Below are 72089 nucleotides of genomic sequence, written 5' to 3' on the forward strand. Positions count from 1 at the left end.
ACAATAACTACAGACATCCTTCTTGTTAATGTTATACGCTGCAAATCTATTTTGCAATGTACTAAAGCATGTGAAACTTTTTGTTTGATTGAGCTTTCGCGAGAAACACACACCTCAAACTAGCTCCTGTCCCTTTAAGGCAAACTGCAAATTCTACCGTACGGTAAAGTTATTGCCATTGGTAAAACTAGTTCCTGTCCCTTTAAGACCAACTGCATATTGCACTTGTACGGTAAAGTTATTGACATTGGTCAAACAAGTTCCTCTCCCTTTAAGGCCAACTGCAACTTGTACTCGTACTGTTAAGATTTAAACATTGGTCAAACTAGATCCTGTCTCTTTAAGACCAATTGCAACTTGTACTCGTACTGTTAAGATATTGTCATTGGTCAAACTAGATCCTGTCCCTTTAAGGCCAACTGCAACTTATACTCGTACTGTTAAGATATTACCATTGGTCAAACTAGATCCCGTCTCTTTAAGGCCAACTGCATATTGCACTTGTACGGTAAAGTTATTGACATTGGTCAAACAAGTTCCTCTCCCTTTAAGGCCAACTGCAACTTGTACTCGTACTGTTAAGATATTACCATTGGTCAAACTAGATCCCGTCTCTTTAAGACCAACTGCATATTGCACTTGTACGGTAAAGTTATTGACATTGGTCAAACGAGTTCCTCTCCCTTTAAGGCCAACTGCAACTTGTACTCGTACTGTTAAGATTTAAATATTGGTCAAACTAGATCCTGTCCCTTTAAGGCCAACTGCAACTTGTACTCGTACTGTTAAGATATTGTCATTGGTCAAACTAGATCCTGTCCCTTTAAGGCCAACTGCAACTTATACTCGTACTGTTAAGATATTACCATTGGTCAAACCAGATCCCGTCTCTTTAAGGCCAACTGCAACTTATACTCGTACTGTTAAGATATTGCCATTGGTCAAACTAGATCCTGTCTCTTTAAGACCAACTGCAACTTGTACTCGTACTGTTAAGATATTGCCATTGGTCAAACTAGATCCTGTCTCTTTAAGACCAACTGCAACTTGTACTCGTACTGTTAAGATATTGCCATTGGTCAAACTAGATCATGTCCCTTTAAGGCCAACTGCAACTTGTACTCGTACTGTTAAGATATAAACATTGTTCAAACTAGATCCTGTCCCTTTAAGACCAACTGCAACTTGTACTCGTACTGTTAAGATATTGCCATTGGTCAAACTAGATCCTGTCCCTTTAAGGCCAACTGCAACTTGTACTCGTACTGTTAAGATATTGCCATTGGTCAAACTAGATCCTGTCTCTTTAAGACCAACTGCAACTTGTACTCGTACTGTTAAGATATTGCCATTGTTCAAACTAGATCCTGTCTCTTTAAGGCCAACTGCAACTTGTACTCGTACTGTTAAGATATGGCCATTGGTCAAACTAGATCATGTCCCTTTAAGGCCAACTGCAACTTGTACTCGTACTGTTAAGATATAAACATTGTTCAAACTAGATCCTGTCCCTTTAAGACCAACTGCAACTTGTACTCGTACTGTTAAGATATTGCCATTGGTCAAACTAGATCCTGTCCCTTTAAGGCCAACTGCAACTTGTACTCGTACTGTTAAGATATAAACATTGTTCAAACTAGATCCTGTCCCTTTAAGGCCAACTGCAACTTGTACAGTACTGTGAAGATATTGACAGTGGGCTACCCGAAAATATTGCTAGACGTGCAAGTACACGTAGTGTTCGAAACAGTCTCTTCTATTTCTTCATTTTGTAGATATGCAAGTTTCCAATCAAAATAATACTCACTATACATATATGATTGAAAAATACACGGTAGATTCAACTTTACGGAATAAGAAAAACAGTTTTTTTTAATAAGCCCGCCATAAAGGTTAATGTAATAACATGAATCAGTGGATGAGTTTATCAATGCTGATGATGTGCTATTTAAAAAAAGAAGAAGACATCTTGACCCTAGCACAGGATACGTATCCCCTAAGTAAGTGATTCAGAGGGGTTAATATTTCACGTTGGAGAATTAAGCAGATATAGGAACAGATGCGTTAACATTAAAGAAGAAAATGTGTATTTAAAAATATGTTCTTAACTTACCTTAAACAAAATGCGCATTATTGAAACCTTAAAATCGGAATCGTTTTCGTTGCTGTGAATTTTGTCATTAGGTCACGAAAGTCGAAAAGGTTGTATTTGAATTTATTTATTTTTAATTGGATATATTTAAAAAGGTACTTATTTCGTCATAAAAAATGAGCGCACATGCTCCATTACATTCGTGCATACTCAGGCTCGAGTTTCCATCGTGATGTTCGTCAGTGCCAATAAAGGGAGGTTGTTTTTGCCCCGCATCGGCGATCTGGGTAATATGATCTCGTGAGTCTGAGGTCATGTTACACCATAAACATGTGATAATGAATATACGTGGTAGGCTCAGCAGCCTTAATCTATAAGGATGTTTATAATTTAAGCAGGTAGAATGAGAGTTATTTATGAAAGAAAATAAATACTTCCCATAGCCACATGATAGCTTTGGAACGTGTGGTAAACTGCTTATAGTGCAGGAGAAAACCCATGGTTGAAGAGTAGGCGAAAACATGACCAACAGTAATGTTGAGAAAAAACGCTTGGTTTTAATCATGGACACATTACTCATCATCAATATCACTATAGAAACAAGCACCACCCCTGACCGGTACTGCAACCAATGAACTTATAGGGGTAACGCGATATACCACACGACGCTTGAAATAAAGATATGATAAACAAAACATATACCAGTCCGTTGATTCGGACGATGGACGGGTACACACGGACAGACACGTGGGAGGCGGCGGTTCGCGTGGGTGGCACGTGACGCTCATAACCAGTCCGTAGCTCCTGAAGCAGCCGGCTGGATCCCAGGTACTGGGCGCCACCTGGAGGAATATTTTATATATTATTTCCACCGAAACTACTGTATCAAAACCCACGTTTATTACCTTTAATAAATTATAAGTTTTTAACCATATGATGAATACTTGGTAAATTAAACATTGTAATTAAACGTATAATTGTAATTAAAACAAATCAATATTTCATAGATATATAAATTCCTATAGGTAGTGACGGAAGTTCTTTGGTACGGCAATAGAATGATGCATAGAGTAAATCGTAATAAAAACACAATATAAAAACGACACTGCCTTAATCAATATGTAATGTTATATTGCATAATCAAATTTACATGAGGCTGAAATATTACCAAATCAACGTTTTAAGAAGGACATTGCTCTAAGATCGAATAGGGTAAAGTTGGTAAGTAAATTTTAAAACTAATACAATGTATGAATAAATTGAATCTCTGTCTACTATGATACATGTTATTAGCACATGTTTACAACTACATGTATATATAACCTTTGTCAAGTTTTTGATGTGTTTTATTAAGATATAATCTTAACTGGAGGTAATGTCTTTTCAACAATAAAAAGACATTCAAATACCTTTATTTATTTCCTTTTTTCAATTGAACTTGGAAGGTCATCTTTATTAATGTCCAATTTGTTTTATACGAGCAACCGTCTCAATGAAAAGTATCAATAAAATTCATACTTGTTTGTCATAAAGATAAAATATAGTCATTGTGGAAATATTCAAAATATACCATTATTGTTCTTTGGCATTAAATTGAGGCTCTTCGAGTACTGCTTGTAAATTATTGGATAGGAAGTTTAATAGTAATTTACTTTTAACAAAGATCAAACTGAATGCAAAAGATAATTGGATAGGTTATTCTATAGCGTATTTACTTAAACACTCATATCGCAGAAAGTCGCCGGTAAGTTTCAAATACAAATATTTGACAGCCGGATTTGCAGTGTAATTTATTGTATATATGAAGTGATAATCTTTTGAATACTCGTGTTCATGAAAACTTGTGTAACAATATCCTACAAAGCCAATCTTTGTAGCCACATACATGATATGAGATTGTATATACTTGAACACTTAATGTGACACTCTTATTCAAAATCAATACATAAATATGTTTAACAAACATAAATTTTGACTGAAAAACTTTAAACAACTTACTAAATAATGCATTTATGGAAAATAGTAACTACTGATAACAAGAATGTAACTGTGAATTTAATAGCAGAAAGCGCAAACATATCAAATGATTGGTGAGTGCTAAAAGATTTACTGTGGTCTACTATAGTCTTATAAGGTAGAGATGCTGTGTTTTATTCTCATTTCTTTCAGATTAAACTCGATCCTAAGCATTAAGCATTCTCTACCATATTGTTTTATACGTTAAGCATCGATAACAACAACGATGACGACGACGGCTACGACGATGACGGAAATGATGATAACGTCTACAATGATTGATAACAGTGACGAAACTAATAAAACGTATCTCTGACTCTCATAAAAGGTACAAAACATGTACAGTATCAAACTTGAAATGGATTCAGTGATTTTCGTTATTCTATGAAACGGGAAGTAAAATGAGTCATTAAAAGCCTGTTGGGATAATTAAATCATTAGTACTAAGGCAAGTCCTTGAACACGGCTACGAAAAGAAGGATTTGTGATAAGTGATGATTGAGGTCAGACTTAAGTAAAATATAAAAATATGACATTTATCCATTATACATTTGTCATACATGAATGGTTTTACACAACTTCGAATGAATAATAAATGTAAATTTTGAATAATGAATAATGATAGTATTATTATAATGTATCAACATTTGAGGAAGTTACACTTACCCGTACAAACATGTATAAACAAAATATAAACTTGGAATGAAATCCACATTTTCTCCTCTTTTCGTGTCCACAAATATCCTCGTAAAACTTAATTGCCCCAATAGTCAAACTTTACAGTCCGTCATTGAATTAGAACTTTAAAATGCAGCGAGTGTATAATTGAAAATCATATACGTAGGTCGTTTATGGTTTACATTTAATTTCAAGCTCACGATTTTCACACAAAGTAGGTAATGGAAGTTGCTTAGCCAACCCAAGATAATTTCTATATACCCTCGGAACGTTTAACGCGACACTTCGGATTTAATGTAACTCTCTCGTGCTGAACTAACTTAAGATTACTTGCGAACAATCAAAGGATGTGCGCATTGGATTTCTGAAAATGATTTACATGTTTGTTCATAAAAGCCAATATTTTCACTGTGAGAACACAGAATCAGCCAATACGAACAAAGTAAAATGGTAATAACTAAATGAAATTCTATATTGAAATAAGATAAAACGACACTGGCTTCTTATAACCAGACACGACATGGGATCTGTGACAAGAGGAGACTTTCCGGCATAAACCGCCCGGTCTATACCTGACGTCGCTCCATGCTGCTTTTTCCAACTAGGAGAATCAATTCTGCAACTATATAATGGCGCTGATATTTAGCGATTTTGTCAATTGTATCGCGGCAGCAAAAACAGTTTTCTGCGACAAAATCATCGAAGCAGAACATTGCCAAGCAAATAGAAATATTGATATTCCATCGTCGTAAAACGCAGTTCAATTTATCAGGAGAAAATGTGAGGCTGTAGAATTGATCGTCAGATTTGCATGACTGTTTAACATGGCACACTAATTAATTTGATTATTCATAGATTGATAATTCCTATCAAAACGGCCAGTGAATTATATGATACAGATTATTTGAACTATGACTGAAACATTGATATGTACACCGATATTTGTCTTCTTTATACGTCTTAGCGTGTCGAATTTTAACACACTGAGCATACCAAGTAATTGTTAAAAATGATTATATTATCACTTGGAATATTGTTGAAAAGCGGGTTTAAAACACTATCCTTCCAAAACGACGCGGCGAAGAGGTATGCTCACACCACATTTTGAACTGTATATCATATCTGGCCAATAGACTGAACGAAATCACTGAGGCGTATCAAAGGATAAGGACAATAATTGTATTAAATACTGCCCTAGTTTGATTAAATGATGAGTTTGTGGTATATAAGTTCTTGTATAGTGAAAACGATGATGATGATGATGATGATGATGATGATGATGATGATGATGGTGATGATGATGATGATGATGATGATGATGATGATGATGATGATGGTGGTGGTGGTGGTGATGCTGATGAAGATTTTCTTTTACGCTTCGGTTTGAAAAAAAAACAAACTTTTCATCTAGTGTCGCGATCGTGAATTATTATATAACACCTTTTCTAGCGAATTTCATCACCAACCGAATGATTTTGGGTAACAAGGTCAACTAATTTATTTAAAAAAACAATAACAATTAAACAAAATGACACTTGGCGCATTTTCATCCCGATACTTTTCACACTTTCACCACGACGCATTTTCACCACGATACTTTTCGCATTTTCACCACGACTCTGCGCATTTTCACCGCAATTTTACCACGACACGTCACTTGAATTTTCACACGATGTTTACCTCTGAATGCTGAGTGCAATGCAAGGGAGAAACTCGTACCAAAATATGTAACGTAATAAGGTATTATGGGGTTGGGAATCTAACCTGTGCCCTTTCGCTAACCATGGACTGACAAAGAACGTGTTAAACAATAACTTGATGAACACAGAAAAGCAATACAATATAAAAAATTATGTAATATTCTTTGAGTAAATACGAGTAAACAGCACGGCCAGAATTGATTAAGGCTAAGATTTTTAGAGTTTTAATTTGTGCAGAAAAAGTATACCTAAACATATTTGTTTCAAACTCGCACACACTCCTGAAGAATGAACTGCTATCACGTATATTTCTTTTATTGCAAATTTATGATTTAAGTGTTTTCTCATATTTTCTCATCTCTATTCTCATCTCATAGTCTAAACGTTTTTTTTGTTTTTTAGATAATACTTTTAACCCGGTATGACTAAACACCGACAAGCTCAGAAACGCGGGATAATCACAAAAAAGCAAGTAAACCAAGGAAGCAAATTATTTTTACGAAAAGCACGACAACTTGCACGTAAAGCATAAAAAAACAAAGAATGCACTGTGTTTTCCATGATTTCAGTGTTTTCTTTTCGAATTTCACCTAAACATCGAAAAACAAGGTTAAAACTAAGAAAACACGAATTTACAAAAAACAGTATAATTATATAATGAAACTAAAAACACGCGATTTGCTTTCAATGTTTTTTCCGTGCTTTGTGCGTAGCTTTCCGTGCAAGGCAAACAGCTAAAAAACGATCGATATGGCTTTTTCGTTTTGTCCGTGCGAATTTCCGTACGTAGTTTGTTTCTGTTTTATCTTTATTTTCATGTTGTTCGTCTTGTTATTCGTGCTTTACCGTGCTTTTCGTTGGTTTGTCTAACCCCTTAATCAAATATCATACGCTCTAATTAAAACTGCCCTACATTTAATGATAACGTGTGTTTATTGACAAGCGGCTTCCTCAGTGCCCTTAAATGGAACCCTTATCGGACAAAACGTGTTACTCGTTACTGACAATAGCTCTTTGTGTTCATATTTTGATATAAACAGAATCTATCAAGCAAGCTAAATCATATTATTTTATATTACAAATATGCGGATTTATTCCTATACATTCAACATTCTTATTCTTTCATTGTTATGGACAGTTGCCATAGTGGCGGGCCTTATTTGCCAGTTCCCGCACTGTGACACGGTCGTCTGTGAGCCGGTAGCCAACTGCACGGGGGAGGTAAAGGATTCTGGTGGCGGATACTGCGGCTGTTGCCGTGCGTGCTTCATTTACCTCGGTACGTGACATTTTGCAAGAGGGGAATTATAAAGCTTCAATATTTGTTTTGTTGTCTCTAAAACGTGCGCAAAATTCAGAATCATGCACTTGTTTGAGAGTATGCGGTAGTGTGCATGGTCGACATTGACCGTCGATATGTCCAATGCAAGACTATTTGTTCAAATTATTTTATCGGCATCAAAGGCCTTTATAGACTGAGTGCTGTATGTTTCAACGACGGTTTGCACAGTGCCTTAATGTTTGTTGAATACAATGCATTGTCGCTTTTACGTAAGTCCTAAACTTGGTTTTCGGGGATCGAATTGAGACCCCCTGTTTGCAAGTCATATGCTCTACCAACTGAGCTAATCGGCCTGCATAAACAAACTCTCTGACCAGTGCGATTAAATACTGTGAACATTGTATCCGGACATTCTTTTTAGATCGGTTTCAGGTCCGACAGCAATTACCCAGCATTACACCCAACGTTTGGTTTCTTTCATGTAGCAACTAAGGTAACATTGACACTCGTTTTCCCCCAACAACGAGTGATATTACGACTGATCTGCTATATAATGAAGCCTTCAAATTCGCCCTATTCTTCGTCAATATCGTTGTTATTTATTACATTGTCCGTCAGGATCATTGGAAAAGTGATCCTTGTTCAAATACTACGGAATGAGTAGTTGCTAGGGATTATGTAATCATTCCAAGACTGCTATTTTTCATAATTTTTGTATCATTTTGTGCTTCAAAAAATATAATTATCATAATTAGCGGTTGTTCTCCTTGCAAATAATCTTACACGTAATTCTACGTAACAACCCTGCTTCATATAGATCAGGTACTGTTTGTATTTTGTTTTAACATTTAGCCAAGACAGCTCGACGAATATGCGATTTTGTCCACTTGTGACGTAAAAAGGCATTTAGATATGGAGTAAGTTTATCAGTTTCTATGATTTGTCATATTTTTATGCCCTCATGGTTAAGACTGGCTTTTAAATGCTATATATATGTTATAGGTATGTGTTTGGACAAAGGCTAGCTTGAATATCTAAGTCTAGTTGAAACCTCCATTTAATTTTTTATTAACTGATTTGACGACTACAGTTGTGTTCTGTCATAGTTGTCTTCGTTACGCGTTGCGTCTCTGCTAGACCTTAATCTTGTACCTCAAAACAGGCTTTATCGTTTACTGTCTGGCTTCTGGAATTGTCTCTGTAGTCTTCCTCTGACTCTTTATTCAAATGTATATGCATAAGGTAGACCTGTCAGGCTAATACAGGACTTTACAGACCGAGTTATACTGATAATAACTACTAGTATAATATAGCAGAACTAGTACACGACACTTTGATCATCTAAAAGGAAATGTAAATGAACATTGTATGGCTTTATAGGCTTTCACTATCTTCTATGACAATATACCAAAGTGAACAACAAACAGTGACCGGATATTTTAATCAGTTGCATGTTTTGTTACCAGAATGGCTCAATCAACTCCCTTCCCTAGATTTGCAAGTCTTAATATGCCGCTACGGCTCATCGTACCATTTAAGGCAATATACAGGATGTTTTATATGTGTATATCTGACCAGTCTTTTAAATATAATTATCAGTTTCTTTATAAATCGATGGTAAAATAACATATGGAATACACAATACCCCCGAATGCTAGATCAAAGATGAGGGCATAAACCATGCAAATAGGATCGTATTAATGTATTTGACCAATTGCCTCTTTCAGAAACCAACATGACCTGTGAGGTGCAAGACCTCGTTGAAGCTTTGGTGCATCCGACGACAGTTGTCTGCAAACCCGGACTGGAATGTGAGCGTAATAGCTCCACCTGTCAGCCGAACCCTTATCCCTTTGGCTAACGCAGAAATTGTACCAATGGTTAGCTGCAACATGGTGAATTCTCTGTTTAATTCCATGAAAATAAAATCTCCCGCTTATTGTCATTGTAATATGGAGGGGTGTTGTGCTTTTCCCAAGACCATGTTGCACTTGGTGACAATAAATTCGATTAGCCTTCAGAGCGTGTGCTCGGTGTTTGATAAGGGACAACATATCGTTTAAAAGCCTGTCATTGAAAGGTTTGATCTCTGCATGATGTTTTGAGGAAATTAGCTACTAGGTATATCCCACGCATCATCGATAAAAACATGGTCCGATATTGTAAACAGATGTACTCAGTTATTTCACGATTAGAATTAAACCCTTTTCAAGTACATGGAGAAACTGAATGCTATGGTATGGTATATCATTTAGATTGGTAAACATCAACTTCAGTTATATGAAAAAATGGGGTTTAGTGCATAATATGAATGAAACATTTAAGTAAGGCAGTTAGGCTATCTGAAGTGTATTCATTCATCTGCATGCAGATATGCAGATAGAGTTGTGATCCCTAATCATAGAATTTGTAAAACAATGCAAAACTAACTAAATGAAACGTACAAATGAAGTTTTTCAGCAGAATTGGATTTTAGCTAATATCATTGCTATATCTTGCGTTATCTGCAATTGGTTTAAATCTTCTGGTAAAGTGTTGTCCTAATTTTGGTTGCTTAGATAACTCTCTAAATCCAAGGTCCCGCCTCCTCAATACCCGGATGATAAACCAAAATGTCATCTGACGCCAAATGCAAACGCAAGTAGTTTGTCTGCCCGATTGATTGTCAATCCAGGTAAGTTTCTTGTCAATATATTTGTTATACCTGAGAGTTCGTTAAAGAAACAAAGCGCAAACAGTATGTATTGTTTAGTCTTCTTATCGTTGTATAAGTCACCAATCTTTTTTGCATTGTGTTCCAGAACTCTTCGAAAGAAATACATATATTATCCAGGAATGCAAACGCATCTAGCAAGTATTAAAATGTCACAGATCAAACTTATATGCTGATTGTGTAAAATGCACATTTTAAGCCAATCGGGTGAAAAAGTTATCTTTTTTTCTTCTGAGGTTCGTTTCTGTTTTCCTACTTTGGAAAAAATTAGTACAGTTTACTGAAAACATTTTGGCAAAACAAAGACAGAGCACGTTTAGTGAGAAGACAATATGCTGAGAACAATGATCATGCACTACCTCATATCATAATGAACCCCTCATATATGATTCTGAATCTACACCATAAAACAATGGAAACTATAGCGCAAAATATTCTTTACAATCACAAATATCCAGGACCAACAATACACAATACAATGTGAATTACATTTTGATTATATTTTGACCAAGGAATTAAATTTATTATACCACTAGCCTCAGATGAAATATGCAGTGATGACAACTTTAAATAATTGTGAAAATAATTTAAAGCATAAGAACGAAATCTATAAATAATTGCAATCATCATACTTGTTAGAAATGTTCTTTATATCTTTCTTATATGCAACTTATGGATTTCTAGACCATTGCACCACAATTTTCACAACGGGAAATGCAGTGGCAAAACGAATAATCTTTATTAGCTCGTTTATATATATATCCTTCCTCACCCGCTTTGGTATTTTAAAGGCCGTTAAGGCCAAGAATTAGCATTTCAAAATGTTGTTTCTCTATTTAGTTTTGATATATACTGTTTTGTTAAAGTAAAACATGTGTTTGGTTAAATAAGGAGTTGAATAAATGTTTACATTCCTTAAATGAACTGCCTTTCGGCATTTGCGAATATTTTTTACGATGAAAGCATCATCTACGGATATGTTCGGATCGCAAATCATCGCATAACAATGTACATGAAAATTATTTATCTTGTAAGAGTATGTATTGTGTCAACAAGTCCCGAAAAACTTCAAATAACATTTGAAAAAGTGTTAATTTACGAGATGTTAAATATATTGTTGTCGTAAGTGTTTCAATTTTACGTTTAAAAGTGATTTCAAGTTGATCTTTTCCCGCGTTATTCTGACGTAATTTAATAAACGGTTAGGTTAGGGCCGGGTCGTTCTACCGAATGGGTGAAAAAGAATTATTGAAAGGTTTTCTGAAAGGAAATAAGGTCTTTGCTTTACATTTGCTAAATGAAGTAATGAACTATTGGTATAAATTTAAGGAGTGAATTAAGGAATTGATGTCATTATTGGGGATGTGAAGGGATGTTGGGTTGGTTAAAGTACGCATGGAGTCCTTCGACTGCGTTCATACCCCGATAATGACATCAAACCCGCAATTCCTTCCTTCATAAATTTATCACATATTTGTTGGAATTTCGTTTGCAGAATTACACAACAGGCATGCGTTTTGCAGTTAAATTTGTCCAGATTGTCCAATCAACTATGTTTTTTGGGTTACTTGCTTTTATATATTAAAATTGAGATTTGATAAATTCACTTTCTGGTTGCGAAAATGAAATTAGTCGTATATTAACTGTCCGTCCGTCTGTCAGTTTTTAAGATAGAGCAAACACCTGAAGACGTCGTTGTTTGGCTTGTGGCAAAAATATTGACACATGAAACCGGTCATTATCATGTTACATATGTGTAATGCTTTTTGGACCAAAATCAATTCAGTTTATTTTCGTAAATTTTGCAAAGCTCTCAAAACACGTATGCACACTATTGAAAGGACGCGTGTATTTAGCTTAGATGACTTTCAATTGAACGTTTTAAGGATCTGTGGTTTGGACCTTTCAGCCATCTTTTGCACTGTGTACGGCCTTAATAGGGAGGCCGCGGTGTGCGTTGAAAATCGTATGAATTTTTTTTACTCTAACTTAGTTGGTGTTTGTTGATAAATGAACATAATAAAGTAATCCTCGATTGTCTTTGGTCCCTGCAAAAATGCGAACACCAAGTATATGTTTCCGTGCACCACTGACACTTGTTTTACAAGAAAGCCTTGCTGAATATTTGCTGGAAAATTATGACTGTCTGAAATATACTTTATAAAACTATTTTTGGTGCATTCGTTAGAATCGGTCTACGTAATATTGCAGGCCGCGGTACTCCCGCTCTTTTTTCTCTAGATCGCCAAAATAAAACGCTTACGTATATTTGAAAACAGCCGTTTCATGTGAAGGGTGCTAATAACTTAAAAAAAACACAGGAACTAAAATACGGTGAGGATATTGAAATACTATATTCTATAAAGATGCCCAATTACAATTAGAGCGTTTCACGAGCAAATCATGCTACGGAAATAGCCTTCATTAGATCGCTGTGGAAAAGTTCGTATGGCTTTTAAAATCAGTTTAAGTTCTCTTCAAGCCTATACAGTCATTCCAGGTTTTAACGAATACATTTTTAGGTGTATATGGTATTATTAATGTGATGCAGTTATATTAACGGTAGAGAAGTCAATTTTATTAAAAGTTACTTAAAAAACTGTCTTCAAATATGAGGAACATTATCATTGCTATGTCGCAGATGTTTGTTTAGAGCAAAATGATATTTTTCTCATATTGTACAGGTCTTATAAACATGCTTGTTCTTTTCGTAATGTAATTGTATATACTAATCGCTTTATTCAATATCATCGCGCCATTGTAATCTGATCGTTGGCAATGTAATAATTACAGTGCGTTCTAAGGAATTTTAAATGTTTCGTTTGAAATAACACAACCATATAACAAATCGTCTTTATCATTAAAGCTATGAAATATCATATTGTATAGAGGAAACTTAGATATAAATTAGAGATTTGATGGCAAGAAGAATTTTATAAAACATTTTTTATAAATTTATTGTAAATCAAGGTTGGTACGTACTCGTATGAAGAATAAATTATTTGTATTATAAAGATCTTTAGTTGTGGTTCTGTGAAATGAATACACTTTGTGCACTTTATGGGAAGGTGGACTTCAATCCATTCACAAATAAATTTACATCCTACATCACAAACATTTGCTTTAATCAACAGGCATGTTCAAAAAGTCCTATCATGTATAAGCATATTTAAAAAAGCAGAGAGAGTCAAGGATAAAACATAAGGTGTGGCTGAGCTAAAAGTAGGAGACAACTTGACTTTGAAACAGATGTAAGATTATTTCCATTTAAATATGTGTTTACAGAATAAGATCTGAATTTATTTAATTTCACAAGACTGACGACACGTGACCACACTCAATTCATTATGGCAGGGTTATGAGGTTACAAACCTCAGTCAATTTGAAAGTTTGGCATCATTCAAATACAAATAAAACTAGAATATTTCACACGCGCAGAAGTAGAAAATAACATAGCCTTTAATAGGCTAAGAAACAATTTCATATGTTTTCTGTCAAAAAAGTTGTTCGGAAATTAACGTATCTTAATACTTTGTTTACATCGGTTGTGACCCGTGGTGACCAATGAGAAAACCACTTTAAGTCACGTGACTCCTCACCCTGAATTGTATTAGTGAAATAAACTTAATGCTTATTCGCTTTTTGCGACACTCCCACTTAAGATTAAGATATGTATTATAATTACTTTTTGTAAACAATAAATTATTATTTATACATCACAAGCATTGTTCGTTGTTTCCATTGACATCGTCGCTAATGATTTATAAATAAGATCATACAATCGGAGCAACAATCAGTTCCAAACATTCCAACCGGTAAAGAAGATTTTAAGTCCCCAGATCTCATTTCTGGTAGGGGCGTTTTATACCATGTCTTACTTACGGACAATCCTTCTTATTTGGTGGATTTGTCTGGAACCGATTTTAAATGCACAGCCCGTGTTTCCATACACGTAAATAGACAAACTCAAACATCGTTCACACATTTTAACCCTTAGTATAAAGTGGACCCATAAAATCGACTCCTGTCTGTGAGAAGGGAACACTTTTGGTGACTCGTGAAAATGGTTACTATTAGTGCTAATTTGTAGGGACCGTATTCACTTCGACGACATAATGTACATGTTTTCCACACCTTCTTAACAGTTGCCCATCCATGTGGTGTCCAGATCTTTTGCCTAATTACACTAAGTGTTTGAGATACACCGCAATGCATCATGCATTTGTGATAATGTTCTATTAACAAATGAGTAAACCTGCCTTTGATTGGCAACATAATGAGATATCGTTCTGATTATGTCAGATATGTATTATCTAGTCGTCCATGACAACATAGAACACTTTCATATATTTTTAGAGCATTTTATCTCGACAAATTGTTTTAAGACACAATTGAATCGTGAACGTCTGCAAATTACTTTCTTTGGACGTTCAATACGACATATTTTCGAGGTTTTCCATTCCATCACTTGCAATCGATTTACATTTTGGCACAACACCTTGCATTCCATTTACAAATCTGTTGCACCGCGCGGTTACTCTGTGCACTTTTGTTAGGGTCGAATGATCTGTGATATTTCAAATAGAGACAGGTTTCGCACTCTTTTCTTTTGGTTTCTATTTTTTTTATTTGTGTTTCTACTTGTATCAATTTCACACAGTGTGATGCTACCTTTCACACCGACATTTGCGTAGTTATATTCACTGACGTCATTATAGGATACATTGTGTTTTTCACTTTCAACTTCACACAAGCACAGAGGTCCATTCCATCATATTTGCGTCCTCTGAAGCTCACTGAAAAGCTGAAAATCCACAACTCGAAATATCAGCAGGGATTTCACATACTAGAAGTTGAGTTACGAGTGACTTCGTATTACTTTCAACGATCACCTGAAGGGTCCTTTTTGATTGAACCCACTGCAAAACACACTGTGATTCAGAATAAACTGTCTTACTTTTCAATTTCACACAGCGCTCAAGAACGTTAACACTGTTTATGCCTATAAATACCACCATAAGTTGCAATTCTGGAACTGATTATGTTTTCACTGAGGCAAGTCTTGCTTTAGAATAAATCAAGACACTTTCTGTTCTCTTCTGGCCCTTTTTTCAAACGATAAGTAGATGTCGCAAATGCTACACTTGGAGTATCGAAAAACACACGATAGAATATGCAACACCACTTTCTGATTCCAATAAAGCTACACAACGCTCAATACTATACGTTTGCAAATATCCAAAACTGTATTCACAGGAGACCATTTGTCTTTATCTTCATCATCTATGGGAGCATCCCTGCCTTTGGCCTTTGCCCTGATTTTCTCTTTTGGAAACCTTTATATTGACTTTGGAAAACCTTTATATTGTTCAATGTAATCGTATCAGTCTTGACGTCCCATGTAGTACCTAAAACTTTCATGGTATCATCTTCTTCTTTTGCTAGATTTCAATTACTAATAACATGCTTAGATGCATCACTGTATGTGATCCATTCCCTCAAATTAATGTTTGCATCGTTACAAATCTGTTTAATGTTTTGATATCCCACATTGACAACATCCACTGTGTCGTCTCCACATTTGTATGTCTCCGTTTGTATAAACCATTTTTGATCTTTCTAGCTAGTACAAAACCGTATTTAACCATATAATGTTCCACTGTGGCACTTAATGTCTTTGAACCACAACAATCTCGTTACGTCTATGTCCGATGTTTGTAATCCCTATTGATGGAACGCCTTATCTATATCTCCAACTATCCCTACCTTTTGGAGTCGGAATCCAATCAACATATCTATCAACTATTGTTTTTTGGTAAGTTTGTTGGCAAGCGACTTCAGTCTTCTAAATGCTAGACATCGGGTATCTGGTAGTTGGGGATTTTACTTTATCTAGGGCCAAGTAAGATGATATCTGTTATCGAGGTGATTTTGTGTGTCCTTAAAGTTGGCCATTGCAATGTCATGAAAAGACTGATCACTTTTGGTATTTCGTATTGATCCCACGTTACACATATCTTCGTGAGCTGGCTTCATTGGATTTATCAATTTCAGTAAACAGAGATGATTCTGTACAACCAGTTGTAAGAATTAGCATATTGATATCCTCATTGCTACCAATTTCATGCATTCTTTCGATTAACACCCATCCTAATCTCGATGAAGGTAAAGTCTTCTTTAAATTTCGAATCATCGCGTGCTTCAAAGCGCCATTTTGGAAACAAGTTTTAAATATATTTTGATAGGCGATATGAAGTGGGATTTTAAAAGAGTACAGTCAAATTCAGATATGTACATAACATATATTGCACCACGGTTTGGCGTCAGCAATGAGCTATGCACGCGCTATTTGGTGAATGTATAAAAGAAAAATAGGTGTGCAAGAAAAACAATAATTCGCGTGTAAGAAGGGAGAGGATCAATTTGGTAAGTCATCTGACCGTCTTCCGCACGTGCTCTCGGTTTGGAAATGACAACCCAACCCGCATACACGGGGAATATACTTATACAGGCATGATGAGGGAATCACGTGACTTAAAAGGGCACTCATATTGGTCACCACGGGTCAAAACTGATGTAAACAAACAAGTCTGTGACGTTCATTTCTAAATAACTTTTTTTGACAGAAATTATATATATATATTAAGTTCTTAGCCTATAAAAGACTATGCTATGTTCTGCTTCATCACATGTGAAACATGCAAGATTTTTATGACGCAAAACTTGGCCAATATTTAAACTTGACGGGATTTTTTGAACGACGCAACGCTGAAATCTTAGTTGCTGGTTTACCGCGGCCGATCCTTTTTTAAAAGATACTTCTTGATCATAATGAAATTCCATGTTGTTTTATTATTGGATTATTAACAAAGTTAAATGTTTCATCATGTTGGTATACTCCTTGAAGGTTTTATTTATTAATTTTCTTGATGTATTTTGATATTAAATTCGTTTGATGTATCGTAATATATAAAAATCCTTGATGTATTGTGATAATAATTTCGATGGTCATTTTTCATTATGAAAGTCTAGAGGGGTTGTCTATGACGATTTTGCAATGGGAATTATTAAACAGAAATTATGAGTGTTTTAAAAACACTACTCGGCAAAGATATAGTTAACATTTACCAGTTAAAGGCTCTATGTAGGTTCCAACTCGGCTATTTATTTTTATAGGATGGATGGAAAGAAGATCTTTGGAATAAATTCGAAGAAAAAATGGTAAGTTGCTGTAAGCAAAGACGGCAATGCAATCTTTATATCAAACGCTAGAGATAGCGAGATTATCACGATAGACACGAACGGTAATAAAATATCAATATTGAGTGATGGAAACATTACATTTTCAATGGGTATCCACGTGAGTCTCACACCGTGTGTCAGGTAGACAATGAGGGGATGCGGAGGCTGGCCACACTGGGCGGATAAGGTCATTGTATAAAGTTCCCTCGGTCAGTGTGGTTCAGCTCTCGTACGTGTTCCCTCATTTTCGGACAGTGGAACCACGACATTGTCGCTATAGACCTCGTTTAAAATATATTGTATGTTGTAAATACATGTTTTCATTTCATATTTTACATTTACTTTAGTGTCGTTGGTACTGAAGCAAATATTTAAGTACATGACCGAGACTCTTGTTTTCACACATTTAACACTAGTTAAAATACGTTTTAATCTTTGACTTTTTAGTTTGGTATTGCTCATTTTAGTTTACCCCTGTCGCGAACGTGGCGAATTATTAGGTATTTTAATGTTTTTTGTCATATTTTGTCATATTTTATCAGTTTAATTATTTAATAACTATACTTATAAGTTATTTTCGACTCCTATTTTGACTCCTGATTTTGACTCCTGATTTTTTCCTGATAGTTATCCCACAATATTCCGTTTCACAATTTTCTCATTGTCTGCTGCAGTATATATAAATGAGACTTAGCAATAAGCGACAGTGTGTTTTTCAGACTTTTTTTTCAGAGTTCAGTTGGTAGTAAGGCTTCTTTTAGGATTTTATAATATTGCAAAACGGACTATTAGTTAAATGGTATTTAGAATTGATGATAAGTATTATTGGATGTATTAAGATAATATTAACCATATGCTGAATAGTAAAAGTCACAAAGGTATAATGTGTTCTTTATTGCTGAAAAAGTTAGGTTCTCAATGTGGCAAAAACGTCAGTCTAATACAAATCAAAGTCAAATCGCTCAAAGGATTATCGACGAGAATAAATTTAATAAAATAAAAGTAAAGTCCGCCACAACCCCGTTACACAAGCCCAGTAGTAAACAATTCATGCATAACCCCTGTTTCGTAGCACAATTTAGGGGCCAAAGTACACTAAACGAAGAACACACACGTGCAAATACCACAATAATACTTTAGATAATTTTATGTCCATTTATATAAAAATGTACGATAATAAGATATATTACTAAACGACATCATTACATAATATAAAAACGAATAAGTACAAACATTTGTTAATTGCGTGTGTGGTGTGCAGGTTTTCCGGTTACAGTAGGCGCCGGCATTAAATATCTCCGTTCAGAACGCAAGGAGAGCGTATACACACTATCAGTAGAATCGCATCGAAACTGATCGAAAAGAAACGCTGTGTAGCTGTCAATGAGTCTTAAAGGTTGGCAACCAAATCTTTTTGGGATGACGCAGGTCAATTTTGCTGTTCATAGTAGATCGTAAACGGTGTCTTTCTAACAATAAGGTCAGTGGCATAGATGTTCTAGTAAAGTTGGGACTTACAAGAAAGGTCAGAACTTTAGGACAGTTATCACCACATCGCCCTTCTATCATATGTTTTATTTTAATCTGAAAGCGACCATTAGTCGGAGGTCAGCACATTATGGCTTGTTGGTGAAGCCTCAGCAGTCACTATTTAACTTGTTGTTGACAACGTTCAGGCATAAGGACATTGTTGAGGGTCATGTTTTCTTGAAATAGCCTGTGGAAAAACGCCTCAAGTTGTCCTGTATATGAATAAATAAACTCATCCAAGCCGAGAATACCCCTTTTAAGACTTGAGCTATAGTTTAGTTCCACTGTATTAATAAGTCGAATTTGAGTTTGAACTGCAACTCTTATATATTTTCATATACATATTGTCAGAACTTAAAATCATATCCAAACATACATATTCCACATCTTTGCTGAAGAAAACAACTATTTGAAGTTGAACATCATGTCAAAAGTTGACAATTTCAAAGAGCTAAGAGACTAAAATACAATATAAATGCTTATAAATAGTGAATACCATGAAATCACTTTCATCTACAACCAAAATAAGCTCGTGACAGACTGGAACACATTATTAGAGAATAAGAGGTTAAGAAATACCAATAGTACAAACAATAAAAAAGCGTTTTCAGCAGTTGCACCCCCTTGTCAATAGATATATTTAAATGGGGATGGGGATGCGTTAGAAGTGTTTTCTTAGTGAACACAAATATGACACAGAAGAGATATACCGTACGAAATTCAAACGTGTGACAGTGATCAGCAAAAATCTGGTCTACAACACTTGGCCCGTGAATAATGATAGGTTTATCTTCCATGGGTAAAATGACCAAATCGTAAGAAAAAACAATGTTCTAATGATGTTTCCTTTAATTATATCGCACTGACAGTCTTGTTAAATTATCAGTATATGAATACGCGAATGAAACTTTAGAAAAGTCGGGTATGCAATACAGTATACATAAGCAGATCATCAAATAAACAACAAACGAACAATTGAAACGGCTATGAATACGTCTGATGTGTGAAACAGTCAGGAAATCTGACCATCAGTGTCATATCTCCGCATTTCCTTGTGATATATTGAACGATTCTATTTGCTTGGAAATGTTTTGCTTCGGTGAGTTTGTTGCGGAGAACTTTTTTTCTGACGTGATAATATTCACAAATCTACCTTAAAAAGATACATAATTGATTTTCCCCGTTGAAAACAGCAGCACGGAACGATGTCAGGTAAACACCGGGCTTTTTTCTTCGGAAATTCTACTCTTGTCACGGAACCCCTGGAGCTTCTGGCCACAAGGAGTCGGTGTCAGATTATTGTATTTCAGTAGAATTCCACTGAATTACATTTACAACAATTGTCCTTTGTACATATTTACTGGTTGCATTTTTTCACTCTGAAAAGGTTGGCTTTGACGAACAAATGATTAAATAAGTAACAGAAATCCAACGTGCACACCGTCTTTTGCAAGTACAATGTACTCAACGAGAAAATTGTATTACATCCGGTGTGTCATTTTAAATATTACATGGCATCCATCGTCTACTTCGTGTATAAAAACTTAAATCGTTTTACCCGATAAAACGTGAACGTCTTCTTTTAAGAAATAATTCAACATACATTCACAATGTTTACAAGTGATAGGTTCAAGCCCTGTTTATGTGGTATTACCTGTAATCAACTGGCACTATTTTAACCTGTTGAATGTGTCCTGCTCCGCACCAATACGGGTTTGATATCTAACTTATTATTAGAATACAACCTACACATACAGCCAATGAAATTGCAGATAGGCAGTTATTAAGTACTAGGCTTAATCATTTAGAAGTTCAACTTTCGCGGGTGTTTAAAGGCCAACGGCCACTCATCCGATACACACACCCTGCTTAAGATCTTGCGTTAAAATATGTGTCAGCCAATAATGTTGTATTGTAAGTCAATTAGATGACCGGAATTAAATCTTAATGATTAAGATGGATTCGTTCGTTACGCCGCCAATTCTTAATCTTTTAGATTTAAATTTATGTCATCTGACTATTATGCAGACACCCATGTTAAAGCAATAGCCCTTGAAGTTTTTTTTCCAGACCCTACACTTGTTTCTCTTAGATATCCCTTCTCGTTAAACGCAAACGTGAATAAAACAAGGCCAGCCAAGTCGGAACTCCGACCTATCATAATTTCTTTCCCGTTTATTTTATCTATTGCGTTTGTTGGACCGTTTGCGGAGTAAAATAAGCTTCAGTAGGACGAAACGTAAGTTAAAAAGAAAACTCAAGTGAATTCTCAACAGCAATAACAACCATCTAAACTAGAACACCTTCGTTGGCGACACGCTACCCACAATCTCCGATATTTGAGCAAAATATTGCAAAATATTGCAAATCAGTTGAATCTCTAACGCGTTTTTTTTCTTTATACATATCCTAATAGCGTCATTGCGATACTTTGCTAGATAGATTCAATGTAGAGGCTTCGGTACCATCTTTTAGTTTCGGCAGCTCTCAAAGAGGTCGTTAAACCTTTAGTGAAGGAGCGAACTACAGGAGCGAAAGAGAAATTTAATTTAATTTAGAGGTTTACAATATTATTAACAGACGCTTTACTATTCCACATATTTTTTAAAAAGTTGATCTGACTCACCAAAGCCAACTTCCGGACGTTTGTTTTAACTGAATTGAATACTGGCATAATGTTCATAATATGAAAAAGAGCAAATATTTCAGTCATATATTTCTTACTGTGTGTCATATAGCTGACTGGCTTGATAGCAATTAGCAATCAAGGATTAATCTCATTAATGTGCCCTGTATGACAGCCATGCTAATCTGATAAGCAATTTCATAGCCGAGTTTTACGACGATGGAATATCAATTTTTCCATTTGATTCGCAATGTTCTGCTTCGGTGAAATTTTCGCAGAAAACTGACAAAATCACCAGATATCAGAGTCATTAATAAGCTGCAGAATTGATTTCCCCCGATGCAAAACAGCACAGAGCGACGCCAGGTAGCATACCGGGAATTTTCACTCCCTCACATAACCCTTGTGGTTTCTGCTTATGCGCGAGTGTCAGATTTTCTCATTTCAATATAGAATTTCATTTAGTCATTACGTTTCTCTTTTGTTGGTATTGACTTATTCTGTTTTCTCACAGTGAAAATATTGGCTTCAACGAACAATCATCTACATTATTTTCAGAAATCCAATGCGCACATCTTTTGATTGTTCGCAAGTAACCTTAAGTGAGTTCAGCACGAGAGGGTTACATTAAATCCGATGTGTCGCGTTAAATGTTACATGGGTATATGGAAGTTAACTTCGGTTGGCTAAGCAAATATTTTATTTTTAAACTCGAGTTTAAAATTAAATGTAAACCATATCCTACCTATGATTTTCCATTTTACACTTGCTACATTTTGATGTTTTAATTCAATGACGGATTTATTGTTTACATACTTGGGCATTTTAGTTTTATAAGGATACTTGCAGACACAAATAAAGGAAGAAATGTGGATTTCAATCATGTTATATCTGTTGACGATACATGTTTGCAAGGGTACGTATTTTTTCATACTATTTTGATACATTTAACTATCGTATAATGATTCACAAAATATTGATAACATTGAATATACAGTCGTTCATTTGTAGAATTCTTTTTGTATGACGATGGTAGAAATAAATGTCACATTTATATTGATTCTAAACGTATGCACTCAATAAGAAAATAATCAGAATTTTAGCAAAACGCTCTACCCAGTGAAATACGAGTAATAATAGCCCACTTTTCATGGCTGCATTTAAGGACTGTGTGTATTTAGTACTAATTATATAATTATGAAGATAGGCTTTCACTGAAATGAGGTTTATGCCCTTCATTCTTTGTGCAATATACATGCGTTTTACTTCTTAAGCAATACACACTACGTGCACTACATGTTGATATTGAATTGAATTGATATGGTTCTATTAAATACGTTTTTCACTCTAAAATCAGTATTATAATTACTTTTACTATTATTATTATTATTAGTAGTAGTAGTAGTAGTTTTAGTAGCAGTAGCAGCAGCAGCAGCAGAAGCATCAGTAGCAGTAACAGTAGTAGCAGCAGCAGCAGCAGCAGCATCAGAAGCAGTAGTAGTATCATTATATTTTCATCGGCATTGTAAGAATCGAATGGAATAACCGATTTATCATTGTAGAGAATGAAAACGTTGAATGTGTAGAAATATATAGACATACATACGTTATAATAATATTACAACTACTATTATAGAATTTTGAATTCTGACATAGTATCAATCGGTTACACTGAAGTTTTCGTGGACACACGCAGAGGTTATTAAAAAGGAAATCACTTAATAAAATACGATAAATTACAATGCAAATCGCTGACAATTATTTGTATTTGATATTTACCGGTGACTTTCTGCGAGTGTTTAAGTAAATACGCTATAGAATAACCTATCCAATTATCTTTTGCATTCAGTTTGATCTTTGTTAAATAAATAAATAACCTTTAAAATTTATATCCAATAATTTACAAGCACTACTCGAAGACTCTTGATTTAATTCCAAAGAACAATACAAGTATTCTTCAAATGGTGTCCTCGTTCAATCTTTAAGATAGATATATTTTATTTAAGTTGATGCTTTTCTCAATGATAGTTGTTTGCATAGTCCCAACAATGACCTTTCAACGTGATATGAAAATGTAGAAATGATAACAGAAGGAGTATTTCTGTTTTTTCAATGATTGTGAATACATTATCTTTAAATAAGAATTTACTGGAATAATTGTAAAAAATGAAAATAATATTTTTTTTTACTTTAAGCTACATTAATATATAACTGATAATAAGCATATTTTTTTCGTTAAGGTTTAAATATTTCGTACACATTATTAAATCGATGTTAAAGGTCCAACAATTACAGATAAAATACATCAAAATTTACTCTTATAGCAATGCCTGGCTTAAATTATCGGTTTGGGGAAAAATGGCCTCATGAAAATTTAATAAGTTTATCTTGTTATAATATATAATGCATCGTAAATAGTTTGTTAATTTACGATATAAAATAAACGTAAGTTGATTTCAACAGATATAACAAACATGCCTGACTGTCCATACAAAAAAGATTATTTAAAACATCAGCTCAAATGCAAATCTTAAATTTGGAAGTGTACAGTTTATAAAATCAAGGGTTTCCGCAAGTTTAAGTAGAAATAAGGTGTAGTTTCCCTATTCCAGGTGGCGCACAGTATCTGGCCTCCAGCCGGTTAATCCAGGAGCTGCGGACCGGATATGAGCGTCATGTACCTCCCACGCGCTCTTTCGACTCCCACGTGTCCGTCCGTGTGTACCCGTCCATCATCCGTATCGACGGGCTGGTATGTGTTTCTACTATGGCTTTATTCATGCTTTGGTTAATCGTCATAACTTTGTTAGTATAATCCTTACTGTTGGCCTTAATTTCCATTACTCTTCCACTATTGAAAAACTTGGGTAATTATTATTTAGGCTGGACCTTTTCGGCCGACCCTTTTTATAGCCAATTCGTTAGTATCTGTTTCAGATTTGTGTATTTCTTTATAGATTTTCACCTGCTGTTTTTAAAATGTCGAATTTCAATTATTGCTTAAATTACAGTTTTGAATATACATGTATCATGTCGCTAAGCGAGGTTTTGTTTACTTCCTTAAAATTGCACCATCGGTGTAAATCTCAAACGTGCTTATATATTTAGGCTGCTACGCCGGCCATGTATATAAAACATAACAATTATTGAGGTTAATGTTGAAATATGAACTAACACACCCGAGGTCCGGTTACATGGCTGATCGCCGATGCGCGTCAATAACACCATCCGTACCTTGACACAGACAAATACACTCTTTTGAACCGCAGGTATTACAAAAAATAGATGTATGTGCTGTATAATAGCCACTATCACCTATATCTGTTTATTGAATCAGGTCGTTCAGTGAACTCGCAATGCGCGCTTACTATACTATTGTTATTGATACAGCTGTATAAATTGGGGTATTATTTTGGTAGTAAGGGTTTCTTAGTTGTACAATAATGGGAATTCAGAATTCCTGGTGAACCAAAATAACTTCAAAAGTGTTTTCTGAGTGGAGAAGGCTTATGTAACTATTATGCCAAAAACATATTAATCGAAACAGGATTTTTTGTTTTGAAAGATTTCAAAATAGGCCAATGCATGTCGATTTCAGATAAAATGAAAACTAATTTCGATAGTCTAATTTTACACTTATAGTAACCAGCAAGCAATATCTTTTCAAATAAAACGAACATATTTTAGGTCCTCAGGCATCCGAATTCCACATTATTAAGAGTTCCCGTTATAATGGCATGATTGTTTGTATATCGGGTACCTTAAAGAGTTCTATTTCGAATGGGAACTTTGCAGACCTTCGTTCGGCCTTAACATAACGCCTTTAAACAGAGTATTCGGTATGGTTTTTGACTACTGGACCTAGTCCTGTAGTTTGCATACGTAGTTGCCTTTGCTTCATCATGGTGTACAATATCACCACCGTATCGATAGTTTACTAAGTTATCATCACCCTCATGGTGTACAATATCACCACCGCATCGATAGTTTACTAAGTTATCATCACCCTCATGGTGTACAATATCACCACCGTATCGATAGTTTACTAAGTTATCATCACCCTCATGGTGTACAATATCACCACCGCATCGATAGTTTACTAAGTTATCATCACCCTCATGGTGTACAATATCACCACCGCATCGATAGTTTACTAAGTTATCATCACCCTCATGGTGTACAATATCACCACCGCATCGATAGTTTACTAAGTTATCATCACCCTCATGGTGTACAATATCACCACCCCATCGATAGATTACTAAGTTATCATCACCCTCATGGTGTACAATATCACCACCGCATCGATAGATTACTAAGTTATCATCACCCTCATGGTGTACAATATCACCACCGCATCGATAGATTACTAAGCTATCATCACCCTCATGGTGTACAATATCACCACCGCATCGATAGTTTACTAAGTTATCATCACCCTCATGGTGTACAATATCACCACCACATCGATAGTTTACTAAGTTATCATCACCCTCATGGTGTACAATATCACCACCGCATCGATAGTTTACTAAGTTATCATCACCCTCATGGTGTACAATATCACCACCGCATCGATAGTTTACTAAGTTATCATCACCCTCATGGTGTACAATATAACCACCGCATCGATAGTTTACTAAGTTATCATCACCCTCATTAAGTAACTTGGATTAAATCAACAGATTTGTTTAAACATTTTGCTACAAACAAAACATATTTGAGAAACTCCTCTTTCTAAAAAAAGGTAAGTTTTTTCCATCTTCCATCACCGTTGAACATTGCCGTCATTATATCTTAGGCTATTGGGCTTGTCCTTGTAGTTTCCATTGTAATATAAAGAATTAGAAATAATTTTTAACGTTTTGAGATGGTTCTATGAAATGAATAACTTTTAGGCGTTGTTTGTTGGAATTGAATATCTTAAGTACATATATACATGTACGTCCATCACATTTGTTTTGAGTTTTTTCATCAAAGCAAATATGCATACATCTTATATAAATGAATATCATTCACCAAAAAACAAATGTTTCACCCGACAATATAACCATTTAGTGAATCAAACATGAATAGCAAGGATTATCATATATAAGTCTGCCAAGTAGTGGCGGGGAAACATCGACACTCGACCATACTAATGGCGTGGGTGTGTGAAAAACAACATTTAAATATTATTAATAAGACCACTGTTTACACCTGGCATTGCATGTCCTTGTTGCTGGAGTCGTTAGTTAGAAAGTAATTGAATACATGTATATGTTAAACCGTTGCAGTTAAAAAAAATCCGATCCATCAATGTATTCCAAATCACAAGAGAACTTACACAGATGAAGCACAGCACATCGAGTGTTGAACTTCCAGTCATACTCGTATTACGGAGGTCCTGCACGTAGCAGCTATTTCCGGCTTTTAGACCTTACATCCGGCGGCACTAAAGTTCCATCATTCGTCATGAAATCCGTGTTTAATATGTCTAAACTCAACAGTGATGATAATATATGCGAGTTACGTGATGTTGGAGACACATTTATGTTTATGTATTAAAATGGTGCTTAGCTTTTCCTAATGAGATGACTTAGAGATAATTTACTTCTGTAATATAGAAAAAGCTTTCTTCAATGAAAGGAAAACAGGGGTGGATCAAGGATCTGGCGTAAGAGGCATAGGGGCGTATCTTTGGGCATGCACATATTCAACATCCCTGATTTATACTGTTAGGGAGGATTTGGTACAGTTTTGTTATTTCAGTCTTAAATGGTACCGCGTTTGGAGTCCACTCTCAAAAACGGTTTGATTAGTCCAACTTAGCAGCTACTGCTCCCATTAACTGCAAATATTGGATGTTGACAATTTTAAAAGTGGTGCCCGTAATGTTATTTTGTAAATTAAGTGTTGCAAACGCTTTTGTGCAAATTTATTTCTCAAATTCTCTGAAATTCAATGCGTATGACGCCAGTAATATGTCGTGAATACAAAGTTTTCTATCGATTGCTACTTGACAACCGGACGCGCCAATTACGTGGAAACAACCTCGCTACGTCTCACGCACATAAATTGCCGTTCATTTCCGTGTCGCTGTCTCCATTGATCGCAGAATAAACACTGTGATCGTGGTGATAAGATATTTAATTTATTCTTTGATTATCAGTATTATTCCATCATTCAATTGCCTTCGAGGAAATTAAGATAAATACGTGAAGTTTTATTTGCATCATTGCCCTTGGTGTATTATGATAATAATTTTCATGATATAATGTTTTCAGGATGAAAGCCGGGAGGCGTTGTCTGTGACGATAAGTCTCTCAATGGTTAGTTTTGAAGGGCATTTTTTTACTATAAACAAACCTTGTATTATGATTTTACTGAAACATAAGTATTATTTCCACTTACCTTGTACTAACAACAATGAGATGTATGCAATCAAGATGAACATGCCTGACCACGTAATATCTTATACGCATATTTAATTCATGTTCATGATGTAAATGTATTTGTCTTCAAAAAGCGACCTATGACAAACCAACAAATTCCAGTTTACCATTTATTTCACTTTTAAATCGTGTTGCTTTACAGAATTGGTCTGACCAGCGTCTGACGTGGAACCCGGCCCAGTATGACGGTGTCCAGAAACTATTTTTACCAGCGGACACAATTTGGCTGCCTGACGTCGGCGTTCATAACTCGTGAGTTCTTATTGGCGCAATAATAGGGCGATATCTCTCATGGCGTCAGTGTTTGATCTCGGTGTTAAAGCAATATGTATTCTTATGAAACGCGCAATAGCATCCTATTGTGGAATTATTTATGCCTCGCCTTGTTATTTTATTTTACTCACTTCCGTAGGTGTACTACACGAGGGTGTACTTAAATTGTAACCAATGTCTGAGAAATGTAGGTCAAAAGAATGCAATGAATGGAAGAGTAATCGATATCTGTGTTGATTCCAGAGTGGATGGTCTCATCTCCGAGCCAAGCGCTAGTCACCTAGTCGAGGTCTCACATGTCGGCCATGTCCTTATGGTCTCCGTTATGCACGTGCAAACGTACTGTAAAATGACGTTGACAGACTTTCCACGAGACGTTCACGTTTGTGACGTCATCATTGGATCGTGGATTTACTCAGGTAGGCAGTTTGTCTTTGTAATCATCTTAGAGATACCGTTTATTCTAAAACAGATTATCTTATAAATGCAAAGTTACCGTTGTTCGGCATAGTCTTTAGAGCGGACTGTAATACGACTTGGTGTGAACCGATTGAGTCTAATAATTAGGTCTCTATATTGACAATTCATCACACAAAATGTTTTTTGGGCATCATAGCTAAAACCCTGATACTCGAATCCTGGAACGGGATGACGGTGATCGAGCAGGTGCCTGTTTCCTCGGATATTGATGACGTCATACCATCACGTGACGGGCGGTCCTGGATGTTGTTAGGCCGTGCTGCGTCCGGCGCCATTAAACTCGTTTCGTACGATTGTTGTCCAGGTAAAATAACGTATTGTCTGTCTATTAAGATGTTTCCAGTGAGAAGGTACAAAGACAACCATAAAACAACAGAAAATATATTTACATTCACCAAAGTGCATTTTAAGCACATCTATATGTGTCAATAACACAGCTTTATTTCTTGTCAAAACAGGGGTTAACCAAATGTGTAAATGTTGTTCGCAGACGAACATTACGTGCAACTGACGATGACGTTGACGTTACGTCGACACGCGCCCTCCCTCTGGCTGACGTTAGTAGTTCCGCTGCTTGTACTGTCGTTCATGACCGCATTGCAGTTTGCCGTCCCCGCCGGAAACCCTTACAGGCCCATCCATGGTGAGATTTGTGATTTGGTATCAATAATCTGCAGACGTTTAGCAACGCCATTTATGTTTTGAATTACATGATCACCATAATTATGCTTCAGTTTTTGGTAGTATTTTAGAATTGCTGTTATTCAAGATTAATCTTAAGAATATGTTTTATCACATTATCTTTTTCACATTACTTACGTACATTTATGTGACTATAAATTAATATCAGAGTTGGTGGACTTCACTCTAAACACACAAAAAAAACAATACAGGTTACTCAATATTTTTGCTTACAATTCACCAGGTATGTTGGTTCTCCTGGCGGAGATGATGTACGTTCACTCCATGTTCTCCTACATACCGGACAGCGTCGACCCTCCTATCATAGGTAATATGAGGCCGTACGATGGTTATAATTAATTACAATTGTAAGTGGAGATTGACTTTGATCCGGCTTTTGCATACAAAATAAAGAAATAAAGGCACGTACAGGTGAAACTTTCCTAAAGGCACTTACCGTTGGAAAATTTCTTATTAAAATCGACTTCAAATATATTTGAATATTTTTTATGTATCAAGTAAAATACTTTTTCCGTCAGAAGATTGGTTTAATACTTTTTAGACATTTATAAATTTAAGTTATATTCACCTTCAAGTTCCTGAATTAACATGTTGATGCCAAAAACAATGTATAAAAGACAAAAATTCTCGTTTCTATTTACACAGTTAAACTGGCGGTCGCCAACGTTATGTGCGCTGCCATTGCCCTCTGTGTCTCCCTGTTAGTCGGTCACGTGACATCCACTTCCGTACGACAGCGGAAAAGGCTTCCACCACTGTTGGCCAAGGTAACGTTATTTACAGTAGTTTGTGTTGTGAATTATTACTCAGTTAAGTTTAATGCATTGCTATATTGAGGAATCTGTTTTCCAACTTGAGTTAAGATTTCCCAAGACGATTAAAAAGAACGGGTTACACCATTTCATTGACACCGTTTTGTTCAATTAGTTGTTCCTTATTTTCCACCTAGATATTTATACTTATGCTTAATTAATAACAAAATTAAAGTAACGTATAAATTGATATATTTACTAGATTGTTGCCATGACATCATGCTGCTCAACACAAGGTGACGGGCTTCCAAGATCACCATCGCGTCCTGAAAATGCTCCTACTACTGAAGATGAAACGAGCACTTTATTTCCCCTGAATAACGCGAATACACCTAATAACGATGTCGAATATAACGAGGTAGAACTTACAGATATAGCTGATATTAAAACTCCAAACACTGAAAATAACAACGTGTTTTCTACGTTAGAACGAGAAGTAAGAAAAATAAATGAAAGGTTAAAAGAAAGGCTAGACAAGGAATTATTAGCGACACAGTGGAATATGTTTTCTTGCTGTATAGATAGGGTGTTTTTCTGCTTATTCCTAATTATTGTATTTGTTAATTTGATAACTGTATTTGTGTTATAGATATATATCTAAATTTTACATAAGTGCATAGGTTGCGAACATATCATATGTTTTATTATACTAGAGAGTTTATTATTTGAATATTATATACACATATGTGTTTATTATGAATATCTACACATAATTAACACTTTTCAACCAACCCAATGTTAACGAAAGTGATGACGGCATTAAAAGATAAACCACGTGCTTACCGTGTTCATTTTTTGAAGGCTTAAAGGTGACAGCTTTCAACCCGCAGACCTCAGCACGTTATAACCATTATTATACAGAACAGAACAGAACAGAGTTTATTCGATTTAAACCATTATGGTTTCTCATCATAAAGATATACAAAATATATAAATATATATAAAAATATATAAATACAAATGTTAAAAAATAAGCAATACACGAGTATGAGTTGCTACATATGTCCTATCAACAAAGTGATACTTAAATATTAAGCAATGCATGAGTTCATAAAGATGAAAATAAGTGAACAAATCCTAATATTTCATCACATCATGAATTTATTATGCAAAGAAAAAAGTTCATACTGTGTTGTTTAATATATTGTTTCTAATTATATATGCATCTCTCATATAGGTGGCAAGATTATTAAGTTCGTTTCTTCTTTAAGAGTTAAGCAGTGAAATCATTTTGAAAACACTTGGATTTCTCCAATAAAACGTTTTAATGTGTTTTCGTCTTTGATCTCCATAAGGTGCACATTTAAAATGAATGAGAAAATGAAACTCATCTTCAATTAAGGAATGAATTGCGGGGTTGATGTCATTATCGGGGTATGAACGCAATTGGGTTGGTCAATGTGTGTGGAGTCCGAAGGACTCCACACGTACTTTGACCAACCCAATTGCGTTCATATCCCCGATAATGACATCAACCCCGCAATTCATTCCTTATATTTACACCAATAGTTCATTATTTCATTCAAGAATTGTTAAAAAAATACTTCTTTCCATTTAAGAAAACCTTTCAGTAATCCGTTCTTACCCATTCTGTAAATAGAACGACCCGACTATAACCGGAAATATTTTTTTCAAATGACGTCACAATAACGCGGGAAAAGATCAAACACTTAAAATCACTTTAAAACGTAAAATTAAAACACTTCTGGTACCAATATATTTAAAATGTAATAAACTTACACTTTTAAAAATGTTGATCTATATTTTACGGGACCTGCAGACACAATACAACCAATAACAAGATCAATAGCTTTCATGTATATTGTTATGCAATGAATTACGATCCGAACATATCCGAAGATGTTGCGTTCATCGATTGATGAACGCAATTGCCGAAAGGCAGTTCATTTAAGGAATGGAAGTTGAGGTGTAAATATTGTCATTTGAGTTACACACTTGGCATACACGTTCATGTCTCTCAATACTGTTCCGTCCGTATCTTCCGGTTTCTATTCTAAACCGAAGTTCAGAAGTTCTCATCTGAACGACTAAACGTCTCTTTTCCGAGTTCCTAATAACGTCCAAATATTGTTCGTACTTAAAGTTTAATTCAATATGTTAATATAATAAAGATAAAACGATGTTAGTTTCTAAATCCCTATGTCACTCCTGCATGAAATTGTCGATCTGCTTAAATTGCACAATTAAATAATTGCAATTAATATATTCGGGATTGTACCACACATAATGCATAGTCATATCTGCATAATAATTCTTTAATTTTTGATAACCAAGTTGATTTACCATCGATACAGTCTTATAACAAACAGTTATATATAGCATTTATAACACATTTTTTTACCCTAAACCACTTCCAGCCAATACTTTATAATTCTGGAAAATATGTTTATATAAATGGATATCGTTGCAATTCTCCATAAATAGCGGCATTGCTACACGATAAATTTAACACTTAAAATGCGTTTACAAAACTGCAAATGTATGCGTTCGATCTCCTTAGAGTTAACACGACCCCATATTTCACATGCGTAGTTTAGAAATTGATCCTAAAAAGGAGACAAATATCTCACAACTAACCTTAGGACTAAACGTTAAGTTAAGTTATGCACACAGATAATCACATTCAGTACACAGTATCACATACTCAGGAATTAGAGTCGACTGCACCTTACCAAACAAAATGGTGGCATCTTTATAGAACATCAGATTTCAATATCTCACCGTATTTTATTTAGTCTTCGCGTTTATTAACAATGTTTGGCACCCTTCACTTGAAACGGCTGTTTTCAAATATATGTAAGCGTTTAATTTTGGCGATCTAGAGACAATAGAGCGGGATCACCACGGCCTGCAATTTTAGGTAGATCGATTCTCACGAATGCACCGAAAATAGTTTCATCGAGTACATTTCAGACAGTCATAATTTTCCAGCCAAGATTTAGCAATGCTTACTTTTAAAACTGGTGTCCATGATAGGAAACACATACTTGGTGTTTGCATTTTGCGTGGGCCAAAGACAATCCAAGATTTTTTTTATTTAATGTTCACTCATTTCATCAACAAACAAAAAATACGTTAGATTCAAAATTTGTCTTTCTACAGAAGACAGAACGGGCTTACCGCGGCCTCCCATTACGGTCGTACACAGTGCAATAGACGGTTGAAAGGTCCAGAGCATAATTCCTTAAAACGTTGAATTAAAAGTCATTTTTGCAAGCTTATTTCACGTGTTCTTTTATACATTTGCATACGTGTTTTGAGAGCTTTGCTAAATTTACGAAAATAGGCTTAACCGATTTTGCTCTTATAAGCATTACACAAATGTAACAAGATAATGGTCGGTTTTATGTGCCAACTTGTTTGACACTGGCCAATCAACAACGTATTGAGACTTGATGGTGATTGCTTTTTGTTATAACAGACAGACGGACGGACAGTTAATTTCCGACTAATTTCATTTTTTACCAGAAAGTGAATTCATCAAATCCCAATCTTAAAATATGAAATCAAGTTACCCAAAAAACATAGTTGATTAGGCAATCTGGGAAAATTTGACTGCAGAACATAACTTTTGTGTAATTCTTCAAACGGAATTTCAACAAATATGTGATAAACTAATGTCAGAATGAATTGGCGGATTGATGCCATTATCGGGTTATGAACGCAGTTGGGCTGGTTAAATTGTGTGGAGCCCGAAGGACTCCACGCGTACTTTATCATAATGGCATCAATCCCATGATTCCTATCTTATGTTTACACCAATAGTTTTTATATCATTTGAGAATTGTTAAGAAAACATCTTAGTTCATTTAAGAAACAGTTGCTCTTTCTCGTCCATTCCGCAAATAGAAAACCCGACCCTAACCGGAAACCCTAACTTATCAAATTACGCCACAATGACGAAAATAAGATAAACCACTTGAAATCACATTTAAAGGTAAAGTTTAAACAGTTATAGTACATTTAACAGTACAAATTAACACTTTTTTAAAATGTCGTTTTAAGTTTTTCGAGGCCTGCTGACACAATATATACAATAACAAGATAAACCATTCTCAATTTTCATGTATATATTTATGCGATGATTTGCGATCCGAACATATCCGAAGACGTTGCGTTCATCGGAAAATATTCGCAATTGCCGAACGACAGCTCATTTAAGGAATGGGAATTGAGGTGTAAATATTCCTTGATGACCTTAATCAACTCCTTATTAAACTAAAAACATGTTGCAAAGGATGAATGTTTTAATGAAACGACATTTTGATTATCTTTTGCCTCAACGGCCTTTAAAATACCAAAGCGGATGAGGAAGGATATATACATATATAACAAACGAGCTAATCAAGGGCATTCATTTTGTCACTGCATTTCCTGTTGTGATTATTGTGGTGAAATGGTCTAGAAACCTAGATTTTGCATATAAGAAATACATTAGGATCATTTCTAACAAAATGATTATTGCAATTATTCACAGATTTAGTTCTAATGTTTTAAATCATTTTCACCATTATTTAAATTTAAAATCACTGCATATATTCTGAGGCCACTGGTATAAAAAATTGAATGCGTTGATCAAACTATTCGACCACCCGAGTTAATTTCAAAAGGTTATACATATTATCTCAACCATTTCTCGTTTATTGTTGTCCTCAATATTTGTGCTTTTAAAGATTTCGGTTAAAAGTAAGGCTTCTTTTTTATCGCTATAATTTCCATTGTTTTATTTGATGTTGATTTAGAATCATGTTGCACTGCTCTCGCGAAGTGATGGACAATATTCCATATGAGGATACATCACTCTGCATTACATGTATGCTCTCGCGAAGTGATGGACAATATTCCATATGAGGATACATCACTCTGCATTACATGTATGCTCTCGCGAAGTGATGGACAATATTCCATATAAGGATACATCACTCTGCATTACATGTATGCTCTCGCGAAGTGATGGACAATATTCCATATGAGGATACATCACTCTGCATTACATGTATGCTCTCGCGAAGTGATGGACAATATTCCATATGAGGATACATCACTCTGCATTACATGTATGCTCTCGCGAAGTGATGGACAATATTCCATATGAGGATACATCACTCTGCATTACAGGTATGCTCTCGCGAAGTGATGGACAATATTCCATATGAGGATACATCACTCTGCATTACATGTATGCTCTCGCGAAGTGATGGACAATATTCCATATGAGGATACATCACTCTGCATTACATGTATGCTCTCGCGAAGTGATGGACAATATTCCATATGAGGATACATCACTCTGCATTACATGTATGCTCTCGCGAAGTGATGGACAATATTCCATATGAGGATACATCACTCTGCATTACATGTATGCTCTCGCGAAGTGATGGACAATATTCCATATGAGGATACATCACTCTGCATTACATGTATGCTCTCGTGAAGTGATGGACAATATTCCATATAAGGATACATCACTCTGCATTACATGTATAGTAAAGAGTAAAAATAAGTCACAAAGGTGATTATGTATGTACATGTATTTAAATTAATATAACATAACAATACGTATAATTTTTAAAACCTTTACAAGTACTATTTACACACATGATGACCAAAACAGGTAATCACAAACACAATATTATGGTCCACTTTTACTCAGCAGTGTTTTGTTGGTTAAAATCTTACAAAATTATTATTTTTCTAATGCATTTTACCAATCAATAAACGTTTTCCATTTAAGATGAATATGATTCATTGGAAGTGAAATATATATACAAATTAAGACTGTTAATTAACAGCAATGGTAGTTTTTATATGTTTAATTATACCAATGCTCTTTCGCACTGTCATAACCAGACCATTCAAACACTTAATATGAGAAAACAAGGATACTTAAACACAATGAAAATTAAAACGAAAACAAAACGTTCAGTAATACACAATTGTTTGATACTGTTCACCAAAAATGGTATTCGACACAAATTATTGCTCAACCTCGAACACTGACTCATATGAAACTACACATCAATCCCGAACATCTACCGTTATACACTGAGTCAAAATATACAGTAGTCCAGTTCTCTTCTTCTTTTCATACCACCATTTCTTCCCATTTACGTTTTTCTTTGACTTAGATCTATGCTGCACAAGAACGAAGCTGGTCTCTAAATCTGGTCGGATGTTGAGATTATCCAGCTCGCAGCTTATTGCCAGTTCTTTATACTCCAGTGTGATAAGCCTTTGAACGACTCGTTCTATGTCAGAAGGTGTCCACACTTCCTTTATGGAATGCCACTTCGCAATGTCTGGATATATCACACTCAAAGCCTTGAATGCTACCGTGGAACAGTTGCAATTCAAGAGATGATACGTGTCGTTTTCCGATTTAAATTTCTCCCACCAAGACTTTACATCGGATTCTTGTTGATGGGTTGTGTCGATTGAGTACATCTTTGGTACAAGGCCTTCGAAATTTTCACGGTCCTGTACGTATGTCCGATCTTCATCTGCTTTTACCCCGGTGACTGTCATGTCAATTACTGAAATATAAATATCGCATCGTTACGTTAAAAGCATTTAATAAAATAGTAGTCTTCAAGATGATACCATACATGTTAAAGTATTAAATCAATTAATAATTCAACCAACCTTATAATTTTCACTACATAGAAACACAGCAGTGAAAATGATATTCTATTTAACCGAAAATCATGAAAGAAAATGAAATTAACACATTTTGAATTAACGGTCAAATATTGCAGCCAAAGCAAGACCGACTGACGTACACATTACGTAATCAAGACGTTCTAGTTATCCCTTGTAGAATGCCCAAAATACATAAAATGCAGACTGCAGAACTGCAAGCCATAGAATCATAATTGATTCTGCAAAACTAAAAGATATAAAACTTGAAGCGAACCTTTTCTTGATGGCCACCAGCTGATATAGGTTCCGCCTGGTAACCCGAGTGCCACGTGTCCGCGCGTGTTCACTCCGTCTCCATCCCATTTGTACACAAAGAGAACCATTGTACTTGAAGCCGAAAATGTGAAATAGCCAAAGTCCCTTTTTCTTTTATGCTTGAACCGTTTTATTTCTGAGCAACACTTAAAATTTTTATCATATACAACATAACAATGCACCACACACTATTAATTTCAAGTCATTTAAATGCAATGGAGTTTATATAATGCGTAGAATGTTTGAATAACACGGATATAGGCTATGCTTGTCCAAGTGTTTCCTTTTCTATCTCGTCGACCAGTTATTTTAGCTCCCCTCTTAAGAGTTATAACGTAGAAGTTTCCGTTTAACATCACACTGAGGATGGGTGATAAACATGTTATCGTTGCATAAAATATCTTCAAGTTTTGACCAATTAATGGTTTGATTAGTAAGGTTACTGCAGTTAGATAAATACATAATAATATGTAAACATGCAAGGTTATTCATTTCAAGAAGCTTTCGCGTAATTGCGCGGGAAATGCATCCAAGACAAGGTGAAATTAACGATACTTTCGGCTACAAAAGGAAGAATACCATTTTATATTTCCGATACTATTTTATCCTGGAATTATTTCACAGAGGGGATTATTTCTATGAGGGGTTCATTTGTATGAGGGGTTTATTCTATATGAGGTCATCCATGATCATTGTTCTTAGCAAACTGTCTTCTCAGTAAATATGCTCTTTATTTGTTTTGCCAACAACTGACAATAAATATATCCAAAGAAGGAAAACAGGAAACGAACCTTTGTGGCTAAAAATCTGCATTTTGCACTATCAGAATGAAAGTTTGATCTGTGGCATTTTAATACTAGCAACGTGCGTTTGCATTCCCCGATAGTATTTCTTTCGAAGTGTTATCGGAAACAATTCAAAGAGGAGAGGTGACCAATACACCGATCGGAAGACTAAACAATGCACATACTTTTTGGGCTATGCTACTTTTACTAACTCTCTCATATAACAAAAATATTGATAAGAAACTTACCTGGGTTGACAATCGATCGAGCAACAAACTACTTGCGTTTGCATTTGATGTCACGTGACTTTTTGAGTTATCAAAAGTAACCAAAATTATAACAACACCAAACCAGCAGGAAATTAACCAATATCACAGGGTGCAGTTAACGCAAGATATAGCAATGGTATTTGCTAAAATCCAATTTTGTTAAACACACTTCCTTTGTACGTTTCATTTATTTAGTTTTGCATTGATTTACAAATTCAAATTGAATTTTGCCCAAAAACATAAACACGCCGAATACCTATACAGTCAGAGTTATAAATCCATGTTTAAGACATACATTGTCCATTAAAACCACTGTCACACTAGGGCCGCGTTTCCACAATGTTCAAGAAAAAACCAGAACGCTGAGATAATAATTTTCATCATGACTGATGTGCATCAACAAGCGGGGCTACTGCTTTTAGATATGCAGGTCAAGCAGATCCAGGATGATACAATCGCTGTGGATCTCAAACTGAGACGACGACGGAAAAGGGTCGTAAGGCCTCGGAGTGTTTGGGTTCGACCATAAGTGGACGAAGGCTGACTTTTGCAACATGGTCACAATCATCAGCTCACCCCTGAGGTGCGATAAGAGGACTCTGTCAGTTATTTCAACTACTTCTACTGTTATTTCGTTTTTACCGGAAATGCAAAACAACACACGGTCAGTGCGAGCGCCGTGAAAGCGCACTGCACATGCAGTGGACGCGCCGTGACAACTCGATGAACGCATGGAAGCGCCGTGATAGCGTCATAATACCACAGACAATCGCCAACTAGAACTCCGTAGGATCGCGGAAGAACGCCATGGAGCTTTGTAAAACGACAAGGTCGCCGTGAGAATGTCGAGATATCGCTATATTCACGATTTTTTTTCCTGTGATCTCATTGGGCTCTGGGACATTCAACAACGGCTTGCAATTGAATTGGCAACTCGGCTAGGTGTGACAAGGGTTTTAATAAAATAATAGGTGTGTGAAAAGTACAGAAACAAGTCCAGTAGTCGAAAGTTTAAACATAAACCCCGTTTAATGGCACAGGGTCAACGCCAATGACATAGAACACAAAAACAAACAATCACAAACCAGAAACATGGAACAACAACACAAAACTCCACGAACAACACACTACATATATAATACATTGTATATTAAACTAGGGGTGTTTATTAAGGATTGTTAGGTACCGCCTTGGAGCGGTCAGTAAAATGCAAATTTACATGGGGTTTAAAATAGTTTGTGTGCACAACTTCACTCTTATCCCAACAATCCCGTATAAAGTAAAAACGTAAATGGAAAATCTTATCAAAGTATACATTAACCTGAGCAAACTTAAGATAAAACAAAATATAAAAGGTAAACGGATGCAAGTACTTCTATGAGTAGGGATCCCATCTCTATCTGCAGACGAATGAATACAATTCAGAGTACCTAACCACCTTACTTAAATGTTTTATTTACAACATGCACTTAACCCATTTTTCATACAACTGAAGTTGACGTTCACCATTCTAAATGATATACCAGCATCCGGTTTCTCAATGTACTTTACAAGTGTTTAATTATTGTCGTGATATAACTGAGTACACATGTTTACAATATCGGCACCTGTTTTTATCGATGATGCGTGGGATATACATATTAGCTAATTTCCTCAAACCATCATGCAGTAATCAAACCTTTCAAATGACATAGACTTTTAAACGATATTTTATCTCTAATCAAGCACGCAGCGTAAGCCCTGAAGGCTAATCGAATTTATTGTCACCAAGTGCAATATGGTCTGATTTGAAGGCTTCATTATAAAGTACAAACTCAGTCGTAATGTCACTCGTTGTTTGGGAAAAAACGAGTGTCAATGTTACCTCAGTTGTTACATGAATTACACCAACTGTTGAATCGAATGGTGGGGTCATTGCTGTCGAACCTGACACCAGTGTAAACAAGATATCCGGAAACAATTGTCACAGTATTGAATCGCACTTGTCAGAGAGTTTGTTTTATCCTGGTCGATTAGCTCAGTTAGTAGAGCATCTGGCTTGCAAATACGGGGTCTCAGGTTCGATCCCCGGAAAACAATGATTAAGATCGTCATCGCCATAGCACCCTTTCATCCATTAAGACAAGTGTATGACTTGACTTTATTTACGTAAAAATGACAGTGCGTACTATTCAACAAACATTAAGGCACTGTGCAAAACTGTCGTTGAAACATGCAGCACTCAGTTGACTTAGGTCTTTGATGCCGATAAAATAATTTGGAGAAATAGTCTTGCATTGGACATATCGACGGTCAATGTCGACCATGCACATTACCGCATACACTCAAATCAGTACATGTTTCGGGATTTTGCGCATGTTTCTGGGACAACAAAACAAGTATTGAAGCTTTATTATTTCCCACTTGCAAATTGTCACGTACCGATTTAAATGAGGCACGCACGCCGCAATATCCTCCACCAGAATCCTTTACCTCCCCCGTGCAGTTGGCTACCGGGTCACAGACAACCTTATCACAGTGCGGGAACTGGCAAATAAGGCCCGCCACTTTAGCAACTGTCCATACGAATGAAATAATAAAAATGTTGTATATATAGAAATTAATCCGCATAGTTGATATATAAAATAATATGATTTAGCTTGCTTGATAGATTCTGTTTATATCAAAATATGAACACAATCAGCTGTGGTCAGTAACAAGTAACACGTTTTGTCCGATAAGGGTTCCAATTAAGGGCACTGAGGAAACCGCTTCTCAACAAACACACGTTATCATTAAATGTAGAGCAGTTTTAATAAGCGCGTATGATATTTGATAAAGGGGTATGACCAATCAACAAAAAGCGCGAGAAAGCACGAAAAAGCATGAAAAACAAGATGAACAACATGGAAACCACGAAAAAGCAGAAACAAACTACGGGAATACGTACGGAGAAAAAAACAACGGAAAAGCCATTTCGATAGTTTCCTTGCTGTTTGCCTTGCACTTAAAGGAAAGCAAAAAGCACGGAAAACATTGAGAGCAAATCGTGGTTTTGTTAACTTTTCGTTATATACCTTGTTTTTGTTTGTTTTGTAATCCGTTTTTCGTACTTTTAATCCTGTTTTTCGTTGTTTAAGTGAAAGGCGAAAATAACCGAAACTCATGGGAAATAAACACTGACAGTTTCTGTGGAATCTGCCTTGGTTTTTGGTGGATTCCGTGCAAATTGTCGTGCTTTTCGTATTCATAATTTGCTTTTCTCTGGTTTCCTTGCTTTTTTGTGATTATCCCGTGTTTCCGTGCTCGTCGGTGTTTAGTCCTACCGTGTTAAAAGTATTACTTTTAAAAAACAACGTTTAGATTATGAGATGAGAATAAAGAGATGAGAAAATATAAGAAAACACATAAATGATAGATTTGCTATAAAGCATATCAGATTTCAGTATATTCTTGAGGGGTTTGTGCGATTTTAAAACTGATATTGTTTAGGTATGCTTTTTCAGCACAAATTAAAACTGTTAAAACTTGACCTTAATCAATGATGACCGTGCTGTTAACTCATAATTATTCAAAGACTATTACAGATATTGTATTCTTCTGTGTTTACCAAATTATTTTTTATAACACGTTTTTGTCGGTCCATGGTTAGCGAAAGGGCCCAGGTTAAATTTTCAACCCCATCATACCTTATAACGTTACAGAATTTGGTACGAGTTTCTTCCTTGCATTGCAGTCAGCATTTAGGTAAACGTCGTGTAAAAAAATCGTCAAGTGTCGTGGTATAAATGCGGTGAAAATGCGCAGAGTCGTGGTGAAAATGCGTCAAGCGTTGTGTTGAAAATACAAAAAGTGTCGTGGTGAATATGCGCAAAGAGTCGTGGTGAAAATGTTGAGATGAAAATGCGCCAAGTGCCATTTTGTTGAATTGGTTTTTTTTAATAAATTTGATGACCTTGTTAACGGAAAGCATTCGGTTGAAATTTGCCCAAAAATGTGACAATTCATAATCGCGAAACATTTAAATGTAAAAGAAAATGTTTCACAAACTTTCAGTGCAATCCATAAATCACACAATATTTCCTTAAGGTTTAATACCCAAAACTGCATCACCACCAATTCAAACCGCGTTGCAACACTATTTCAAATGATAATATAATCATTGTTTTATTACTTAATTGGTATGCTCTTGATACTAAAATTCGACACGCTAAGACGTATAAAGAAGACAAATATCGGTGTACATATCAATGTTTCAGCCATATTTCATAAAAAAATGTATCATATAATTCGCCGGCTGTCTTGATAGGAATTATCAATCTATGAATAATCAAACTAATTAGTGTGTCATGTTAAGCAGTCATGCAAATATGACGATCAATTCCACAGCTTCACATTTTCTCCTGATAAATTGAAGTGCGTTTTACGACGATGGAATATCAATATTTCTATTTGCTTGGCAGTGTTCTGCTTCGATGATTTTGTCGCAGAAAACTGTTTTTGCAGCCGCGATACAATTGACAAAATAGCTAGAAATCAGCGCCATTAATAAGCTGGAGAATTGATTCTCCTACACTTAAGTTTTCATGAGCACGAAAGATTATTCAAAAGATTATCACTTAATAATATACGATACATTACAATGCAAATCCGGCTGTGAAATATTTGTATTTGAAACTTTCCGGCGACTTTCTGCGATATGAGTGTTTAAGTAAATACTCTATGGAATAATATATGCAATTATCTTTAGCATTCAGTTTGATCTCTGTTAAAAGTAAATAACTTTTAAATTTTCTATCCAATAATTTACAAGCAGTACTCGAAGACTCTCGATTTAACTCCAAAGAACAACAAATATATTTTGAATATTTCCAAAATGACTACTTTTATCTCTTTGACAAACAAGTATGATTTGTATTGATACTTTTTAGCAAGACGGTTAATCGTATAATTCAAAATTGGACAATAACGCGACATTTCAAGTTGAATTGTAAAAAGAAATAAAGATAGTAAGATATTTGAATGTTTTTCGATTGCTACCTTCAGTTAAGAATCGATTGTAATAAAAACATCAAATAATATGATAAAGGATATACATACATTATTTGTATACATGTGTCAATTACATATATAATAATAGAAAAAGAGCCTGCCTTAAGTCGTTGATTTGGTTATATTGTAGTCTCTTATTAATCCGATTATGTAATATGACATTACATAATAATTAAGGCAGTCTAATTTACGATATACCCTGTACACCATTATATTACGCACCAAAGGAACTCGGCCACTTTTTATAAGAGTGTGCTGCTCATTAATATGAAACATTGAGATTCCACAATTATACGCTTTTTTAACAATGTTAAATTAACCAAGTATTCTTCATATGGTTAAAAACTAAAAATGTATAAGCGGAAATAACCGGAGACTGGGGGCAGTTGTGTCAGTAGAAATTATATAAGTATATTCTTCCAGGTGGCGCCCAGTACCTGGGTTCGAGCCGGCTGCTTCAGGAGCTACGGACTGGTTATGAGCGTCACGTGCCACCAACGCGCACTGCCGACTCCCACGTGTCCGTCCGTGTGTACCCGTCGATCGTCCGAATCGACAGATTGGTATATGTTTTGTTTTTCATAAATTATGTTCGTCTTTTTTGCCTACCAAATCATTGGGTTCCACCTGCACTACAAGCAGTTTACCACACGTTACAAAGCTTTCATGTGGCTATGAGAAGTATTTTTTTACTTCCATAAATAAACCTCATACAGCATTCTTATAGATTATTCACATGTCCATTTTCACGCCTACCCAACCATGGGGATTCTCCTGCACTATAAGCAGTTTACCACACGTTACAAAGCTTTCATGTGGCTATGAGAAGTATTTTTTTACTTCCATAAATAAACCTCATACAGCATTCTTATAGATTATTCACATGTCCATTTTAACGCCTACCCAACCATGGGGATTCTCCTGCACTATAAGCAGTTTACCACACGTTACAAAGATATCTTATGGCTATGGGAAGTATTTTATACTTCCATAAATAAACCTCATTCTACCTGCTTAAATAATAAACATCCTTATAGATTAAGGCTGCTTAGCCTACCACGTATATATTTTTTTTGCATGTTTGTTGTGTAACATGACCTCAGACTCCCGTGATCATGTTACCCGGATCGCCGATGCGGGGCAAAAACCACCTCCCTACATTGACACTGACGAACATCGCGATAGAAACTCGAGCCTGAGTATGCACGGATATAAGCGAGCATGTGCGCTCCATTTTGAGGACAACAAAGTTCCTTATTAAAAAAATACATCAATTTAAAAGAACCCCCACAAAACAAACAACAAAAAAACATGATGTGAACGGAAAATGCGTTAAGTAAACCTTGAATTTGGTAACCTTTTTGTTGCCGACTTTCCTCACCTTATGACGGCCACAAAAACGATAACGATTTTAAGGTTTCAGTTATGCGCATTTTGTGCACGGAAAATTTGTTTTGTTTTAAGATAATTAAACAACATATTTAAAAATTCAAATGTTTTTCTCGAATTTGAACGAATCAGCTCCTCGGTTCGAAAATACTACGGCTATATTCTACAACGTGAAATATACACCCCTCTGAATCACAGACTTATGGGATACGTTTCCTGCGCTAGGGTCAAAATGTCATTTTGATTCTTTTGAAAATAGTAAACCTTCAGCAATATTAAACCCAACCGCTGAATCATGTTATAACATGAAACTATATGGCGGGCTTATTAGAAAAAAAGTCTTATTCCATAAAGCTGAACCTATGGTGTAATTTTCAGTTGTATGTGTCATTTATATACAGAGTTTTATTTTGAGTGGAAACTTTCATACCTACAGAATGAAGAATTAGACGAGAATGTTTCGTACAAGTTGTAGTTGGCCTTAAAAGGATAGGCCCTAGTTTGACCAATGTCAATATATTACCCGTACGGGTAGAAGTCGGAGTTGGCCTTTAAATGACAGGACCAAGTTTGGCCAATGTCAATACATTTACTGTGCGGGTAGAAGTCGGAGTTGGCCTTAAAAGGACAGGACCTAGTTAGACCAATGTCAATATTTTTTACCGTACGGGTAGAAGTTGCAGTTGGCCTTAAAAGGACAGGACTTAGTTTGACCAAGGTCAATAGTTTTTACCGTACGGGTAGAAGCTGCAGTTGGCCTTAAAAGGACAGGACCTAGTTTGACCAAGGTCAATATTTTTACCGTACGGGTAGAAGTTGCAGTTGGCCTTAAAAGCACGGGACCTAGTTTGACCAAGGTCAATATATTAACCGTACGGGTAGGAGTCGGATTTGGCCTTAAAAGGACAGGACCTAGTTTGACCAAGGTCAATATTTTTTACCGTACGGGTAGAAGCTGCAGTTGGCCTTAAAAGCACGGGACCTAGTTTGACCAGGGTCAATATATTAACCGTACGGGTAGGAGTCGGATTTGGCCTTAAAAGGACAGGACCTAGTTTGACCAAAGTCAATATATTAACCGTACGGGTAGGAGTCGGATCTGGCCTTAAAAGGATATACCTGGTTTGACCAAGGTCAATATTTTTACCGTTCGAGTACAAGTTGCAGTTAGTCTTTAAAGGACAGGAACTTCTTTGGGTTAGTGTTATTAAGCGAAGGCTAGATCAGAAGAAAGTATCTCATGTTTTAGTACATTGCAAAATAGACGTTAACATATTTTGCAACGTAAAACATTACTAAGAAAGTACACTGTAGTTTATATTGTAAATTATAATTTTCAAAACATTGTAAACCATAAAAAGGAAAAGCTTTAAATGGGGAGTTTAAAAACACAACATAAAGCGTAGACTGGTTCGTGAAAATCGTATTTCGTTTGAGCGGTACTAATTACTGATTTATTTTCTTATAAAGGTGTTCATTATAGCTCTTTAAAATTAGTTTAAGGAAAAGTTGAAATAGTTTTCATTAGGTTGTTGTGTCGGAAATGTTCTTAATTGGGGATGACATTATAAAGCAACGATTTGAAACACTTTGATTTTTTATCAATTAATGAAAGACCGGCCATGTCGTCAAATGTCAAGTTTGTAAATTACTGTTACTGCCATGCATAGAGACATAAAGGATGATTTCAACGAAACAGAAGTTAATGTTAAATTTCTTTTTCTTTCGTGAAAAGACGTTTTATCTGAAACCGTTTGTAATTTTATATTTGCTACGTCGCAGGTGTTTTCATCCGGGCAATCTGATATTATTTCTACATTATGAGAGATCATACTGCAATACAGCATTACATATCAATTGAGTTGCTTCATGACTTCCATTGTTATTGAAGTCTTGGCATTGATATTTTAATGTTCCACAGGAGATTCTAAGAAATGAAAATGTTTTGTTTGAAATGAGTATACCATTTGAAATATCAGATTAATAAAAATGTCTTAACGTCTAGGGAAAAATGAATATGGAAAACTGACTGCAAAATATCAAATCTTTAATCGTTTCGCGATGGATGTACGTATTACAATTATTTTTGTATGAATTTTAAAGTAAACATAATTTATCTAAAAGAAAGTAGTGGTTCTTTGAAATAAACCCTTCTTGTATATGTTGTTTGTAAGACAATGCCATTAGTATATACATGTATATACATGTACAGACATCATACAGTTTTGACTACCTCACTAAAAACATATACAGAAACCAAACAATATTATCCATACAGTCTACCAAATGAAAAATGTTTTAGCGGCATGTTAAACGTTAAATTCAATCAAATAATACAAATATAACAAGGCTTACAGTGGCTTATAGAATTGTGGCGGGGAAACTTAAACACTTGAATATACAGATGATGTATCATATATGATACAGATACACTTAGACTTTGAAACAGAGAGCTGAAGAGTTGTAAAAAATGCCATAACCACAAAAGACTCCTGTTTATGTGTGAAAGGAATTATATCGTTCGATACACCCTTCTTTAATTGTAGAATAGGAACTTATATAGGATCCCAAGATAACAATTGTCAACGTTTCTATTACAATTGAGCTCAGACAAAGCTGGGATAATGAGGTCAGAATGAAACATTTACTTTGATAACTGTTCCATTTGGGTCTATGCTGATGATGATGATGACGACCATAGGTTTTATTCTCATCATAATACACATGTTACTATGTTACTATTGAAATTCGTTTCTGCAAAAATGATTATCGTTTCCACATGGCACATGAGGGCGATTATGGCATACCAATTATCAACCAAAAGCCATGGCCAGCCTTGTATTATTATATAGATAATTATTCCATATTTGTAACGGAGCCATAGGCCATATTCTAATTGTATTTATGAATACCAGAACAATATTAAACGATAAATGTAACACATGGACTCCTGCATTTCCTGTCATTCTCGTATTACGAGGCCTTGCACTCAGCCGCTGTTTCCGGCTTTCAGCCCTTACATCCTGCGGTAATAAAGTTCCATCATGCGCCATGAACTCTTTGTAATTTACATCCGTCAGACAACAATTCACTTTCAGATTTAATCATATATATTGGATCCGTTATGTTGCAATCAACATTATGCTTCTAGAAACTAATATTGAGAATGTCGCAAATAACAATTGTTATTTTTTTTTAATTCTTTATTGGCCAGTGCAGTAAACAAACGTTACACCTTCAAATGTTATCAGCAACATTTTCAAGCGTTAAGATCGAACGAAACCTCGAAATTTGTATAAACACCGTCAAATTTTAGTCGTATTTTCTTTACTTACCTGCTACATTTTATAAACCGAAGACAACCATAATTTCGTAGAATTAAAAAAGGACGTAAACGACCACTAGGTAGCTGATGTAGTTATTTCTTACAACATTCTTGCAATACCTAAACATTTAGACTCTTTGATCACATAAAAACAATCAAATTGCATTTTGTTTTAAACATGAATTATTAACAATTGCTTCGATAGTATCGAACATGCGCGTCCGAAAATAAAACAAAAAGCCAAACTCGCACTCGTTCAAACACGCCATAAAGGTTTCAGACGCATAATTCTCACCCACCAGCTAGGATACTCGCACTCGTTCCAAACACGCCATAAAGGTTTCAGACGCATAATTCTCACCCACCAGCTAGGGTATTCGCACTCGTTCCAAACACGCCATAAAGGTTTCAGACGCATAATTCTCACCCACCAGCTAGGGTACTCGCACTCGTTCCAAACACGCCATAAAGGTTTCAGACGCATAATTCTCACCCACCAGCTAGCATACTCGCACTCGTTCCAAACACGCCATAAAGGTTTCAGACGCATAATTCTCACCCACCAGCTAGCATACTCGCACTCGTTCCAAACACGCCATAAAGGTTTCAGACGCATAATTCTCACCCACCAGCTAGGATACTCGCACTCGTTCCAAACACGCCATAAAGGTTTCAGACGCATAATTCTCACCCACCAGCTAGGGTACTCGCACTCGTTCCAAACACGCCATAAAGGTTTCAGACGCATAATTCTCACCCACCAGCTAGCATACTCGCACTCGTTCCAAACACGCCATAAAGGTTTCAGACACATAATTCTCACCCACCAGCTAGGATACTCGCACTCGTTCCAAACACGCCATAAAGGTTTCAGACGCATAATTCTCAACCACCAGCTAGGGTACTCGCACTCGTTCCAAACACGCCATAAAGGTTTCAGACGCATAATTCTCACCCACCAGCTAGCATACTCGCACTCGTTCCAAACACGCCATAAAGGTTTCAGACGCATAATTCTCACCCACCAGCTAGGATACTCGCACTCGTTCCAAACACGCCATAAAGGTTTCAGACGCATAATTCTCACCCACCAGCTAGGATACTCGCACTCGTTCCAAACACGCCATAAAGGTTTCAGACGCATAATTCTCACCCACCAGCTAGGATACTCGCACTCGTTCCAAACACGCCATAAAGGTTTCAGACGCATAATTCTCACCCACCAGCTAGGATACTCGCACTCGTTCCAAACACGCCATAAAGATTTCAGACGCATAATTCTCACCCACCAGCTAGCATACTCGCACTCGTTCCAAACACGCCATAAAGGTTTCAGACGCATAATTCTCACCCACCAGCTAGGATACTCGCACTCGTTCCAAACACGCCATAAAGGTTTCAGACGCATAATTCTCACCCACCAGCTAGGGTACTCGCACTCGTTCCAAACACGCCATAAAGGTTTCAGACGCATAATTCTCACCCACCAGCTAGGGTATTCGCACTCGTTCCAAACACGCCATAAAGGTTTCAGACGCATAATTCTCACCCACCAGCTAGGGTACTCGCACTCGTTCCAAACACGCCATAAAGGTTTCAGACGCATAATTCTCACCCACCAGCTAGGATACTCGCACTCGTTCCAAACACGCCATAAAAGTTTCAGACGCATAATTCTCACCCACCAGCTAGGGTACCCTCACAAAATGCTGCTCTTAATAACTCAACAGCTAGATATACCGAAAATATCTGATGATGAAAATATATTCAGAGTGATAAATATAGTGTTATTTCGTTTACTGTATATAATCTTATTTAGGGACATACCTAAATATATTGTGGCTATTTTATTTGGTAAGTTAAAAATATGCAAGTGCCAGTTGCCAATTTTAGCACTTTTTGCGACTCAATTATGTGTTTAAAACTATCAGATAGATATTCAAAGCATATGTCGCCAGTATTCTGTCGTGAATACAAAGTCTTCTATCGATTCCAGGGCGCATTTTCCGATTTGACAACCGGAAGCGCCAACAACCTCGCTACGTCTCCCGCGCATAAATTGCCGTTCGTTTCCGTGGCGCTGCCTCTATTAATCGCAGACTCGCAGAATAAACACTGTGGTCATATTTATAAGACATTTTAATTTGATATGCGAATATCAACACAATTCTTCCGTTGAGCTGTCTTCGAGAAAATCGCCTTTAGCTCGATGTTTTATGATGATATAAAAACCCATGTTGATTTTTTATAAGACCATTTCCAAGCAGGTAATATAATGGAGCTAATTTTCTCTAAGTGTAGTGCTATCAACTTCCTTAATAGTTTATGATATTAATTTGCATGATTATTTTCAGGACGAAAGCCGGGAGGCGTTGTCTGCGACGATTAGTCTCTCCATGGTAAGTTTGAAAGTAGAGAGGATGTGAGTATTCTTTTTTACCCATAAACGGTCACTGTGACACACTGCATGTGTGTCTGGAAGATGACCTCGACTTACCGAGTAACGTCTTATAAGCAGACATATTTCCCCTTCATTGTGTAAGTCAATTATTATCTTGTACTTTTCTTTTACGTCAAACGAAACATATACTGTCACTTTTAAATCTTGAATTGGTCTGACCAGCGTCTGACGTGGAACCCTGCCCAGTACGACGGTGTCCGGAAACTATTTCTTCCCGCGGACACAATTTGGCTGCCCGACGTTGGCGTTATTAACACGTGAGTTTTTAATTGACGTTTTATTAAGGCGATGTTTCTCGTGACGTCAATGTTGTTGTTTTTCTCCCACCCCAGAAAAGTAGATCCTTATTATTTGGCAATGCTGAAAATCCTTATCTTGTCCACGAGCAAAGATAAAATGTACCCGTATTTAAAAAAAACACCTTCACTCTCGGCCAAGATACTAATATCGCTGATGAAAAAAAGGTTTTTTTGCAAAGAGCAGTTCAGAAAACATATCATCCTATTTTGGATTCTTCAAGACTCAACAATCATTTAATTGAACGTTACATAGTTAACATGCATTACACGTGTAATTAAATGTAGATAATTTCTGAGAAATGCTTGACCGAATAATGCTATGAATGAATACGTGATCGAAACAGGATATGTTTCCAGTGTGGATGGTCTCATCTCTGAGCAAAGCACGAGTCACCTTGGTGAGGTCTCACACGTCGGACATGTGTTCATGGTCTCCGTCATGCACGTGCAGACGTACTGTAAAATGACGTTGACGAACTTTCCACGTGACGTCTACGTGTGTGACATCATAGTTGGTTCATGGATGTACTCATGTAATGCTGTAGAAAAATGTAGATGTCCATCTGTTACATCATTCTGGAAAGTCATATTATTTTACATGTATACTAAGTAAGAACCGTGTCCAACTTAAAAAACGCAGTTTGTCTTGTCGAAACGAAAACAAAGTTAGAACATTGTTATTACTAAGTGTACCTTTTTATGCTCTGGAAAGTCTAATTGCATTTGTTTAAATTGGATAATTTCATATAATTTTTATCACGATTTGTTTCCTTTTACCGTAACAGCCAAAACTCTGATACTGGAATCCTGGCACGGCGAGACAGTGGTCGAGCAGGTGCCGGTATCGTCGGATACTGATGACGTCATACCATCACGTGACGGGCGGTCATGGGAGCTGTTCGGCCGTGCCGCGTCCGCCATTATTAAACTTGTTTCCTATAAATGCTGTCCAGGTATATCTTTACTGCATATAATTGATTTATCGCACAATAAATCTAATGTGTGTGTATCATAATAATGATAAAAAAATAACAATAATGATAATAATAATAATAATAATAATAATAATAATAATAATAATAATAATTATAGCTACCAATTCTAGTCCATTCACGCGCAGTCCAAAGTAAACATGTAAAGCCTTGTTCCACCTACCTTGTACGATAGGTTTAGCTTCTATTTCCATGAAGTCTAAAGTAAACATGTAAATTTCGCTCACAGACGATCATTACGTCCAGCTTACGATGACGTTGACGTTACGTCGACACGCGCCGTTGGCTGGCTTTTGTTGTTCCGCTGCTCGTATTGTCGTTATTGGCCGCACTCCAGTTTACCATCCCCGCAGGAAACACACAGAGACCCTTATTTGGTGAGATTTTCTTGATTTTATAATGTAATGTAGAAGATATATAAATATCAAACATTGTGTATCATCTTATATAACTCTTAATCCTAGCAGTATTAAGTCATATTACAACATACTTTTTATCATTTTCGCTATTATATAATTTATTTTACCTGTTTTCCCAGGTATGTTGGTGATTCTAGCGGAGATGATGTACGTTCACTCTATGTTTTCCTACATACCAGACAGCGTCGACCCTCCTATCATAGGTAATATGAGGACTCTATTAGTTGTTACAAAAGACATTCTTATATAATATTTAAGAGATTCAAATGTCAACTCCTAACAATTGATGGTATAACCCTATAGCTTACAACCTGTTGCATGTTTTCAAACACAGTTAAACTGGCGGTCGCCAACGTTCTGTTTGCTTCCATCGCCCTCTGTGTCTCCCTAGTAGTCAGTCACGTGACAACCACTTCCGGTCGACAGGGGAAAAGGCTTCCACCACTGTTTGCAATGGTAAATACATCTAACGACGTTTTATGATTTTGTTCATTGAAAACGAATTTCAATTATTGGTATAAGTAATATAATGTATGTTCACAAGTATCACAACTCGATAGAGTAAGGAATAGCAACACAATTCGTAAAACGTGAAACGGTTCAATATATTTATGTTGATACTGTTTTGCTAATCTCAGAGAATTAATTCTTCTTCAGTTCATTTGCTAAATCGAGTGTATGCCTATTGACTTCAATTCTTATATCAAACAGTGAAAAAGCTCTATTGAAAAATCAACGTCATGTTTTCTGATCCCGTATTTTGCTAGCGTCTTGTTCCATTTGTCCAGGGCTGACCTTTTTGTACACCGCTTTTTATTTGATTTTTTGCTCTTTTTCTGCCCGGCCACAATTTCTCAAAACATCTTAAGTCCCTTATAACAGGATCAAACTAAGCTCAATATGATTGTTTTGGGGTATAGTTTGTGTAACTTTGATATTCTCGAGACTTTTTGGACTTTAAAAGGAAATTATCTTGATGATGTTCACGATTAACTCATTGATCTTAAACAAAATCACGTTTGGGTATGTTACGCTTGAGAACTTTCGAAAAATTTGGTCCCGGGTGAATGGAACCAGTTACTGTGATTTATGACGTCATCTCAAATGTGGAAACTATGACGTCATAAAGATAAGTGCAGTTTTCTCGACAAGAACTGCATTAATAAAGGAATTGATCAAATGAGTCATATTACAATAGGAATATTACAATGAAACGTTTTTTGACCTACTATTTGATGCCTCGTTTGGTGTAAAACATGTATCTTACTTCGTGGTCTCGACGGTTATATGTTTTCGCATCGAATTTGACATAATCAAAGGACGTCATAAAAACGTCCCTTTATATAACTATCTATATAACGCTACATAACTGTCTCCATCTTTATTCTAGGTTGTTACTTTGACAGCGTGCTGTCCGGCACATATTGAGGGGCTTTCCGGAATACCGTCACGTTCCAACTGTGCGTCTACACCTGAAGATGAAGCAGTCACTCTGATGTCCCATAATAACGCGAATATACCTAATAATACCGTCGATAGTAACGGAATAGAACTGGGCGATATAACAGATGTTAATAGTAAACAAACTGTAAATAATAACGTGTTTTCCACTTTAGAACGAGAAGGAAGAATAATGAACGAACGGGTTAAGGAAAAAACGAGTCAAGGAATTGATAGCCACACATTGGACCATGTTTGCCTGCTTCATAGATAAAATATTTCTATGTTTGTTTCTAATTGTGTTATTAGTTAATTTGATAATTACATTTGTGATATAAATTTGTTTTCGTGTTATAAGTTAATTATGTATGAATATTCTTTCATTTGAAAATTAATCAATAGCTGTAGCAATGTATACCAACTATGATGTTTTATCTTATAAAGACTGTGCTGCTTTAAACAAAATACTGTATTGAATCAAATGCGTTTTGATCATATCTTAATTTAACACGAACTGTTCTGCTTTCATTTACGTTGTGCCACATGCAACTGCATTACTGACAATATGGTGACCATAGTACGATATAAATCACATGTCTGTGTACGGTATTGACAAGACTTTAATTGGGGCTTTTAGTGATATAAATAGTGTGCCTATATACTGATATGTCATACGCGGATGGCCGACTAAGCGTATAAACGCTTGTTCATGAATGTAAGAACATGTGTAGGGTTATGTGGTCATAAGCTATAACAGTGATGTGTGTAACAAAACGCAATAACATGTGCTATTTTACAGTGATGCGTTCGTGAGTTTTGATATACTCATGGTCTGCGACGGATTTCCAAGCATTATCGGCAAGGTCATTTTTGAGAAACGGGCGAGCATCGAGTTACTTTTTACTTCGCTACTGATCGTCAAGTAATCGGTCGCTACTTGGCCGATGTCTGACTGGGCATAGCACACACCGGGCGGGCGTCGGACCAAATTTTGGACAATCAAGATTCCATATATCGGTAAGGTTAGTTAGTGCGAGTAGTCAAATTGTGTGTGTGTGGACTTGGTATAGTTTGTCAGATAGAAAGTGATGCTAGACGGAATACATTTGCCACACTGGCCTTGAGAGATGATGGTGCCCTGGCTTAGGTCAGTGTGATTGAGCTCTCGTTAGCAATTCCTCATGGCAGATGGACAACGATACCTTTCTTGATACAATTTTGCTCAAGCGTAAGACAGAGAATTGATACACTAGTTTTATACACTAGTGAACTCGTTTTTCGTTTTCATCACAAAGGCTAAAACACTTAGGTTTAAAGAAGTATGTTTGATACATGCGTGGCTGTGTTTTGTCGCATGTGTGGTTTATGTTTTGACGCATGCGTGGCAATGTTTTGACGCACGCGTCGCCATGTTTTCAAGCATTTGTGGTCTATATTTTGACGCATTCGTGGTCTATGGTTTGACGCATGCGTGCCTATGTTTTGACGCATTCGTGGTCTATGTTATGACGCATTCATGGTCTATGTTTTGACGCATTCGTGGCCTATGTTTTGACGCATTCGTGGTCTATGGTTTGACGCATGCGTGCCTATGTTTTGACGCATGCGTGCCTATGTTATGACGCATTCGTGGCCTATGTTTTGACGCATTCGTGGTCTATGTTTTGACGCATTCGTGGTCTATGATTTGACGCATTCGTGGTCTATGTTTTGTCGCATACGTGGCTATGTTTTGTCGCATACGTGGCTATGTTTTGACGCATGCGTGCCTATGTTTTGACGCATTCGTGGTCTATGTTTTGACGCATGCGTGCCTATGTTATGACGCATTCGTGGTCTATGTTTTGACGCATTCGTGATCTATGTTTTGACGCATACGTGGTCTATGTTTTGACGCGTTCGTGGTCTATGTTTTGTCGCATACGTGGCTATGTTTTGACGCATACGTGGCTATGTTTTGACGCATGCGTGCCTATGTTTTGACGCATTCGTGGTCTATGTTTTGACGCATGCGTGCCTATGTTATGACGCATTCGTGGTCTATGTTTTGACGCATTCGTGATCTATGTTTTGACGCATACGTGGTCTATGTTTTGACGCGTTCGTGGTCTATGTTTTGTCGCATACGTGGCTATGTTTTGTCGCATACGTGGCTATGTTTTGACGCATGCGTGCCTATGTTTTGACGCATTCGTGGTCTATGTTTTGACGCATGCGTGCCTATGTTATGACGCATTCGTGGTCTATGTTTTGACGCATTCGTGATCTATGTTTTGACGCATACGTGGTCTATGTTTTGACGCGTTCGTGGTCTATGTTTTGACGCATTCGTGATCTATGTTTTGTCGCATACGTGATCTATGTTTTGACGTTTTCGTGGTCTATGTTTTGACGCATTCGTGGTCTATGTTTTGACGCATTCGTGGTCTATGTTTTGACGCATGTGTGGTTATGTTTTGACGCATTCGTGATCTATGTTTTGACGCATGCGTTGCCATGTTTTTGACGCATGTGTGGATATAAAAGCCAATGAAAAGAAATCTTGTCAATTCAACCGTCTCCGTGGCCTAGTGGTTAAGGCGTCCGCATACGGAGCGGGAGGTTGTGGGTTCGATCCCAGGCCTCGTCATACCAAAAGAGGTTGAAAGTTGGTACAAGTAGCTCCTTTGATTCAAAGGGTAGTGCTTGGAAAAGTGGTGTACTCAGTACTGGTTCAACCCAGGAAAGTTGTATCCAGTGAATCGGTGCTTTACACCGAGCGCGTTACAGATCCATGAGGTCATTAGCAAAGAGCTAGGGTATCGCACGCGGATCTCTTGTATCTCACTCTGTTTCTTCAAGTCTTCCAGTGTCTGGATTTGACTGCAAATTGCTGTCATTTCTATCTCATGTCATGTATGGCATTTAAACACAATTTAAGTCGGTATGGCGTCACGCCGGGGTCAAGCCATAATGCAGCCAATGTGCGCGGGGAGACCTTGATAAACTAAAGAAAAACATCTTGTCAATTGTTCTTATTCTTTTACAATTGATATCGAGTCTTGTATCAGAATAACCAGTCCAGAATTCATCTAAACGTGAAAGCCTTCATGTGGGGGGGGGGGGGGGGGGGCAGGTTTGTGGTAGCCTTAGGAAATGTAGAGTAGTATAAAACGTAAATTAAATCCAGTCTTCAGTTTAACTTTTATATGGAGAAAATATCATTAAAGGTAATAGACAAATTTGGTAAAGCTGTATATTATTCATTATTAGATAAACATAATCAGACGGTGATACTGTTGCATATATATCATGAAACAAATACCGTAGTGTCTTATCTTAAAAGAAGAGCACAGCGTTAGAAACCTTAGTATTCTTATCTGGCAGTACTTCTTATTTTAGAAACATATTGCGCCTTAGTTTATAATCAGAACACATCAATTTTACTTCACTTTTATTAAAACGATGCGGGTTAATATATACTCATATATTATTTTCATCATTTCGTTGCTATGGATGGCTGCCATGGTGACATGTCTTATTTGCCAGTTCCCGCATTGTGAGAGGGTCGACTGTGAGCCGGTAACCAACTGTACGGGGGAGGTGAAGTCTTCCGGTGGTGGATACTGTGGCTGCTGCGCCGCATGCTTCACATATATAGGTACGAATTAATGAGGTGTCTTATTTGGAATTCATTAATATTACGTTGTACTATTTTATATAGCTTCATGAAAGATATTTAGTTCGTATGTATTTTACTTTCTCTTTATTGATATATGTTAAGATAAGTGTGGAGCGGATTCGATATAGTTGTCACAAAGACGGTCTAGAGAATGTTTGCAACCGTGATTCCGGGTTTTGTCATTGATATAACCTTGCCAAAAGACATATGTTTCTATGTAAAGTATCATTTTATTATAGAAATTCGTTTCTAATTCTAATCCATGAGATTATATGAACTTGAGGGCATAATAAAATTACCAGACAAGGACGACCACGTGCACCACTGACGTCATTATTTTCATATTCATGCTTAATGACTAGGGTTCAACATATATTCTTATTAAACTGTTCCTAGGCTGGATCGACCCTAACCGTGCTCACATATTGAAATGAACATTAAATCATACGATGCAAATAAGCAATATTTAAAGAAGTATTGACGATATAAGGTTTGCCATCTTAACTTCATAATTTACAATTATTTTGTTTTTGCTAATAAAAGAAAAACATAAAATTCACATTTAAAAATACATGTATGAAATGTTCTGGCATTAAATGTCACGACTCTGGGAATCAGTGGGGGCGCCTTTAATCCAACTAAAAAACTAGTTCACTATTTCCTTAATTGCTTCTGACTCCGGGGACGACCGTCAGCAAGTCCATCACACTTTTTTTTCAACGTATACAGTTTTGTCCCTTTTAAATAAGAACGTGACAAGCAAGTAGACGACGGATGATTTCGACGTTTTTGGCATGTAATGACTTTTTGCAACATCATCATGTAATGTTGGAAGTCTTCATTAGGCTGCCTGGCTTATTCTGCTTTTGAATTGACCTTCAGTTTGGTTGCCGCATTGCAGGTCATAACGAGCCCTGTGAGCTGAAGGAAGGCGTAGAGGCCTTATTGTATCCACAGACGGCTGTCTGCGACAAAGGCTTGTACTGTGAAGGCAATAGCTCCTCCACCTGCCAGCCCTTTCCCGGAATCGAATTTGGATGATGCAGACGACGATATTTTTCCACGGATGGTGGGCTGTAATTGCATGGCTTAGTTTTGAATAAATATGGTGGACAAATGTTTCGTGTTATGTCATGTGCTTATCTTTTACAAATACCACTGTATCATTTTCCATTGCTAATTTCTAGTTTTGTATCTTCGAGTTATTAATAATAAAATACGAAGTACAAACATATGAGACTAAACATCTCTTGGCCATTATGTATCAGTTAGATAAATAATTTTTATCGGAGAATCATGCCACTATTATACTATAAATTAATATATTGCAAGCACATGTAAACGAAAACCTTGTCGAAACAACACGATAAAATAGAGTTTTGCTATTGTTTCAACGTAATTTCAATGGACGACGTCAAGCCGCTTTTTGACTCTTGTTCATATCAATCGCCTGGGCGACGTCAATTGAAATCAGTTTACAACAAAAACAAAAAACTGCTTTATCGTGTTTTTCGAGAAACGGATTATAGACACTGTTATAGTTACAGATAGGTTTATACGTTTGTCATACCAATCGAAATTACCGGTGAATATTGTTGGCACATGTAGAATATAAGTTTGTGTTTACTCTAGACAATCCCGAGAAAACAAATCGGTCAGATGTGAGCCGACCAGGCCATTTTGGAAGTTTATTGTTGCATGTCGACATCATGGTCTCATTTCAATAAACATCTCTGTTGTAAATCTTACGCTGCTTAAGAGTGCTTCGATACAGTCACCCAGAAAGTGACGGGCTGAATCTATGCGATAAATGTCCTTACGATGGTTTTATTGAAATGCATGCGCAGTTTAAGCCAAATACGACGTTACGCCTGGAAATCTTTGCGATCTTGAATGAAACGGGGTCCAGTGCGTAGCTCGACGACGTTGACGTTTATTTCCTTCATATGTTGCGCTGATTTGCGTACATGTAAATGTTTGAAAGGATTTCAACGTGTTATTGGTAAAACATAAAAAAGGCGAGTGTGTGAAATGTGAAACATATACCTTTAACAAATGATGGTAAATTTTCAAAAGAGCACAGTCATTAACATTTGAAAATGTGGCAAAAAAACTCATTTTACTGAAAAACCTTCACGACGATGAATACATTTATGTAGACGAAGTAATTAGTACATATACTAATATGAGATGGGTTCCGCAAACATGAACATTGAGGGTGTGTCCATTTTTTCAACGTTTGATAATCATATACTACCAGGTTCGGGATCATAGACCCATATCAAGGCCGTGGTTATTTCTTAATGAAATATAATGAAGCCTATGAATTTTAATGAACAAGTTCAGGTAGCCAACAGTGTTTCATTATAAATGAAAAAAGCAACTAATTTATTTTTCTCATTCTCATTTTACACTCAAAAGAATTCATGCATGTGTAATTTATCATGATACGCCCTGGTAGAGGGACGGTGTCACGATTTAATTACAAAATGCAAATAAAATGTATGTAAGGGATTCGATTTCGATTGCTTATTTGTACTTGGATTGAAACATTCTAAGAGCCGCACTGTACACGGTATACGGTGTTATACAGTGTTATACATATTCAGGATTATTATTTTTTTTAACAGATCCGGATTACTGACAGCAATGGGTTTGGTTGTAAGATATACTGGATTATCAACCATCCTGATACCTGTCGTTATGATGCTGTTCATGTGTTCCTTTATTTTGCTTAGCCAGATGATAAAACTTGGACGCCCAGGTTCGTACAGTTGTATAATAAGCATGGACTATACGGAGATATAATAAGCGTTTTAAAGCTGCACTCTCACGGATTTACCATTTTTACAACTCTTTTTTTCGTCTTGGAAAGAGCACATTTTAGCGTAAATATCTGCAAACCTATTATAAAAGATTGCTGACAAAAAATCAGCTCGCAGATTTTCACATTTCCGTTCGAAAATTAATGTTTCATGGCTTAAACCGTCTTTAACGGTTTAAGAAAAATGCATAAAAGATCAATTTTTGATCTTAAATATGAAAATCTGCGATCTATTTTTTTTGTCAGCATTTGACAAGCATTTTCGAAAAAAAGGCTCGTTTAAAGACAAAAAAATAAAAAGTTGATTAAACGTTCAATCTGTGAGAGTGCAGCTTTAAAGTGAATCGCTCATGGTTTTTTTTTGCACTTTTACGGATTTTTTTAAATATATGCTCAAAAATTGTCTTTGAAGTCCACGATTTCCTAAACAATTGTAAACGCAATTCAGCAAAATGCTGTAACGTGATAGGTTGATTGACATTATCACGTGATAATGTAAATGTACTTATTAAAGGTTAAACTATCCAACAAGTTACGCTTCAGTGTCCGTGTGGTTAAGATTATAAGTATCTTCTATGGCCGTGAGTGTAAGATAGGTTCATTCCGACCCGAGCGTAGGGTGTTTTGCGGAAACGCGGTTTACCAAGTTTCCGCAAAACACCCTGCGTGAGGGTCGGGATGAACCTATCTTACACGAGCAGCTATGGTAGATGCTTTTTCTCCCATCTCAGTTTAACAAAATTAAGTAAGAATATTTTTTTTGCTGGAACTCTTTTGTGCTTAGTGAAAATAATTGCGTGGTTGTCATGGATATGCGTGCAGTGATTCAGATTATGTTAATAATCAAATCGGTCTTTAAATAGTTCTAAGGAGAATGAAGCATTATTTCTTGAATGGTGCCTGAAAACTGTTTTATGGTGACGTTTGAAGCGAGAAATAATTAATAAGCGTTCTAAATATTACCATAAGACAAGATTTCCATGATGTTACAGAAGACAGTCTTCAACAAGGGAGGTAATTACAATGTGGTGACCATTAGGAGTTCCATACGGGCAATTTATCTTCGCCATTGGGCAAGATAAGAATTTCTAGCATGGTTAAATTATTGGATCTACTTATATGAGGTGGGAGAAAACGGTTGCATGTATACCTTGTCCGTATCAGCGTGGGTTCGCTCCCGATTAAAACCAGAGTTTCTTTGATTGTATTTTTTCTGGAGTTACAGGAGGCTTATTGAAAAATTGATGTTCTTGCATAAAGGACATGCGTTTCCGGGCGTGGAATTTAATTTATTACCCACCCTGGGAAAGACGTCTCACGTACATCTACGTGCCATTTCTGAATATCTTAATGGCTTTATAGTTTATAATGATACTAAATTAAGAACAGAACGATTTAGAACAGCAGAGTCAAAACAATATACAGCAACAAAATATTTATACAAAATTAAATGAAAACCTCAAAACAGCGACGTCAGCCTGGAACTATTTGACGCTCACTTCAGACTTTAGTGCGTCATGACGTTGGCGTCAATAAATACCATTGCACGCGCAATTTAGTGTATTACACATGTATATAAAAAGAACGCTTACACCGTCAAAATCGCAATTAAATTTAATTTTCGACATCCAAGAAAAAGTATCGTTCACATGTATACAGGACGGATGAAAAACTCCGAACCTCGGGCACGCTGCGATTCCGGTAACTCGGCAAGCCTCGTTACCGATTTCCGCACGTGCCCTCTGGTCGGGTTTTCCATCCGTACCGCATTCATGTGTAACATACTTTTATTCTCCATGACAGCCCTTGAAGCTGGAGCTGTGAGGAGCGAGGATTTTCAGTATAACTTAGGCAAACGAGTGTTGCTATATAAATGCTAAATGAATTGTTATCTTTTTGGATTCTGTGACCCTCAAGGGGTGACTGTGGGGGAGGGGGTGGTGGTGTGTGTGTGGGGGGAGTGCTCCTATATATACGACATCATATTGCGCTGTTTTTGCTCAAATGTGCTTGTCCCTATACTAACCACTATCTTATGAATTGTATATGTATAAATGAAACGACATGAAATCTTATAAACGCCATAATCTCAATAACACCAACAGTATTAAGTATGCAATTTCAAATTAAAACGTGCCAGATATTCACGTTAGGTCCATTTTAGCTATCTACTTCGCTTCAGAAAAACTGCACTGTTTTCTTTCAGGACAAGCACGAATGGGAGTTCCGAACGAGCTGAATTCGACAGAATACCAGTTGCAAAAGAGAACAAAACATCTGAAATCATTATGTTTCGCCGAACTAAACAAAGTTGAAATTCCCTTCAATCAAACTTTGGAACCAAAAGACATACGGGTGTTTTACGATGAGAATTATAAGCTTATGTCGTTTCTTGTAGCCAAAATTGGTTCAACGGTTTTGAAGCAAATGCACCAGATAGTTCATGATGGGAGCCAAACAGGTGCTGGTGTATTCGGTTTGTCCAGAGAAAGGGTACACGTCGATATTTTGAACCAGCAAAAACTACTGAACATAAATAACATACAGGATTATACCGTGATGATATTTTCTAGAAATCCTTATACTAGATTATTTTCATTTTATATTGATAAACTTTATATGCCTAATGCAGCACCTGTTTTCATAAAGGAAATGCAAAAGTTCTTGCCGGGACACAAATGCATTCTAGATATAACATTTACCGACTTTATCAAGTTTGCTATTGGCGTCTCCGGAAAGCCATCACTGTATGATCATTACTGCCCGACTTCAGATTGGATAACGTATGTACCTCTCATTTGCCATGCTAACAATTTGAACATAATTAAACAAGAGACATTTTCTAGAGATGTTGAACATGTCCTTAGGACTATCAACATTGAATCAAAGACATACGATTCTATACGTGGTGCTCTTTTCGAGAAGAAAGCAGATATTTATATACATGGACTAATTGAAGCCTACTATGAAACTACACAAACACGTGTTACCAGTTATTATTATCCATGTGTTAACTCTGAAAACTTGGCAAGAAGACTTTGGTCAGCTCTCCAGATTCAAGGGTTTATTCCAAAGCGATGTGGTTTTCCAATGGAGAAGTTTGAACCTAAAGGGTTATTAGGAAACAAGAACTTCATGTTAACATTGGTGAAGGATACTGTGCGTGATAACCCGATGTATGAGGACGAGAGACTATCACAGCGGGCTGCTGCGTTGCATGAAGCATTTGACAGCATTGACGAACGGACAAAGGAGAAGCTTGTACACATGTACCGGATGGATTTTAGACTATTTGACTATGACACGAACATCCCATAAGATGTTAACATGTGTCATTTTGCGTATTATTTATGTTTTCTCTATGCTATAAACAAGGTCTGACAATGTTGATCAACCGGCTATCAATGGTGAATTAATAAACGAATATACACTGTTTCTTTCTTATAAGGTGAGGTTTCAAATAATATCACTAATACTAAGTATAGAATATTCAAACATTGTCACTGATGCTAATAATTATCTGGTAACAATGATAGACAGGTTTCACGGACAATCTACATACATCTATATGCAAGAAATCATATGTTCGCGCCTGAAATCATTTACTCCGACTGGACAGTAATACAAGAAAACTAGCAAGACTAATTTTGATGCAAAGCATCAAAGACATCGAAAAAAATTGAAACGTGACTTGAAGGAAGCAGATGCAGTTGATAAGCATACCAAGTTTGAGGAACCTAGATACAAGTATTCTTCAGTTATTGAACAAATTCGGACTTTCAGCACAAGGTGGCCACGACCTTGACTCTGGTCAACTGACGTCAAAATAGTTAGGGTGCTGGTCATGTTTAAGGGACCTCTACCAAGTTCGAGGTCTCTAGGCCTAAGCGTTTTCAATTAGTAAACTACCTATTTTCAGCTTACGGTCACAACGACTTTGACCTTTGACCCACTGGCATCTAAAGCAGAAGGGCTCTTCTTCTGGTTATGACCAACCTACCTACGAAGTTTGAGGTCCTTGGGCCAAAGCGTTCTTTATATATTAATCGGTATCCGATTTTAGCTGACGTTATTCTTAAGGTCATGTATTTAGAGGAATGTTAGAAGTACAACAGCGCCCGTATTACAGAAGCATCTTAAATATTTTTCAATTTTTTTCAGTTAATTAGAAAAAAAATGATATATTTCCAAAATTATATTAGAAATTCAAGATGTATTAATTGCTTTAGCATAGAAATAATAGTAATTTTCATCTATTTATCTAACTTTAACCACAAACACCCTTAATGTTTAAAGTCCGACTCCCAGTATGTTTTACTAAATGTAAACTTATCGAAATGTATGTATCTCCAAATGACTTCTCTTAATATTTTGGTCATTTTTAAATGTTTGATAAAAAATGAATTTATCGTTATAACAAAAATGCCATAAAACCGAATGTAATGTCTAAATATAGCGCGCTCAAAGTTACTACGAAATTTGCATATCACGTGCCCCGTTTAATGTGGTGGTGGTGGTGGTGTTTGTTTGTTTATTCGAGTTTATCAAGGTCTGCCCGCGCCCATTGGCTGCATTATGGCTTCACCCCGCCTTGACACCATCACGACTTAAATTGTGTTTAAATGCCGTAAGTGACATGCGATAGAAGTGACAGCGTTTCGCAGTCAGACATTGGATGACTTGAAGAAACAGAGTGGGATACAATAGATCCGGGTGCGATACCCTAGCCTTTTACGAAGAGACCTCTTGGTTCTTTAACGTTCTCGGTGTAAAGCACCGATTCACTGGATAAAACTTTCCTGGGTTGAACCAGTACTGAGTATACCACTTTTCCAAGCACTACCCTTTGAATGCCGAGCGCCAGGCAAGGGAGCTACTTGTACTAACTTTTAAGGTCTTTCGGTACGACCAGTAAGTGGACGCCTTAACAACTAGGCCACGGAGACGATACTGTGGTGGTGATGGCGGTGTGTAAGCTTATTTATACTCGCACTCGGGCCTTGCCCGTCGGCGAGTGCTCAGTTAAGATTGTTAGTCATTTTAGGTTGTTGGAGCATAGTGCACAGACAGCGTGTAACCCTGGTTAAAGCTACCCTGGTTCTTTAACATGCACCAGTGTATAGCACTGTCACATGTTTAATGTTAAGTATGCCATATTGCTTTTTTTATGACAAATATTTTTCATATTTTAACTAACAAGTATTCGTTTAAACATTTATTTTTAAATAAAATAATCATTCTCTCACAGTTATTTTCATAAAATATTTCGATTTAAATCTGAAGTATATTAATTGAAGAAAAGGGAGGTAATAAGACAATGATACGGCCATGACTAATGCATAGTTTGGTTACGTACAGTCCTTACATTCTATCATCCATACATTGATATGTTATAAATTGTCATTGAATTTTCAAGTTTACCCATTTATTAACCATCAGATTTTTTAGATATGCAAAACATAGTCCTTTTTTATCTGAGCCTTCACGGATCGGGTCCTTCTGTTCGTAAACCAAGCTATAAAAATTACGTAGCCTACGAGATTAGGGACAAGTTTTTAAATACCCATTATATATGTTCAAAGGTTTGTAATAACTGTATAAGAATTACGCTTTTTTGTATCTTGGTGTTTCTGTTTTATACAATTGTTTGTTCATTAAGGTTGTTTTATATTAAACATGTGTTATAGTTTTATTTTACAATAATAATGTTGGCTGGTCCGTTTTGATCACGTGACCCTCTATGGTATAACATTGAATCCTATTCCAACAAGACTTTTCCCTATTCCGTTGGGATTTATTTTGTGAATCACGGCATCGAACCCGTTTTCCAATAAGACTTATTGATGTCGTCATTGCATGGTATTTGTATCTACAGTACCATGTTTCCGAGTGTTTTCTTGGACTTTCATTCTTCAAGTAGAATTGTTGTATCTGTTCTATAAATACCGTGCGTATAAATTAAAACTATTTACTTACACAGCACGATATTTATTGAACGTCGTCTATGACAGCATGGTACAAAACAAGAGGCGGGTCCAGCATATGACGTAAGAGGGGGCGGGACTTAGGGGGAGTAAGCCTTTGACTTGCGCGTATTTTACTTTTTTATCGTATATTGAAATAAAAAAGTTAACTTGGTACTGGGCGTCCCCACGACCCCAGACCCCCACCCCTGGATCCGTTAGTGAAAACAGTTACCTTTCCCGTAAAGCTCGTTATTAAAATTGACAACTTGCACGAGCTCGTCTATATTTTTAATAACTCGGGTAATGGTTGCGGTTGCACTTACTTAAATGCATATCCATGAGTTTTTTGTTGATCAGGAATAAACACACGCTGCCATATTTATCCCATATAAAACACAGACGCTCCCATAATACATATTATATTGTTAGGAATAGAAAGGTTTCGGCGCAAAGTGGGTGGGAAAGGCCAACAATTCAAACGTTCCAGGTTTCATTTGCAATGTATTTTCGAGAAACAATCACTATTGGCTAGGTTAAAGACATACATTTATTTCCTTGTAAACTGTTTTGAATTATGCAAATCTTACGAAGTAATTCTTGCTATCACGTGTGCCAAAATGTTCTGGACTATCAAATCAATAATGCATGGTGGCGTCTTGATGTTTATTATTTTTAAAAAGACATTATTATAAACTCGTAAATTTCACTTCCAGATTTACAAACATTTATGAAAACATCAATCTTTAATTAGAAGCAATATCCACAGGGCCTCAGGACATTGTAGTTTGGAAAGTATAAAAGCTGAAACTTTTCCCATTCTTGATGCACATTCTATGGTAAGCTTTACAAAAATCAGACAAACAAAAGGTAACATGTATCAAGCTCGTTGCATCATGCTGCAAGTAATTATGCTCACTATAGCATGATCGTAGTATCATGTTTATAGTAGCATGCTCAGTGTATCATGTTCGTTGTGTATCATGCTTGTATCATCATGCTCATAGTATAATGATTGTAGTATCATTTTCATTGTTCATCACGGTCGTTATATCATACCCGTTCCATAATGTTCGTTAGGCATCATGCTCATAGTATAATGTTCGTGGTATCATTCTCATTGTTCATTACGGTCGTTATATCACACCCGTTGTATTATGTTCGCAATGCATCATGCACGGAGTATCATACCGTGCTCGTTGTAACATGTTGGCCTTGTATTACGCTCGCTGTATCATATCGACGTTGTTCATGGTCGTTGTGTATCGCGCTCTTTTCTCATGCCTGATGTGTATTGTACTGTGCCCGTTATATCATGCTCACTGTATCATGTCTTTTGTTTAATGTTCATAGTATCATGCTCGTTGAAAATCCTTTAGGTACTATCATGTCAGTTGTGAATCATGCTCTTGATGTATCATGTCGTTGCGTATCATACCCTTTGTAGCATGCCGTTTGGATAATGCTCGCTGCATCATGTACGTAGTATCATGTCGTAGTATATCATGTACGTAATATCATGTCGTTGTGTATCATGTACGTAGTATCATGTCGACATGATACACAACGACATGATATTACGTACGTGATACACAGCGACATGACACTACGTACATGATACACAACGACAACGACATGAAACTACGTACATGATATACAACGATATGATACTACGTACATGATACACACCAACATGATACTACGTACATGCTACACAACGACATGATACTAGGAACATGATATACAACGACATGATACTACTTACATGATACACAACGACATCATATACAACGACATGATACACAACGACATGATATACAACGACATGATACACAACGACATGATATTACGTACATGATACACAACGACATGATACTACGTACGTGATACACAGCGACATGATACTACGTACATGATACACAACAACATGATACTACGTACATGACATGATACTACGTACATGATACACAACGACATGATACTACGAACATGATATATAGCGACATGATACTACGTACATGATACACAACGACATGATACTACGTACATGCTACACAACGACATGATACTACGAACATGAAACACAACGACATGATTGTGTATCACGTACGTAGTATCATGTCGTTGTGTATCATGTACGTAGTATCATGTCGTTGTGTATCATGTACGTAGAATAATGTCGTTGTGTATCATGTTCGTAGTATCATGTCGTTGTGTATCACGTACGTATTATCATGTCGTTGTATATCATGTTCGTAGTATCATGTCGTTGTGTAGCATGTACGTAGTATCATGTCGTTGTGTATCATGTACGTAGTATCATGTCGCTGTATATCATGTTCGTAGTATCATGTCGTTGTGTATCATGTCGTTATATATCATGTCGTTGTGTATCATGTACGTAGTATCATGCCGTTGTATATCATGTTCGTAGTATCATGTCGTTGTGTATCATGTACGTAGTACCATGTTGTTGTGTATTATGTACGTAGTATCATGTCGTTGTGTATCATGTACGTAGTATCATGTCGTTGTGTATCATGTCGTTGTTTATCATGTCGTTGTGTATCATGTTCGTAGTATCATGTCGTTGTGTATCACGTTCGTAGTATCATGTCGTTGTGTATCATGTCGTTGTATATCATGTCGTTGTGTATCACATACGTAGTATCATGTCGTTGTGTATCATGTTCGTAGTATCATATCGTTGTGTATCACGTACGTAGTATCATGTCGTTGTGTATCATGTACGTAGTATCATGTCGTTGTGTATCATGTACGTAGTATCATGTCGTTGTGTATCATGCCGTTGTTTATCATGTCGTTGTGTTTCACGTTCGTAGTATCATGTCGTTGTGTATCATGTCGTTGTATATCATGTCGTTGTGTATCACATACGTAGTATCATGTCGTTGTGTATCATGTTCGTAGTATCATGTCGTTGTGTATCACGTACGTAGTATCATGTCGTTGTATATCATGTTCGTAGTGTCATGTCGTTGTGTAGCATGTACGTAGTATCATGTCGTTGTGTATCATGTACGTAGTATCATGTCGTTGTGTATCACGTACGTAGTATCATGTCGTTGTGTATCATGTACGTAGTATCATGTCGTTGTGTATCATGTCGTTGTTTATCATATCGTTGTGTATCATGTTCAGAGTATCATGTCGTTGTGTATCACGTTCGTAGTATCATGTCGTTGTGTATCATGTCGTTGTATATCATGTCGTTGTGTATCACATACGTAGTATCATGTCGTTGTGTATCACGTACGTAGTATCATGTCGTTGTGTATCACGTACGTAGTATCATGTCGTTTTGTATCATGTTCGTAGTATCATGTCGTTGTGTATCACGTACGTAGTATCATGTCGTTGTATATCATGTTCGTAGTGTCATGTCGTTGTGTAGCATGTACGTAGTATCATGTCGTTGTGTATCATGTACGTAATATCATGCCGTTGTGTATCACGTACGTAGTATCATGTCGTTGTGTATCATGTCGTTGTTTATCATGTCGTTGTGTATCATGTCATTGTATATCATGTCGTTGTGTATCACATACGTTGTATCATGTCGTTGTGTATCATGTTCGTAGTATCATGTCGTTGTGTATCACGTACGTAGTATCCTGTCGTTGTGTATCATGTTCGTAGTATCATGTCGTTGTGTATCACGTACGTAGTATCATGTCGTTGTATATCATGTTCGTAGTGTCATGTCGTTGTGTAGCATGTACGTAGTATCATGTCGTTGTGTATCATGTACGTAGTATCATGTCGTTGTGTATCACGTACGTAGTATCATGTCGTTGTGTATCATGTCGTTGTTTATCATGTCGTTGTGTATCATGTCGTTGTATATCATGTCGTTGTGTATCACATACGTAGTATCATGTCGTTGTGTATCATGTACGTAGTATCATGTCGTTGTGTATCATGTCGTTGTTTATCATATCGTTGTGTATCATGTTCATAGTATCATGTCGTTGTGTATCACGTTCGTAGTATCATGTCGTTGTGTATCATGTCGTTGTATATCATGTCGTTGTGTATCACATACGTAGTATCATGTCGTTGTGTATCATGTTCGTAGTATCATGTTGTTGTGTATCACATACGTAGTATCATGTCGTTGTATATCATGTTCGTAGTGTCATGTCGTTGTGTAGCATGTACGTAGTATCATGTCGTTGTGTACCATGTACGTAGTATCATGTCGTTGTGTATCACGTACGTAGTATCATGTCGTTGTGTATCACATACGTAGTATCATGTCGTTGTGTATCACGTACGTAGTATCATGTCGTTGTGTATCACGTACGTAGTATCATGTCGTTGTGTATCATGTTCGTAGTATCATGTCGTTGTGTATCACGTACGTAGTATCATGTCGTTGTATATCATGTTCGTAGTGTCATGTCGTTGTGTAGCATGTACGTAGTATCATGTCGTTGTGTATCATGTACGTAATATCATGTCGTTGTGTATCACGTACGTAGTATCATGTCGTTGTGTATCATGTCGTTGTTTATCATGTCGTTGTGTATCATGTCATTGTATATCATGTCGTTGTGTATCACATACGTTGTATCATGTCGTTGTGTATCATGTTCGTAGTATCATGTCGTTGTGTATCACGTACGTAGTATCATGTCGTTGTGTATCATGTTCGTAGTATCATGTCGTTGTGTATCACGTACGTAGTATCATGTCGTTGTATATCATGTTCGTAGTGTCATGTCGTTGTGTAGCATGTACGTAGTATCATGTCGTTGTGTATCATGTACGTAGTATCATGTCGTTGTGTATCACGTACGTAGTATCATGTCGTTGTGTATCATGTCGTTGTTTATCATGTCGTTGTGTATCATGTCGTTGTATATCATGTCGTTGTGTATCACATACGTAGTATCATGTCGTTGTGTATCATGTACGTAGTATCATGTCGTTGTGTATCATGTCGTTGTTTATCATATCGTTGTGTATCATGTTCATAGTATCATGTCGTTGTGTATCACGTTCGTAGTATCATGTCGTTGTGTATCATGTCGTTGTATATCATGTCGTTCTGTATCACATACGTAGTATCATGTCGTTGTGTATCATGTTCGTAGTATCATGTTGTTGTGTATCACATACGTAGTATCATGTCGTTGTATATCATGTTCGTAGTGTCATGTCGTTGTGTAGCATGTACGTAGTATCATGTCGTTGTGTACCATGTACGTAGTATCATGTCGTTGTGTATCACGTACGTAGTATCATGTCGTTGTGTATCATGTACGTAGTATCATGTCGTTATGTATCATGTACGTAGAATAATGTCGTTGTGTATCATGTTCGTAGTATCATGTCGTTGTGTATCACGTACGTATTATCATGTCGTTGTATATCATGTTCGTAGTATCATGTCGTTGTGTAGCATGTACGTAGTATCATGTCGTTGTGTATCATGTACGTAGTATCATGTCGCTGTATATCATGTTCGTAGTATCATGTCGTTGTGTATCATGTCGTTATATATCATGTCGTTGTGTATCATGTACGTAGTATCATGCCGTTGTATATCATGTTCGTAGTATCATGTCGTTGTGTATCATGTACGTAGTACCATGTTGTTGTGTATCATGTACGTAGTATCATGTCGTTGTGTAGCATGTACGTAGT

The 72089-nt window shown here is 36.4% G+C and overlaps 6 protein-coding genes across 6 annotated transcripts in view; 4 read left to right on the top strand and 2 right to left on the bottom strand.

Annotated features, from left to right (window-relative positions):
* Positions 1-5151, bottom strand: part of LOC128233926 (acetylcholine receptor subunit alpha-like) — a 12326-nt gene extending 7175 nt beyond the window's left edge. The window contains exons 1-2 of the mRNA XM_052947807.1: positions 4775-5151; positions 2795-2934 (exon numbers count right to left, since the gene is read on the bottom strand). Coding sequence (XP_052803767.1) covers positions 2795-2934; positions 4775-4823 — 189 coding nt within the window. The 5' untranslated portion in view covers positions 4824-5151. The remainder of the gene's footprint in view (positions 1-2794; positions 2935-4774) is intronic.
* A 2389-nt stretch (positions 5152-7540) lies between these two features.
* LOC128233927 (uncharacterized) lies at positions 7541-9708 on the top strand. The gene is made up of 2 exons (XM_052947808.1): positions 7541-7765; positions 9496-9708. Exons 1-2 carry the CDS (start codon positions 7570-7572, stop codon positions 9627-9629), a joined length of 330 nt encoding a protein of 109 aa, XP_052803768.1. The 5' UTR covers positions 7541-7569; the 3' UTR covers positions 9630-9708.
* Positions 9709-22511: 12803 nt separating this feature from the next.
* Positions 22512-31438, top strand: LOC128236048 (acetylcholine receptor subunit alpha-like). Its single transcript, XM_052950870.1, has 10 exons — positions 22512-22795; positions 24492-24631; positions 28146-28190; positions 28456-28565; positions 28830-29005; positions 29203-29370; positions 29557-29709; positions 29992-30075; positions 30414-30535; positions 30783-31438. The coding sequence occupies exons 1-10, from the start codon at positions 22747-22749 to the stop codon at positions 31167-31169; spliced, it is 1434 nt and encodes a 477-aa protein (XP_052806830.1). The 5' UTR covers positions 22512-22746; the 3' UTR covers positions 31170-31438.
* Positions 31439-36402: 4964 nt separating this feature from the next.
* Positions 36403-37824, bottom strand: LOC128234883 (uncharacterized). Its single transcript, XM_052949486.1, has 2 exons — positions 37518-37824; positions 36403-37137 (listed from the first exon to the last, which is right to left on the bottom strand). The coding sequence occupies exons 1-2, from the start codon at positions 37624-37626 to the stop codon at positions 36623-36625; spliced, it is 624 nt and encodes a 207-aa protein (XP_052805446.1). The 5' UTR covers positions 37627-37824; the 3' UTR covers positions 36403-36622.
* Positions 37825-41476: 3652 nt separating this feature from the next.
* Positions 41477-54306, top strand: LOC128235891 (acetylcholine receptor subunit alpha-1-B-like). Its single transcript, XM_052950677.1, has 11 exons — positions 41477-41537; positions 44067-44206; positions 50712-50754; positions 50964-51075; positions 51475-51650; positions 51903-52070; positions 52339-52419; positions 52648-52731; positions 52863-52984; positions 53919-54105; positions 54206-54306. Exons 1-11 carry the CDS (start codon positions 41477-41479, stop codon positions 54304-54306), a joined length of 1275 nt encoding a protein of 424 aa, XP_052806637.1.
* Positions 54307-57388: 3082 nt separating this feature from the next.
* Positions 57389-58746, top strand: LOC128233807 (uncharacterized). Its single transcript, XM_052947661.1, has 2 exons — positions 57389-57608; positions 58531-58746. The coding sequence occupies exons 1-2, from the start codon at positions 57413-57415 to the stop codon at positions 58668-58670; spliced, it is 336 nt and encodes a 111-aa protein (XP_052803621.1). The 5' UTR covers positions 57389-57412; the 3' UTR covers positions 58671-58746.
* The last annotated feature ends 13343 nt before the right edge of the window (positions 58747-72089 follow it).

The sequence above is a fragment of the Mya arenaria genome, chromosome 5, assembly GCF_026914265.1.
Source record: "Mya arenaria isolate MELC-2E11 chromosome 5, ASM2691426v1".
In the NCBI taxonomy this organism is placed as follows: domain Eukaryota; kingdom Metazoa; phylum Mollusca; class Bivalvia; order Myida; family Myidae; genus Mya; species Mya arenaria.

Bases quoted from the DNA above. Each gene is read 5' to 3' on its own strand.
- LOC128235891 (XM_052950677.1), top strand. From the start codon at position 41,477: ATGAAAAACAAGATGAACAACATGGAAACCACGAAAAAGCAGAAACAA. The intron at 50,755-50,963 runs TGGTAAGTTTGA...ACTTTTAAATCT, and splicing joins TGCGACGATTAGTCTCTCCA to TGAATTGGTCTGACCAGCGT. The intron at 52,071-52,338 runs GTATATCTTTAC...TTTCGCTCACAG, and splicing joins TTCCTATAAATGCTGTCCAG to ACGATCATTACGTCCAGCTT.
- LOC128234883 (XM_052949486.1), bottom strand. From the start codon at position 37,626: ATGGTTCTCTTTGTGTACAAATGGGATGGAGACGGAGTGAACACGCGC. The intron at 37,138-37,517 runs GTTCGCTTCAAG...TTTATATTTCAG, and splicing joins CTGGTGGCCATCAAGAAAAG to TAATTGACATGACAGTCACC.
- LOC128233927 (XM_052947808.1), top strand. From the start codon at position 7,570: ATGCGGATTTATTCCTATACATTCAACATTCTTATTCTTTCATTGTTA. The intron at 7,766-9,495 runs GTACGTGACATT...TGCCTCTTTCAG, and splicing joins TGCGTGCTTCATTTACCTCG to AAACCAACATGACCTGTGAG.
- LOC128233807 (XM_052947661.1), top strand. From the start codon at position 57,413: ATGCGGGTTAATATATACTCATATATTATTTTCATCATTTCGTTGCTA. The intron at 57,609-58,530 runs GTACGAATTAAT...GCCGCATTGCAG, and splicing joins CGCATGCTTCACATATATAG to GTCATAACGAGCCCTGTGAG.
- LOC128236048 (XM_052950870.1), top strand. From the start codon at position 22,747: ATGTGGATTTCAATCATGTTATATCTGTTGACGATACATGTTTGCAAG. The intron at 29,006-29,202 runs GTAGGCAGTTTG...TGGGCATCATAG, and splicing joins TGGATCGTGGATTTACTCAG to CTAAAACCCTGATACTCGAA. The intron at 30,536-30,782 runs GTAACGTTATTT...TATATTTACTAG, and splicing joins TTCCACCACTGTTGGCCAAG to ATTGTTGCCATGACATCATG.